The sequence below is a fragment of the Aegilops tauschii genome, chromosome 6 (genome assembly GCF_002575655.3).
Source record: "Aegilops tauschii subsp. strangulata cultivar AL8/78 chromosome 6, Aet v6.0, whole genome shotgun sequence".
Taxonomy (NCBI): domain Eukaryota; kingdom Viridiplantae; phylum Streptophyta; class Magnoliopsida; order Poales; family Poaceae; genus Aegilops; species Aegilops tauschii.
Genome location: NC_053040.3, coordinates 13,396,131 through 13,456,514, shown reverse-complemented (window position 1 = coordinate 13,456,514; position 60,384 = coordinate 13,396,131). Strand labels below are relative to the sequence as shown.

At 45.1% G+C, this 60,384-nt stretch overlaps 6 protein-coding genes and 4 pseudogenes across 6 annotated transcripts; all 10 read right to left on the bottom strand.

Moving 5' to 3' along the window:
- Positions 1-819: 819 nt before the first annotated feature.
- LOC141025484 (uncharacterized) lies at positions 820-5,187 on the bottom strand (annotated as a pseudogene).
- A 1,031-nt stretch (positions 5,188-6,218) lies between these two features.
- LOC141025481 (uncharacterized) lies at positions 6,219-10,190 on the bottom strand. The gene has a single exon (XM_073500827.1). The coding sequence runs from the start codon at positions 9,522-9,524 to the stop codon at positions 7,794-7,796; it is 1,731 nt and encodes a 576-aa protein (XP_073356928.1). The 5' UTR covers positions 9,525-10,190; the 3' UTR covers positions 6,219-7,793.
- Positions 10,191-13,467: 3,277 nt separating this feature from the next.
- On the bottom strand, positions 13,468-16,178 carry LOC141025480 (uncharacterized; annotated as a pseudogene).
- A 1,581-nt stretch (positions 16,179-17,759) lies between these two features.
- LOC141025482 (uncharacterized) lies at positions 17,760-21,528 on the bottom strand. Its single transcript, XM_073500828.1, has one exon. It carries the CDS (start codon positions 21,515-21,517, stop codon positions 19,976-19,978), a length of 1,542 nt encoding a protein of 513 aa, XP_073356929.1. The 5' UTR covers positions 21,518-21,528; the 3' UTR covers positions 17,760-19,975.
- Positions 21,529-25,709: 4,181 nt separating this feature from the next.
- Positions 25,710-28,465, bottom strand: LOC141025479 (uncharacterized). Its single transcript, XM_073500826.1, has one exon. It carries the CDS (start codon positions 27,797-27,799, stop codon positions 26,069-26,071), a length of 1,731 nt encoding a protein of 576 aa, XP_073356927.1. The 5' UTR covers positions 27,800-28,465; the 3' UTR covers positions 25,710-26,068.
- Positions 28,466-29,945: 1,480 nt separating this feature from the next.
- LOC120966059 (uncharacterized) lies at positions 29,946-35,375 on the bottom strand (annotated as a pseudogene).
- Positions 35,376-36,038: 663 nt separating this feature from the next.
- Positions 36,039-39,999, bottom strand: LOC141025477 (uncharacterized). Its single transcript, XM_073500824.1, has one exon. The coding sequence runs from the start codon at positions 39,983-39,985 to the stop codon at positions 38,255-38,257; it is 1,731 nt and encodes a 576-aa protein (XP_073356925.1). The 5' UTR covers positions 39,986-39,999; the 3' UTR covers positions 36,039-38,254.
- A 3,471-nt stretch (positions 40,000-43,470) lies between these two features.
- On the bottom strand, positions 43,471-46,484 carry LOC141025478 (uncharacterized). The gene has a single exon (XM_073500825.1). It carries the CDS (start codon positions 46,074-46,076, stop codon positions 44,346-44,348), a length of 1,731 nt encoding a protein of 576 aa, XP_073356926.1. The 5' UTR covers positions 46,077-46,484; the 3' UTR covers positions 43,471-44,345.
- Positions 46,485-48,221: 1,737 nt separating this feature from the next.
- Positions 48,222-52,300, bottom strand: LOC141025475 (uncharacterized; annotated as a pseudogene).
- A 3,202-nt stretch (positions 52,301-55,502) lies between these two features.
- LOC141025476 (uncharacterized) lies at positions 55,503-58,632 on the bottom strand. The gene has a single exon (XM_073500823.1). The coding sequence runs from the start codon at positions 58,257-58,259 to the stop codon at positions 56,529-56,531; it is 1,731 nt and encodes a 576-aa protein (XP_073356924.1). The 5' UTR covers positions 58,260-58,632; the 3' UTR covers positions 55,503-56,528.
- Between the last annotated feature and the right edge of the window lie 1,752 nt (positions 58,633-60,384).

Here is a 60,384-nt window from a genome sequence, read left to right as displayed (position 1 = left end):
ATCTTTTGATGCAGGCATAATTGAAACCAAATTTATAAAAACATTGAAAACAAATTTGCCTAGTGCATCACTCGGAAAAGATAGCGATACTGAGTACACCTCTCGGCAAAGGCGACCAAACCGACGCAATCTAGCCAGCTACCCGAGAGCAGAATACCGGTTCTCTGGAAAAATGACACGTGGCACGAAATAGGCGCTCCTGGCTCGGAACTTCACCGGGAGAAACTCTCAGCAAAACAAAATGACACGACAAATGTTGGTGAGCTTGCTGAGAGATCCTTCCATGGCCGAGAACACACAATAGCTCTCAACAAAAGGAGGTACTTGACATATCTGTTGGAAATATGCCCTAAGGGCAATAATAAATATATTATTATATTTCCATGTTCATTATTAGTTTATGTTTCTGTACTATAATTGTATTGGTTCTAGAATATGAGATTCGAAGGAAAACCAAATGCATGTGCGGAAACATGAACACCAAGATGATCCCTAGTCATGCCTCTAGAACTAGCTCATGTATTGATTGATGATCTTGTTTTTCTGATCATGAGAATACTTAGGAGCAACATGTATGCTATTAATAATGAGAACACATTGTTGGCAAAACAATGTTGTTGGATAGACCCAACTTATGAATTACTAAGAGATATTATCATTATTGTGCTGTTAGTATTTTCTTATATCTTGTTCATGATTACTGAGTTCAGAAACCGGAGGCCCCGATGGTTGTTTAGCTCTGTAGGGATACACTGAGACAACATATTACCCGAAAATCTATACCGGCTAATACCAGTGCTTGTAGTCGTCACTAGGTGATCTACGGACCTGGATATATTTTTTACTTCTGGTTGTTCTTTGTACTACCTTGACAGTTGATGAATAGATTGGTAGTTTTGTCGCAAAACAAAAGAACCAAAGTTTTGGTATGATATGTGCCTAGTATTTCTTGTGGGGAGAATATCATACGAAAACCAACATTCAAACAAAACTTCGTGGAAACCACGCTTAAAAGTTCTATTGAAATCTGAATAAATTAAGGGATGTTAAGAGGATGATTTTCTATTGTCATATGAAATTTCAATTTAAAACACATTACATGATGCCAGTTATGAAAAAGATAAATTCATCAATGAATAGTGGCGTTACTGTTCTACACTATTCAATACTGATTTTGTCTTTTTCATAGCTCATATCCTGTGATGTGTTTGAACTTGAAATTTTGCATGCCAGTAGAACATCACCCTCTTAAAATCCCATAATTTTTTGAGATTTTTTTGATACTTCAAATCATCACTTTCACCGGATTACACCGAATATTGGTTTCCGTATGATATTCTCCCCATAGTTTTTTTTTGTGAGGGAGTAACTTCAAGCCTGTCGTATATGCTGCATTGCACACACACAAAAGATACATGGAATGTTATGTACATGCCACATCTTGCTAAAACTGATTGCATCTTACTAGATCCCGAATGTGATCTTTTTATTTAAAGATTACTCTGTACACAACTATGCATACATTCTCTCTTGGCATAATGAAATAGAGAACACAAGTACACAACTAATCTGACACCTTCTTGATAAACTTACGTTGCATGCCATCAACAAATGAGACAAAACCACATCTCCAAGTCTTAAATGTAAAGAGTATGCCAAACCACAAGCAAAAACCAGACACTACCCCAGCAATCACACAGTAGTACATCTAGCAGTCATCCTCTTTACCATTTCTATTGTCCGATGCAAGCGAAGCATTTGTGCACGGAATGTCTATAGGAAACCCACATAGTCCAGAATTGTTGGAGTAAATTGATGGGTCGGTCAGAGTCTGCATCTGACTCCGAGCGGGTATCTTGCCCGACAAATGATTGTTTGAGACATTCAACGCGCCGAGCGCCAATAAGCTTGATATGCTTGGAGGAATTGCTCCAGCAAGTTCATTAGAAGATAGATCAAGGGACTCGAGAAAAGTCAAACTACCAATGTTTTTAGGGATGCCGCATGACAGATTGTTTCTTGACAGGTTCAGAAACCGGAGGCCCCGAAGGTTGGTTAGCTCTGTAGGGATACACTGAGACAACAGATTACCCGACAAATCCATACCGGCTAATAACCGGATTGTTCTTTGGAAAATCTGCTCCTGACCCTTCCAGATTATGACGAGTTTATCATTGTATCTTGTCCCGTAGAGTAGTTCTGTATTTGAAATATTTTGTGGATTCCTCATTGAGGTCAAGCTGCCGAAGGCTATAGGAATCGAGCCGGTCAAGCTATTGTTGGCTATGTTGAGCAACTGAAGTTGCGAAAGCCGTGATAATCCTGAAGGAATTTCTCCGGTGAAGTTGTTTGATTTGAGGCTAAGAATTTTCAAGGATGTAATTTGACTCCCAATCCATGGAGGGATAGCACCACCTATTATACCCGATGTCCAGGGTGGCCAGCAAGTTGCAACTCATTAGGACTGGCGGGAAGACACCGAAGAAGCCATTTCTAGCAAGGTAAAGCGATCGAAGAGAGCAACTCTGGTTCGCCATAGCCGCAGGGATTTTACCTGAAAAGGAGTTGTTGGATAGATCCATGAACTCAAGAGCCCGCAAGTTCCACCAGCGGTCCGGCAGCTTCCCTGCGAACCGATTGTTTGACAAGTCCATATACCACATAGACTGCAAGTCGCACAAGCAGCCTGGAAGCTCCCCGGTGAGCCGGTTGTTCGAGATGTGCAGTGCCACCAGGGAGAGGCGCCTGCAGAGCTGGTGTAGGATGGCGCCGACCAGGCTGTTGTTGTAGAGCCGGATATCTGCAAGGTAGGGCATGTCGCCGAGCTGTGGTGGGATGGAACCGTTGAACCTGTTACTGCTGAGGTCGAGTGTTATGAGGGACCTCAGCCCCGAGATGCTGGCTGGGATGGCGCCGCCGAGGTTGTTCCCACTGAGGTCCAGAGAGACGAGGTCGGGGAGCGCTGCAGTGTCGAGCGTGTCGAGCCCGCCAGAGAGACCGCGTCCCACGAGCCTTAGATAGATGATGCGCTCCTGGTAGCAGACAATGCCATCCCAGGCGCACGCCCATGTGGCCTGGGACCAGTTGGAGAGCGCGGTCGGGTTGCCGAGGCTGGCCTTCCATGCCAGAAGGGCTTGGCCGTCCGAGGAGGACACCAAGGCAACCGTCGTCGAGGGAATGGTGGTAGCTGCCAGCAGGAAGAGTGCGACACTGCCGGCGAGGTGAGTGTGGGCTATTCTCTTCATGTCCTGGACTGAGAATGGTTGAGCAGAAAGAAAATAGTCCAGACGGCAGAAAATGGTCAGCACTGGCATGATATAAGCATACGGATACGGCGATCGAACGAGCTGGGCAAATCGTGTGGAACGAGTCGTTCGGGGTGCATACCTTCTACGGACGGCAATCAAGGTACCACAACAGGGGGAAGAAGCCATGAACGGGTCAAGCCTGCTCAGCGTATTAAAATCCCTTCACAATTGGCATCCACGCTGAGTTCATTGCTAATTAAATAGGCAATTTTTGATTAACTTAATCCATGAGTAAATCACTACCATAGCATTGACACAAATAAACGCATACTGATATTCAGTGAAGCAAGCACATACTACGCTAATTACAAAAAGATCTACGTAAACGCTAGCATGGCGAAAACAGAAAACAATAGGAGCGGAATAAACGAGTTATACCCTCCAGTAGGCCATGCAGAGGCCGCGACGGTGGTGGCGGCAGCAGCATCCTGGGCGGCCTTCTTGTCGGCTTCAACTTTCTCGGCGGCGGCACGTTCGGCGTCGGTAGACATGGTGATGATGAGGGCGAAGCGGACATAGAGGAAGTAGACGAACATCGAGCACTCGCGTAGTCGTTTCCCAAAAACCTATCCGCCTCTCTCCCATACAGGAACCGGAGAGAAGGGGTTTTGCAGACCTGCTATCCCGTCGATCGTGCACGCGGCGGACGGGATGGAGTCACCGGCAACAGCAGCAGCAGAAGGAACGACGGTGGGCATGCGTGTGGAACAGATGTGATCTGTTCGTGGCGGCTAGGGTTAGGAGACACCGCAGGAAAAATAAGCGCGTTGGTGTGAGCTCAGCTCGGATCATTCCCGCCGCGCCGCGCCGCGCGACGAGGCGAGGCGGGCGGCGGAGGAGGAGTGCGCGAGAGCCTCTTCTATTCTCAAACTCCAATAGCATGTGGAAGAACATCCCTTTTAAAGAGGTCCAACTCTTTCTCCACTAGTGGGATGGGACTAAACTTTCCACTACACCTAATGCCAATAAAGGACAAGTTGAAAGAACCAAAACGCCGCCGGCGCTCCCTAGGCTTGTTTTTTCTTTTGACGGACCCTATATTTGAGTCAGTCAATTTGCTACTAGCCCGAAGCCCACCAACTCTGTGATCAAGTCCTCTCTATCCCAGAATTACGAATTGAGAAGTACTCCTTCCAAAGATCACACTTGTCTCCCAGGTTGCGACAACTGGCGCACGACATGTGCGCCACTAGTCACAACATAACAGTTTTCATTTTTTTTTGTAGATCTGTTATTCAAGACGTTTTAACTCTTAAACCATGCGTCCAAATCTCGAATCGTTTCCACCGTCGGATTCCTTGCGTCGAGATCTAGAAAACTAGATCCAATATTTATAGGTTTTGACGAATTTTTTTAACAAAAAAATGGATGAAAAAACCAAACCGGGAGCATGTTTATTTTTCCTTTCCGAAAGATGTTTTCGAGAGGCACGGCCGTGCCTCTCGCGGTGAGAAGCAAATTCGGGTCTCTCGCGGAAGCAAAATCGTGCCTCTGACGGGAGAAAAAAAGAAAATGTTTTTTTTTGTTTCCAAGAGGCACGGTCGTGCCTCTCGCGGAAGCAAAACCATGTCTCTGGTGGAAGCAAAGCCGTGCCACTCACGAAAAGAAAGAAGAGAGAAAATACATTTTTTTCTGTTTCCGACCGTGCCTCTCGCGGAAGCAAAACCATGCCTTTCCGTGGAGGAAGAAAAGAGAAAACATATTTATTTTTTGTTTAGGAGAGGCACGGACGTGCCTCTTGAGAAAGCAAAACCATAACTCTCGCGGAAGGTAAACCGTGCCTCTCGCTAAAGAAAAAAAAGGAAAACTCGTTTTTTTTGTTTTCGAGAGGCACGGCCGCGCCTCTCGCGGAAGCAAAACCGTGCCTCTCGCGGAAGTAAAAAAGGAAAACACATTTTTTCGTTTTCGAGAGGCACATCTGCACCTCTTGCGGAAGCAAAACCGTGCCTCTCGGGAAAGCAAAACAATGTCTCTCACAAAAGCAAAAAAAGTGTGTTTTTTCATGAGAATTTTTTTGAATGTTTGTTTTTCGGAGAGCTAAGAAACACCGTAGAAAACTGGAAAGCCAAAAGAACCAGAAAAAACTATCTAAAAAGCTGAAAACGCGTGCGGAAAAATAATAAAAAAAATAAAATCCGAAGGGTGCGCCCGGAGCGCGACACGTTGCGGTGGCCGAGAGCGCGCCAAGTAGCGCCTCTCAGCCCACCGCAAGTGATTTTTAGGAGGTTCCCGAAAGAGCGCTCATCAACTAGTTGCTCTCTCTGTCTCCCTTTGTTTTTTTATTTTATGTGTTTTTATTTTTATTTTTCTTTTTTTACTTGGTTTTCTTTTTCACTAAAGCTGACGGTAACCAATCTTCATGCTATCCAAGGCAAATCAGTGCCAGATATGCGAGTGCAAACCATTTTCGTCTTTGCCATATGCATTCAATTTTATTGTCTCAAATGCTTACATCTCAATTCATTGCAAGGGTCGAACGATGAGCCGGTAGCTCCACTTGGAGTTGGGCAAGCAAGCCGAATGACGCCTCCTGGTGTTCCCACTCTGATATCCAAAACCATGTGAACTCCCAATTATGCTTATGAAATTCTTGCTTGTTGACTTTCTGTGCTTGTACTCTTCCTTGTGTGTGCTTGAGAACTTGTGCATGTGTGCTTGAGCTTGAGAACATATATTCCTCTATGTTGTGGAATGGTGATTTTGCTATGATGTGGGAACTTTTGTGATATGTGGGATGTGATATAATTGCGATATATGTGAAATACTATTGCTATATATCTTTTGATGCAGGCATAATTGAAACCAAATTTATAAAAACATTGAAAACAAATTTGCCTAGTGCATCACTCGGAAAAGATAGCGATACTGAGTACACCTCTCGGCAAAGGCGACCAAACCGACGCAATCTAGCCAGCTACCCGAGAGCAGAATACCGGTTCTCTGGAAAAATGACACGTGGCACGAAATAGGCGCTCCTGGCTCGGAACTTCACCGGGAGAAACTCTCAGCAAAACAAAATGACACGACAAATGTTGGTGAGCTTGCTGAGAGATCCTTCCATGGCCGAGAACACACAATAGCTCTCAACAAAAGGAGGTACTTGACATATCTGTTGGAAATATGCCCTAAGGGCAATAATAAATATATTATTATATTTCCATGTTCATTATTAGTTTATGTTTCTGTACTATAATTGTATTGGTTCTAGAATATGAGATTCGAAGGAAAACCAAATGCATGTGCGGAAACATGAACACCAAGATGATCCCTAGTCATGCCTCTAGAACTAGCTCATGTATTGATTGATGATCTTGTTTTTCTGATCATGAGAATACTTAGGAGCAACATGTATGCTATTAATAATGAGAACACATTGTTGGCAAAACAATGTTGTTGGATAGACCCAACTTATGAATTACTAAGAGATATTATCATTATTGTGCTGTTAGTATTTTCTTATATCTTGTTCATGATTACTGAGTTCAGAAACCGGAGGCCCCGATGGTTGTTTAGCTCTGTAGGGATACACTGAGACAACATATTACCCGAAAATCTATACCGGCTAATAACCAGTGCTTGTAGTCGTCACTAGGTGATCTACGGACCTGGATATATTTTTTACTTCTGGTTGTTCTTTGTACTACCTTGACAGTTGATGAATAGATTGGTAGTTTTGTCGCAAAACAAAAGAACCAAAGTTTTGGTATGATATGTGCCTAGTATTTCTTGTGGGGAGAATATCATACGAAAACCAACATTCAAACAAAACTTCGTGGAAACCACGCTTAAAAGTTCTATTGAAATCTGAATAAATTAAGGGATGTTAAGAGGATGATTTTCTATTGTCATATGAAATTTCAATTTAAAACACATTACATGATGCCAGTTATGAAAAAGATAAATTCATCAATGAATAGTGGCGTTACTGTTCTACACTATTCAATACTGATTTTGTCTTTTTCATAGCTCATATCCTGTGATGTGTTTGAACTTGAAATTTTGCATGCCAGTAGAACATCACCCTCTTAAAATCCCATAATTTTTTGAGATTTTTTTGATACTTCAAATCATCACTTTCACCGGATTACACCGAATATTGGTTTCCGTATGATATTCTCCCCATAGTTTTTTTTTGTGAGGGAGTAACTTCAAGCCTGTCGTATATGCTGCATTGCACACACACAAAAGATACATGGAATGTTATGTACATGCCACATCTTGCTAAAACTGATTGCATCTTACTAGATCCCGAATGTGATCTTTTTATTTAAAGATTACTCTGTACACAACTATGCATACATTCTCTCTTGGCATAATGAAATAGAGAACACAAGTACACAACTAATCTGACACCTTCTTGATAAACTTACGTTGCATGCCATCAACAAATGAGACAAAACCACATCTCCAAGTCTTAAATGTAAAGAGTATGCCAAACCACAAGCAAAAACCAGACACTACCCCAGCAATCACACAGTAGTACATCTAGCAGTCATCCTCTTTACCATTTCTATTGTCCGATGCAAGCGAAGCATTTGTGCACGGAATGTCTATAGGAAACCCACATAGTCCAGAATTGTTGGAGTAAATTGATGGGTCGGTCAGAGTCTGCATCTGACTCCGAGCGGGTATCTTGCCCGACAAATGATTGTTCGAGACATTCAACGCGCCGAGCGCCAATAAGCTTGATATGCTTGGAGGAATTGCTCCAGCAAGTTCATTAGAAGATAGATCAAGGGACTCGAGAAAAGTCAAACTACCAATGTTTTTAGGGATGCCGCATGACAGATTGTTTCTTGACAGGTTCAGAAACCGGAGGCCCCGAAGGTTGGTTAGCTCTGTAGGGATACACTGAGACAACAGATTACCCGACAAATCCATACCGGCTAATAACCGGATTGTTCTTTGGAAAATCTGCTCCTGACCCTTCCAGATTATGACGAGTTTATCATTGTATCTTGTCCCGTAGAGTAGTTCTGTATTTGAAATATTTTGTGGATTCCTCATTGAGGTCAAGCTGCCGAAGGCTATAGGAATCGAGCCGGTCAAGCTATTGTTGGCTATGTTGAGCAACTGAAGTTGCGAAAGCCGTGATAATCCTGAAGGAATTTCTCCGGTGAAGTTGTTTGATTTGAGGCTAAGAATTTTCAAGGATGTAATTTGACTCCCAATCCATGGAGGGATAGCACCAAAAAACCTATTATACCCGATGTCCAGGGTGGCCAGCAAGTTGCAACTCATTAGGACTGGCGGGAAGACACCGAAGAAGCCATTTCTAGCAAGGTAAAGCGATCGAAGAGAGCAACTCTGGTTCGCCATAGCCGCAGGGATTTTACCTGAAAAGGAGTTGTTGGATAGATCCATGAACTCAAGAGCCCGCAAGTTCCACCAGCGGTCCGGCAGCTTCCCTGCGAACCGATTGTTTGACAAGTCCATATACCACATAGACTGCAAGTCGCACAAGCAGCCTGGAAGCTCCCCGGTGAGCCGGTTGTTCGAGATGTGCAGTGCCACCAGGGAGAGGCGCCTGCAGAGCTGGTGTAGGATGGCGCCGACCAGGCTGTTGTTGTAGAGCCGGATATCTGCAAGGTAGGGCATGTCGCCGAGCTGTGGTGGGATGGAACCGTTGAACCTGTTACTGCTGAGGTCGAGTGTTATGAGGGACCTCAGCCCCGAGATGCTGGCTGGGATGGCGCCGCCGAGGTTGTTCCCACTGAGGTCCAGAGAGACGAGGTCGGGGAGCGCTGCAGTGTCGAGCGTGTCGAGCCCGCCAGAGAGACCGCGTCCCACGAGCCTTAGATAGATGATGCGCTCCTGGTAGCAGACAATGCCATCCCAGGCGCACGCCCATGTGGCCTGGGACCAGTTGGAGAGCGCGGTCGGGTTGCCGAGGCTGGCCTTCCATGCCAGAAGGGCTTGGCCGTCCGAGGAGGACACCAAGGCAACCGTCGTCGAGGGAATGGTGGTAGCTGCCAGCAGGAAGAGTGCGACACTGCCGGCGAGGTGAGTGTGGGCTATTCTCTTCATGTCCTGGACTGAGAATGGTTGAGCAGAAAGAAAATAGTCCAGACGGCAGAAAATGGTCAGCACTGGCATGATATAAGCATACGGATACGGCGATCGAACGAGCTGGGCAAATCGTGTGGAACGAGTCGTTCGGGGTGCATACCTTCTACGGACGGCAATCAAGGTACCACAACAGGGGGAAGAAGCCATGAACGGGTCAAGCCTGCTCAGCGTATTAAAATCCCTTCACAATTGGCATCCACGCTGAGTTCATTGCTAATTAAATAGGCAATTTTTGATTAACTTAATCCATGAGTAAATCACTACCATAGCATTGACACAAATAAACGCATACTGATATTCAGTGAAGCAAGCACATACTACGCTAATTACAAAAAGATCTACGTAAACGCTAGCATGGCGAAAACAGAAAACAATAGGAGCGGAATAAACGAGTTATACCCTCCAGTAGGCCATGCAGAGGCCGCGACGGTGGTGGCGGCAGCAGCATCCTGGGCGGCCTTCTTGTCGGCTTCAACTTTCTCGGCGGCGGCACGTTCGGCGTCGGTAGACATGGTGATGATGAGGGCGAAGCGGACATAGAGGAAGTAGACGAACATCGAGCACTCGCGTAGTCGTTTCCCAAAAACCTATCCGCCTCTCTCCCATACAGGAACCGGAGAGAAGGGGTTTTGCAGACCTGCTATCCCGTCGATCGTGCACGCGGCGGACGGGATGGAGTCACCGGCAACAGCAGCAGCAGAAGGAACGACGGTGGGCATGCGTGTGGAACAGATGTGATCTGTTCGTGGCGGCTAGGGTTAGGAGACACCGCAGGAAAAATAAGCGCGTTGGTGTGAGCTCAGCTCGGATCATTCCCGCCGCGCCGCGCCGCGCGACGAGGCGAGGCGGGCGGCGGAGGAGGAGTGCGCGAGAGCCTCTTCTATTCTCAAACTCCAATAGCATGTGGAAGAACATCCCTTTTAAAGAGGTCCAACTCTTTCTCCACTAGTGGGATGGGACTAAACTTTCCACTACACCTAATGCCAATAAAGGACAAGTTGAAAGAACCAAAACGCCGCCGGCGCTCCCTAGGCTTGTTTTTTCTTTTGACGGACCCTATATTTGAGTCAGTCAATTTGCTACTGGCCCGAAGCCCACCAACTCTGTGATCAAGTCCTCTCTATCCCAGAATTACGAATTGAGAAGTACTCCTTCCAAAGATCACACTTGTCTCCCAGGCTGCGACAACTGGCGCACGACATGTGCGCCACTAGTCACAACATAACAGTTTTCATTTTTTTTTGTAGATCTGTTATTCAAGACGTTTTAACTCTTAAACCATGCGTCCAAATCTCGAATCGTTTCCACCGTCGGATTCCTTGCGTCGAGATCTAGAAAACTAGATCCAATATTTATAGGTTTTGACGAATTTTTTTAACAAAAAAATGGATGAAAAAACCAAACCGGGAGCATGTTTATTTTTCCTTTCCGAAAGATGTTTTCGAGAGGCACGGCCGTGCCTCTCGCGGTGAGAAGCAAATTCGGGTCTCTCGCGGAAGCAAAATCGTGCCTCTGACGGGAGAAAAAAAGAAAATGTTTTTTTTTGTTTCCAAGAGGCACGGTCGTGCCTCTCGCGGAAGCAAAACCATGTCTCTGGTGGAAGCAAAGCCGTGCCACTCACGAAAAGAAAGAAGAGAGAAAATACATTTTTTTCTGTTTCCGACCGTGCCTCTCGCGGAAGCAAAACCATGCCTTTCCGTGGAGGAAGAAAAGAGAAAACATATTTATTTTTTGTTTAGGAGAGGCACGGACGTGCCTCTTGAGAAAGCAAAACCATGACTCTCGCGGAAGGTAAACCGTGCCTCTCGCTAAAGAAAAAAAAGGAAAACTCGTTTTTTTTGTTTTCGAGAGGCACGGCCGCGCCTCTCGCGGAAGCAAAACCGTGCCTCTCGCGGAAGTAAAAAAGGAAAACACATTTTTTTCGTTTTCGAGAGGCACATCTGCACCTCTTGCGGAAGCAAAACCGTGCCTCTCGGGAAAGCAAAACAATGTCTCTCACAAAAGCAAAAAAAGTGTGTTTTTTCATGAGAATTTTTTTGAATGTTTGTTTTTCGGAGAGCTAAGAAACACCGTAGAAAACTGGAAAGCCAAAAGAACCAGAAAAAACTATCTAAAAAGCTGAAAACGCGTGCGGAAAAATAATAAAAAAAATAAAATCCGAAGGGTGCGCCCGGAGCGCGACACGTTGCGGTGGCCGAGAGCGCGCCAAGTAGCGCCTCTCAGCCCACCGCAAGTGATTTTTAGGAGGTTCCCGAAAGAGCGCTCATCAACTAGTTGCTCTCTCTGTCTCCCTTTGTTTTTTCTATTTTATGTGTTTTTATTTTTCTTTTTCTTTTTTTACTTGGTTTTCTTTTTCACTAAAGCTGACGGTAACCAATCTTCATGCTATCCAAGGCAAATCAGTGCCAGATATGCGAGTGCAAACCATTTTCGTCTTTGTCATATGCATTCAATTTTATTGTCTCAAATGCTTACATCTCAATTCATTGCAAGGGTCGAACGATGAGCCGGTAGCTCCACTTGGAGTTGGGCAAGCAAGCCGAATGACGCCTCCTGGTGTTCCCACTCTGATATCCAAAACCATGTGAACTCCCAATTATGCTTATGAAATTCTTGCTTGTTGACTTTCTGTGCTTGTACTCTTCCTTGTGTGTGCTTGAGAACTTGTGCATGTGTGCTTGAGCTTGAGAACATATATTCCTCTATGTTGTGGAATGGTGATTTTGCTATGATGTGGGAACTTTTGTGATATGTGGGATGTGATATAATTGCGATATATGTGAAATACTATTGCTATATATCTTTTGATGCAGGCATAATTGAAACCAAATTTATAAAAACATTGAAAACAAATTTGCCTAGTGCATCACTCGGAAAAGATAGCGATACTGAGTACACCTCTCGGCAAAGGCGACCAAACCGACGCAATCTAGCCAGCTACCCGAGAGCAGAATACCGGTTCTCTGGAAAAATGACACGTGGCACGAAATAGGCGCTCCTGGCTCGGAACTTCACCGGGAGAAACTCTCAGCAAAACAAAATGACACGACAAATGTTGGTGAGCTTGCTGAGAGATCCTTCCATGGCCGAGAACACACAATAGCTCTCAACAAAAGGAGGTACTTGACATATCTGTTGGAAATATGCCCTAAGCGCAATAATAAATATATTATTATATTTCCATGTTCATTATTAGTTTATGTTTCTGTACTATAATTGTATTGGTTCTAGAATATGAGATTCGAAGGAAAACCAAATGATTGTGCGGAAACATGAACACCAAGATGATCCCTAGTCATGCCTCTAGAACTAGCTCATGTATTGATTGATGATCTTGTTTTTCTGATCATGAGAATACTTAGGAGCAACATGTATGCTATTAATAATGAGAACACATTGTTGGCAAAACAATGTTGTTGGATAGACCCAACTTATGAATTACTAAGAGATATTATCATTATTGTGCTGTTAGTATTTTCTTATATCTTGTTCATGATTACTGAGTTCAGAAACCGGAGGCCCCGATGGTTGTTTAGCTCTGTAGGGATACACTGAGACAACATATTACCCGAAAATCTATACCGGCTAATAACCAGTGCTTGTAGTCGTCACTAGGTGATCTACGGACCTGGATATATTTTTTACTTCTGGTTGTTCTTTGTACTACCTTGACAGTTGATGAATAGATTGGTAGTTTTGTCGCAAAACAAAAGAACCAAAGTTTTGGTATGATATGTGCCTAGAATTTCTTGTGGGGAGAATATCATACGAAAACCAACATTCAAACAAAACTTCGTGGAAACCACGCTTAAAAGTTCTATTGAAATCTGAATAAATTAAGGGATGTTAAGAGGATGATTTTCTATTGTCATATGAAATTTCAATTTAAAACACATTACATGATGCCAGTTATGAAAAAGATAAATTCATCAATGAATAGTGGCGTTACTGTTCTACACTATTCAATACTGATTTTGTCTTTTTCATAGCTCATATCCTGTGATGTGTTTGAACTTGAAATTTTGCATGCCAGTAGAACATCACCCTCTTAAAATCCCATAATTTTTTGAGATTTTTTGATACTTCAAATCATCACTTTCACCGGATTACACCGAATATTGGTTTCCGTATGATATTCTCCCCATAGTTTTTTTTTGTGAGGGAGTAACTTCAAGCCTGTCGTATATGCTGCATTGCACACACACAAAAGATACATGGAATGTTATGTACATGCCACATCTTGCTAAAACTGATTGCATCTTACTAGATCCCGAATGTGATCTTTTTATTTAAAGATTACTCTGTACACAACTATGCATACATTCTCTCTTGGCATAATGAAATAGAGAACACAAGTACACAACTAATCTGACACCTTCTTGATAAACTTACGTTGCATGCCATCAACAAATGAGACAAAACCACATCTCCAAGTCTTAAATGTAAAGAGTATGCCAAACCACAAGCAAAAACCAGACACTACCCCAGCAATCACACAGTAGTACATCTAGCAGTCATCCTCTTTACCATTTCTATTGTCCGATGAAGGCGAAGCATTTGTGCACGGAATGTCTATAGGAAACCCACATAGTCCAGAATTGTTGGAGTAAATTGATGGGTCGGTCAGAGTCTGCATCTGACTCCGAGCGGGTATCTTGCCCGACAAATGATTGTTCGAGACATTCAACGCGCCGAGCGCCAATAAGCTTGATATGCTTGGAGGAATTGCTCCAGCAAGTTCATTAGAAGATAGATCAAGGGACTCGAGAAAAGTCAAACTACCAATGTTTTTAGGGATGCCGCATGACAGATTGTTTCTTGACAGGTTCAGAAACCGGAGGCCCCGAAGGTTGGTTAGCTCTGTAGGGATACACTGAGACAACAGATTACCCGACAAATCCATACCGGCTAATAACCGGATTGTTCTTTGGAAAATCTGCTCCTGACCCTTCCAGATTATGACGAGTTTATCATTGTATCTTGTCCCGTAGAGTAGTTCTGTATTTGAAATATTTTGTGGATTCCTCATTGAGGTCAAGCTGCCGAAGGCTATAGGAATCGAGCCGGTCAAGCTATTGTTGGCTATGTTGAGCAACTGAAGTTGCGAAAGCCGTGATAATCCTGAAGGAATTTCTCCGGTGAAGTTGTTTGATTTGAGGCTAAGAATTTTCAAGGATGTAATTTGACTCCCAATCCATGGAGGGATAGCACCAAAAAACCTATTATACCCGATGTCCAGGGTGGCCAGCAAGTTGCAACTCATTAGGACTGGCGGGAAGACACCGAAGAAGCCATTTCTAGCAAGGTAAAGCGATCGAAGAGAGCAACTCTGGTTCGCCATAGCCGCAGGGATTTTACCTGAAAAGGAGTTGTTGGATAGATCCATGAACTCAAGAGCCCGCAAGTTCCACCAGCGGTCCGGCAGCTTCCCTGCGAACCGATTGTTTGACAAGTCCATATACCACATAGACTGCAAGTCGCACAAGCAGCCTGGAAGCTCCCCGGTGAGCCGGTTGTTCGAGATGTGCAGTGCCACCAGGGAGAGGCGCCTGCAGAGCTGGTGTAGGATGGCGCCGACCAGGCTGTTGTTGTAGAGCCGGATATCTGCAAGGTAGGGCATGTCGCCGAGCTGTGGTGGGATGGAACCGTTGAACCTGTTACTGCTGAGGTCGAGTGTTATGAGGGACCTCAGCCCCGAGATGCTGGCTGGGATGGCGCCGCCGAGGTTGTTCCCACTGAGGTCCAGAGAGACGAGGTCGGGGAGCGCTGCAGTGTCGAGCGTGTCGAGCCCGCCAGAGAGACCGCGTCCCACGAGCCTTAGATAGATGATGCGCTCCTGGTAGCAGACAATGCCATCCCAGGCGCACGCCCATGTGGCCTGGGACCAGTTGGAGAGCGCGGTCGGGTTGCCGAGGCTGGCCTTCCATGCCAGAAGGGCTTGGCCGTCCGAGGAGGACACCAAGGCAACCGTCGTCGAGGGAATGGTGGTAGCTGCCAGCAGGAAGAGTGCGACACTGCCGGCGAGGTGAGTGTGGGCTATTCTCTTCATGTCCTGGACTGAGAATGGTTGAGCAGAAAGAAAATAGTCCAGACGGCAGAAAATGGTCAGCACTGGCATGATATAAGCATACGGATACGGCGATCGAACGAGCTGGGCAAATCGTGTGGAACGAGTCGTTCGGGGTGCATACCTTCTACGGACGGCAATCAAGGTACCACAACAGGGGGAAGAAGCCATGAACGGGTCAAGCCTGCTCAGCGTATTAAAATCCCTTCACAATTGGCATCCACGCTGAGTTCATTGCTAATTAAATAGGCAATTTTTGATTAACTTAATCCATGAGTAAATCACTACCATAGCATTGACACAAATAAACGCATACTGATATTCAGTGAAGCAAGCACATACTACGCTAATTACAAAAAGATCTACGTAAACGCTAGCATGGCGAAAACAGAAAACAATAGGAGCGGAATAAACGAGTTATACCCTCCAGTAGGCCATGCAGAGGCCGCGACGGTGGTGGCGGCAGCAGCATCCTGGGCGGCCTTCTTGTCGGCTTCAACTTTCTCGGCGGCGGCACGTTCGGCGTCGGTAGACATGGTGATGATGAGGGCGAAGCGGACATAGAGGAAGTAGACGAACATCGAGCACTCGCGTAGTCGTTTCCCAAAAACCTATCCGCCTCTCTCCCATACAGGAACCGGAGAGAAGGGGTTTTGCAGACCTGCTATCCCGTCGATCGTGCACGCGGCGGACGGGATGGAGTCACCGGCAACAGCAGCAGCAGAAGGAACGACGGTGGGCATGCGTGTGGAACAGATGTGATCTGTTCGTGGCGGCTAGGGTTAGGAGACACCGCAGGAAAAATAAGCGCGTTGGTGTGAGCTCAGCTCGGATCATTCCCGCCGCGCCGCGCCGCGCGACGAGGCGAGGCGGGCGGCGGAGGAGGAGTGCGCGAGAGCCTCTTCTATTCTCAAACTCCAATAGCAAGTGGAAGAACATCCCTTTTAAAGAGGTCCAACTCTTTCTCCACTAGTGGGATGGGACTAAACTTTCCACTACACCTAATGCAAATAAAGGACAAGTTGAAAGAACCAAAACGCCGCCGGCGCTCCCTAGGCTTGTTTTTTCTTTTGACGGACCCTATATTTGAGTCAGTCAATTTGCTACTGGCCCGAAGCCCACCAACTCTGTGATCAAGTCCTCTCTATCCCAGAATTACGAATTGAGAAGTACTCCTTCCAAAGATCACACTTATCTCCCAGGTTGCGACAACTGGCGCACGACATGTGTGCCACTAGTCACAACATAACAGTTTTCATTTTATTTGTAGATCTGTTATTCAAGACGTTTTAACTCTTAAACCATGCGTCCAAATCTCGAATCGTTTCCACCGTCGGATTCCTTGCGTCGAGATCTAGAAAACTAGATCCAATATTTATAGGTTTTGACGAATTTTTTTAACAAAAAAATGGATGAAAAAACCAAACCGGGAGCATGTTTATTTTTCCTTTCCGAAAGATGTTTTCGAGAGGCACGGCCGTGCCTCTCGCGGTGAGAAGCAAATTCGGGTCTCTCGCGGAAGCAAAATCGTGCCTCTGACGGGAGAAAAAAAGAAAATGTTTTTTTTTGTTTCCAAGAGGCACGGTCGTGCCTCTCGCGGAAGCAAAACCATGTCTCTGGTGGAAGCAAAGCCGTGCCACTCACGAAAAGAAAGAAGAGAGAAAATACATTTTTTTCTGTTTCCGACCGTGCCTCTTGCGGAAGCAAAACCATGCCTTTCCGTGGAGGAAGAAAAGAGAAAACATATTTATTTTTTGTTTAGGAGAGGCACGGACGTGCCTCTTGAGAAAGCAAAACCATAACTCTCGCGGAAGGTAAACCGTGCCTCTCGCTAAAGAAAAAAAAGGAAAACTCGTTTTTTTTGTTTTCGAGAGGCACGGCCGCGCCTCTCGCGGAAGCAAAACCGTGCCTCTCGCGGAAGTAAAAAAGGAAAACACATTTTTTTCGTTTTCGAGAGGCACATCTGCACCTCTTGCGGAAGCAAAACCGTGCCTCTCGGGAAAGCAAAACAATGTCTCTCACAAAAGCAAAAAAAGTGTGTTTTTTCATGAGAATTTTTTTGAATGTTTGTTTTTCGGAGAGCTAAGAAACACCGTAGAAAACTGGAAAGCCAAAAGAACCAGAAAAAACTATCTAAAAAGCTGAAAACGCGTGCGGAAAAATAATAAAAAAAATAAAATCCGAAGGGTGCGCCCGGAGCGCGACACGTTGCGGTGGCCGAGAGCGCGCCAAGTAGCGCCTCTCAGCCCACCGCAAGTGATTTTTAGGAGGTTCCCGAAAGAGCGCTCATCAACTAGTTGCTCTCTCTGTCTCCCTTTGTTTTTTCTATTTTATGTGTTTTTATTTTTCTTTTTCTTTTTTTACTTGGTTTTCTTTTTCACTAAAGCTGACGGTAACCAATCTTCATGCTATCCAAGGCAAATCAGTGCCAGATATGCGAGTGCAAACCATTTTCGTCTTTGCCATATGCATTCAATTTTATTGTCTCAAATGCTTACATCTCAATTCATTGCAAGGGTCGAACGATGAGCCGGTAGCTCCACTTGGAGTTGGGCAAGCAAGCCGAATGACGCCTCCTGGTGTTCCCACTCTGATATCCAAAACCATGTGAACTCCCAATTATGCTTATGAAATTCTTGCTTGTTGACTTTCTGTGCTTGTACTCTTCCTTGTGTGTGCTTGAGAACTTGTGCATGTGTGCTTGAGCTTGAGAACATATATTCCTCTATGTTGTGGAATGGTGATTTTGCTATGATGTGGGAACTTTTGTGATATGTGGGATGTGATATAATTGCGATATATGTGAAATACTATTGCTATATATCTTTTGATGCAGGCATAATTGAAACCAAATTTATAAAAACATTGAAAACAAATTTGCCTAGTGCATCACTCGGAAAAGATAGCGATACTGAGTACACCTCTCGGCAAAGGCGACCAAACCGACGCAATCTAGCCAGCTACCCGAGAGCAGAATACCGGTTCTCTGGAAAAATGACACGTGGCACGAAATAGGCGCTCCTGGCTCGGAACTTCACCGGGAGAAACTCTCAGCAAAACAAAATGACACGACAAATGTTGGTGAGCTTGCTGAGAGATCCTTCCATGGCCGAGAACACACAATAGCTCTCAACAAAAGGAGGTACTTGACATATCTGTTGGAAATATGCCCTAAGGGCAATAATAAATATATTATTATATTTCCATGTTCATTATTAGTTTATGTTTCTGTACTATAATTGTATTGGTTCTAGAATATGAGATTCGAAGGAAAACCAAATGCATGTGCGGAAACATGAACACCAAGATGATCCCTAGTCATGCCTCTAGAACTAGCTCATGTATTGATTGATGATCTTGTTTTTCTGATCATGAGAATACTTAGGAGCAACATGTATGCTATTAATAATGAGAACACATTGTTGGCAAAACAATGTTGTTGGATAGACCCAACTTATGAATTACTAAGAGATATTATCATTATTGTGCTGTTAGTATTTTCTTATATCTTGTTCATGATTACTGAGTTCAGAAACCGGAGGCCCCGATGGTTGTTTAGCTCTGTAGGGATACACTGAGACAACATATTACCCGAAAATCTATACCGGCTAATAACCAGTGCTTGTAGTCGTCACTAGGTGATCTACGGACCTGGATATATTTTTTACTTCTGGTTGTTCTTTGTACTACCTTGACAGTTGATGAATAGATTGGTAGTTTTGTCGCAAAACAAAAGAACCAAAGTTTTGGTATGATATGTGCCTAGTATTTCTTGTGGGGAGAATATCATACGAAAACCAACATTCAAACAAAACTTCGTGGAAACCACGCTTAAAAGTTCTATTGAAATCTGAATAAATTAAGGGATGTTAAGAGGATGATTTTCTATTGTCATATGAAATTTCAATTTAAAACACATTACATGATGCCAGTTATGAAAAAGATAAATTCATCAATGAATAGTGGCGTTACTGTTCTACACTATTCAATACTGATTTTGTCTTTTTCATAGCTCATATCCTGTGATGTGTTTGAACTTGAAATTTTGCATGCCAGTAGAACATCACCCTCTTAAAATCCCATAATTTTTTGAGATTTTTTTGATACTTCAAATCATCACTTTCACCGGATTACACCGAATATTGGTTTCCGTATGATATTCTCCCCATAGTTTTTTTTTGTGAGGGAGTAACTTCAAGCCTGTCGTATATGCTGCATTGCACACACACAAAAGATACATGGAATGTTATGTACATGCCACATCTTGCTAAAACTGATTGCATCTTACTAGATCCCGAATGTGATCTTTTTATTTAAAGATTACTCTGTACACAACTATGCATACATTCTCTCTTGGCATAATGAAATAGAGAACACAAGTACACAACTAATCTGACACCTTCTTGATAAACTTACGTTGCATGCCATCAACAAATGAGACAAAACCACATCTCCAAGTCTTAAATGTAAAGAGTATGCCAAACCACAAGCAAAAACCAGACACTACCCCAGCAATCACACAGTAGTACATCTAGCAGTCATCCTCTTTACCATTTCTATTGTCCGATGCAAGCGAAGCATTTGTGCACGGAATGTCTATAGGAAACCCACATAGTCCAGAATTGTTGGAGTAAATTGATGGGTCGGTCAGAGTCTGCATCTGACTCCGAGCGGGTATCTTGCCCGACAAATGATTGTTCGAGACATTCAACGCGCCGAGCGCCAATAAGCTTGATATGCTTGGAGGAATTGCTCCAGCAAGTTCATTAGAAGATAGATCAAGGGACTCGAGAAAAGTCAAACTACCAATGTTTTTAGGGATGCCGCATGACAGATTGTTTCTTGACAGGTTCAGAAACCGGAGGCCCCGAAGGTTGGTTAGCTCTGTAGGGATACACTGAGACAACAGATTACCCGACAAATCCATACCGGCTAATAACCGGATTGTTCTTTGGAAAATCTGCTCCTGACCCTTCCAGATTATGACGAGTTTATCATTGTATCTTGTCCCGTAGAGTAGTTCTGTATTTGAAATATTTTGTGGATTCCTCATTGAGGTCAAGCTGCCGAAGGCTATAGGAATCGAGCCGGTCAAGCTATTGTTGGCTATGTTGAGCAACTGAAGTTGCGAAAGCCGTGATAATCCTGAAGGAATTTCTCCGGTGAAGTTGTTTGATTTGAGGCTAAGAATTTTCAAGGATGTAATTTGACTCCCAATCCATGGAGGGATAGCACCAAAAAACCTATTATACCCGATGTCCAGGGTGGCCAGCAAGTTGCAACTCATTAGGACTGGCGGGAAGACACCGAAGAAGCCATTTCTAGCAAGGTAAAGCGATCGAAGAGAGCAACTCTGGTTCGCCATAGCCGCAGGGATTTTACCTGAAAAGGAGTTGTTGGATAGATCCATGAACTCAAGAGCCCGCAAGTTCCACCAGCGGTCCGGCAGCTTCCCTGCGAACCGATTGTTTGACAAGTCCATATACCACATAGACTGCAAGTCGCACAAGCAGCCTGGAAGCTCCCCGGTGAGCCGGTTGTTCGAGATGTGCAGTGCCACCAGGGAGAGGCGCCTGCAGAGCTGGTGTAGGATGGCGCCGACCAGGCTGTTGTTGTAGAGCCGGATATCTGCAAGGTAGGGCATGTCGCCGAGCTGTGGTGGGATGGAACCGTTGAACCTGTTACTGCTGAGGTCGAGTGTTATGAGGGACCTCAGCCCCGAGATGCTGGCTGGGATGGCGCCGCCGAGGTTGTTCCCACTGAGGTCCAGAGAGACGAGGTCGGGGAGCGCTGCAGTGTCGAGCGTGTCGAGCCCGCCAGAGAGACCGCGTCCCACGAGCCTTAGATAGATGATGCGCTCCTGGTAGCAGACAATGCCATCCCAGGCGCACGCCCATGTGGCCTGGGACCAGTTGGAGAGCGCGGTCGGGTTGCCGAGGCTGGCCTTCCATGCCAGAAGGGCTTGGCCGTCCGAGGAGGACACCAAGGCAACCGTCGTCGAGGGAATGGTGGTAGCTGCCAGCAGGAAGAGTGCGACACTGCCGGCGAGGTGAGTGTGGGCTATTCTCTTCATGTCCTGGACTGAGAATGGTTGAGCAGAAAGAAAATAGTCCAAACGGCAGAAAATGGTCAGCACTGGCATGATATAAGCATACGGATACGGCGATCGAACGAGCTGGGCAAATCGTGTGGAACGAGTCGTTCGGGGTGCATACCTTCTACGGACGGCAATCAAGGTACCACAACAGGGGGAAGAAGCCATGAACGGGTCAAGCCTGCTCAGCGTATTAAAATCCCTTCACAATTGGCATCCACGCTGAGTTCATTGCTAATTAAATAGGCAATTTTTGATTAACTTAATCCATGAGTAAATCACTACCATAGCATTGACACAAATAAACGCATACTGATATTCAGTGAAGCAAGCACATACTACGCTAATTACAAAAAGATCTACGTAAACGCTAGCATGGCGAAAACAGAAAACAATAGGAGCGGAATAAACGAGTTATACCCTCCAGTAGGCCATGCAGAGGCCGCGACGGTGGTGGCGGCAGCAGCATCCTGGGCGGCCTTCTTGTCGGCTTCAACTTTCTCGGCGGCGGCACGTTCGGCGTCGGTAGACATGGTGATGATGAGGGCGAAGCGGACATAGAGGAAGTAGACGAACATCGAGCACTCGCGTAGTCGTTTCCCAAAAACCTATCCGCCTCTCTCCCATACAGGAACCGGAGAGAAGGGGTTTTGCAGACCTGCTATCCCGTCGATCGTGCACGCGGCGGACGGGATGGAGTCACCGGCAACAGCAGCAGCAGAAGGAACGACGGTGGGCATGCGTGTGGAACAGATGTGATCTGTTCGTGGCGGCTAGGGTTAGGAGACACCGCAGGAAAAATAAGCGCGTTGGTGTGAGCTCAGCTCGGATCATTCCCGCCGCGCCGCGCCGCGCGACGAGGCGAGGCGGGCGGCGGAGGAGGAGTGCGCGAGAGCCTCTTCTATTCTCAAACTCCAATAGCATGTGGAAGAACATCCCTTTTAAAGAGGTCCAACTCTTTCTCCACTAGTGGGATGGGACTAAACTTTCCACTACACCTAATGCCAATAAAGGACAAGTTGAAAGAACCAAAACGCCGCCGGCGCTCCCTAGGCTTGTTTTTTCTTTTGACGGACCCTATATTTGAGTCAGTCAATTTGCTACTGGCCCGAAGCCCACCAACTCTGTGATCAAGTCCTCTCTATCCCAGAATTACGAATTGAGAAGTACTCCTTCCAAAGATCACACTTGTCTCCCAGGCTGCGACAACTGGCGCACGACATGTGCGCCACTAGTCACAACATAACAGTTTTCATTTTTTTTTGTAGATCTGTTATTCAAGACGTTTTAACTCTTAAACCATGCGTCCAAATCTCGAATCGTTTCCACCGTCGGATTCCTTGCGTCGAGATCTAGAAAACTAGATCCAATATTTATAGGTTTTGACGAATTTTTTTAACAAAAAAATGGATGAAAAAACCAAACCGGGAGCATGTTTATTTTTCCTTTCCGAAAGATGTTTTCGAGAGGCACGGCCGTGCCTCTCGCGGTGAGAAGCAAATTCGGGTCTCTCGCGGAAGCAAAATCGTGCCTCTGACGGGAGAAAAAAAGAAAATGTTTTTTTTTGTTTCCAAGAGGCACGGTCGTGCCTCTCGCGGAAGCAAAACCATGTCTCTGGTGGAAGCAAAGCCGTGCCACTCACGAAAAGAAAGAAGAGAGAAAATACATTTTTTTCTGTTTCCGACCGTGCCTCTCGCGGAAGCAAAACCATGCCTTTCCGTGGAGGAAGAAAAGAGAAAACATATTTATTTTTTGTTTAGGAGAGGCACGGACGTGCCTCTTGAGAAAGCAAAACCATAACTCTCGCGGAAGGTAAACCGTGCCTCTCGCTAAAGAAAAAAAAGGAAAACTCGTTTTTTTTGTTTTCGAGAGGCACGGCCGCGCCTATCGCGGAAGCAAAACCGTGCCTCTCGCGGAAGTAAAAAAGGAAAACACATTTTTTTCGTTTTCGAGAGGCACATCTGCACCTCTTGCGGAAGCAAAACCGTGCCTCTCGGGAAAGCAAAACAATGTCTCTCACAAAAGCAAAAAAAGTGTGTTTTTTCATGAGAATTTTTTTGAATGTTTGTTTTTCGGAGAGCTAAGAAACACCGTAGAAAACTGGAAAGCCAAAAGAACCAGAAAAAACTATCTAAAAAGCTGAAAACGCGTGCGGAAAAATAATAAAAAAAAATAAAATCCGAAGGGTGCGCCCGGAGCGCGACACGTTGCGGTGGCCGAGAGCGCGCCAAGTAGCGCCTCTCAGCCCACCGCAAGTGATTTTTAGGAGGTTCCCGAAAGAGCGCTCATCAACTAGTTGCTCTCTCTGTCTCCCTTTGTTTTTTCTATTTTATGTGTTTTTATTTTTCTTTTTCTTTTTTTACTTGGTTTTCTTTTTCACTAAAGCTGACGGTAACCAATCTTCATGCTATCCAAGGCAAATCAGTGCCAGATATGCGAGTGCAAACCATTTTCGTCTTTGCCATATGCATTCAATTTTATTGTCTCAAATGCTTACATCTCAATTCATTGCAAGGGTCGAACGATGAGCCGGTAGCTCCACTTGGAGTTGGGCAAGCAAGCCGAATGACGCCTCCTGGTGTTCCCACTCTGATATCCAAAACCATGTGAACTCCCAATTATGCTTATGAAATTCTTGCTTGTTGACTTTCTGTGCTTGTACTCTTCCTTGTGTGTGCTTGAGAACTTGTGCATGTGTGCTTGAGCTTGAGAACATATATTCCTCTATGTTGTGGAATGGTGATTTTGCTATGATGTGGGAACTTTTGTGATATGTGGGATGTGATATAATTGCGATATATGTGAAATACTATTGCTATATATCTTTTGATGCAGGCATAATTGAAACCAAATTTATAAAAACATTGAAAACAAATTTGCCTAGTGCATCACTCGGAAAAGATAGCGATACTGAGTACACCTCTCGGCAAAGGCGACCAAACCGACGCAATCTAGCCAGCTACCCGAGAGCAGAATACCGGTTCTCTGGAAAAATGACACGTGGCACGAAATAGGCGCTCCTGGCTCGGAACTTCACCGGGAGAAACTCTCAGCAAAACAAAATGACACGACAAATGTTGGTGAGCTTGCTGAGAGATCCTTCCATGGCCGAGAACACACAATAGCTCTCAACAAAAGGAGGTACTTGACATATCTGTTGGAAATATGCCCTAAGCGCAATAATAAATATATTATTATATTTCCATGTTCATTATTAGTTTATGTTTCTGTACTATAATTGTATTGGTTCTAGAATATGAGATTCGAAGGAAAACCAAATGCATGTGCGGAAACATGAACACCAAGATGATCCCTAGTCATGCCTCTAGAACTAGCTCATGTATTGATTGATGATCTTGTTTTTCTGATCATGAGAATACTTAGGAGCAACATGTATGCTATTAATAATGAGAACACATTGTTGGCAAAACAATGTTGTTGGATAGACCCAACTTATGAATTACTAAGAGATATTATCATTATTGTGCTGTTAGTATTTTCTTATATCTTGTTCATGATTACTGAGTTCAGAAACCGGAGGCCCCGATGGTTGTTTAGCTCTGTAGGGATACACTGAGACAACATATTACCCGAAAATCTATACCGGCTAATAACCAGTGCTTGTAGTCGTCACTAGGTGATCTACGGACCTGGATATATTTTTTACTTCTGGTTGTTCTTTGTACTACCTTGACAGTTGATGAATAGATTGGTAGTTTTGTCGCAAAACAAAAGAACCAAAGTTTTGGTATGATATGTGCCTAGAATTTCTTGTGGGGAGAATATCATACGAAAACCAACATTCAAACAAAACTTCGTGGAAACCACGCTTAAAAGTTCTATTGAAATCTGAATAAATTAAGGGATGTTAAGAGGATGATTTTCTATTGTCATATGAAATTTCAATTTAAAACACATTACATGATGCCAGTTATGAAAAAGATAAATTCATCAATGAATAGTGGCGTTACTGTTCTACACTATTCAATACTGATTTTGTCTTTTTCATAGCTCATATCCTGTGATGTGTTTGAACTTGAAATTTTGCATGCCAGTAGAACATCACCCTCTTAAAATCCCATAATTTTTTGAGATTTTTTTGATACTTCAAATCATCACTTTCACCGGATTACACCGAATATTGGTTTCCGTATGATATTCTCCCCATAGTTTTTTTTCGTGAGGGAGTAACTTCAAGCCTGTCGTATATGCTGCATTGCACACACACAAAAGATACATGGAATGTTATGTACATGCCACATCTTGCTAAAACTGATTGCATCTTACTAGATCCCGAATGTGATCTTTTTATTTAAAGATTACTCTGTACACAACTATGCATACATTCTCTCTTGGCATAATGAAATAGAGAACACAAGTACACAACTAATCTGACACCTTCTTGATAAACTTACGTTGCATGCCATCAACAAATGAGACAAAACCACATCTCCAAGTCTTAAATGTAAAGAGTATGCCAAACCACAAGCAAAAACCAGACACTACCCCAGCAATCACACAGTAGTACATCTAGCAGTCATCCTCTTTACCATTTCTATTGTCCGATGCAAGCGAAGCATTTGTGCACGGAATGTCTATAGGAAACCCACATAGTCCAGAATTGTTGGAGTAAATTGATGGGTCGGTCAGAGTCTGCATCTGACTCCGAGCGGGTATCTTGCCCGACAAATGATTGTTCGAGACATTCAACGCGCCGAGCGCCAATAAGCTTGATATGCTTGGAGGAATTGCTCCAGCAAGTTCATTAGAAGATAGATCAAGGGACTCGAGAAAAGTCAAACTACCAATGTTTTTAGGGATGCCGCATGACAGATTGTTTCTTGACAGGTTCAGAAACCGGAGGCCCCGAAGGTTGGTTAGCTCTGTAGGGATACACTGAGACAACAGATTACCCGACAAATCCATACCGGCTAATAACCGGATTGTTCTTTGGAAAATCTGCTCCTGACCCTTCCAGATTATGACGAGTTTATCATTGTATCTTGTCCCGTAGAGTAGTTCTGTATTTGAAATATTTTGTGGATTCCTCATTGAGGTCAAGCTGCCGAAGGCTATAGGAATCGAGCCGGTCAAGCTATTGTTGGCTATGTTGAGCAACTGAAGTTGCGAAAGCCGTGATAATCCTGAAGGAATTTCTCCGGTGAAGTTGTTTGATTTGAGGCTAAGAATTTTCAAGGATGTAATTTGACTCCCAATCCATGGAGGGATAGCACCAAAAAACCTATTATACCCGATGTCCAGGGTGGCCAGCAAGTTGCAACTCATTAGGACTGGCGGGAAGACACCGAAGAAGCCATTTCTAGCAAGGTAAAGCGATCGAAGAGAGCAACTCTGGTTCGCCATAGCCGCAGGGATTTTACCTGAAAAGGAGTTGTTGGATAGATCCATGAACTCAAGAGCCCGCAAGTTCCACCAGCGGTCCGGCAGCTTCCCTGCGAACCGATTGTTTGACAAGTCCATATACCACATAGACTGCAAGTCGCACAAGCAGCCTGGAAGCTCCCCGGTGAGCCGGTTGTTCGAGATGTGCAGTGCCACCAGGGAGAGGCGCCTGCAGAGCTGGTGTAGGATGGCGCCGACCAGGCTGTTGTTGTAGAGCCGGATATCTGCAAGGTAGGGCATGTCGCCGAGCTGTGGTGGGATGGAACCGTTGAACCTGTTACTGCTGAGGTCGAGTGTTATGAGGGACCTCAGCCCCGAGATGCTGGCTGGGATGGCGCCGCCGAGGTTGTTCCCACTGAGGTCCAGAGAGACGAGGTCGGGGAGCGCTGCAGTGTCGAGCGTGTCGAGCCCGCCAGAGAGACCGCGTCCCATGAGCCTTAGATAGATGATGCGCTCCTGGTAGCAGACAATGCCATCCCAGGCGCACGCCCATGTGGCCTGGGACCAGTTGGAGAGCGCGGTCGGGTTGCCGAGGCTGGCCTTCCATGCCAGAAGGGCTTGGCCGTCCGAGGAGGACACCAAGGCAACCGTCGTCGAGGGAATGGTGGTAGCTGCCAGCAGGAAGAGTGCGACACTGCCGGCGAGGTGAGTGTGGGCTATTCTCTTCATGTCCTGGACTGAGAATGGTTGAGCAGAAAGAAAATAGTCCAGACGGCAGAAAATGGTCAGCACTGGCATGATATAAGCATACGGATACGGCGATCGAACGAGCTGGGCAAATCGTGTGGAACGAGTCGTTCGGGGTGCATACCTTCTACGGACGGCAATCAAGGTACCACAACAGGGGGAAGAAGCCATGAACGGGTCAAGCCTGCTCAGCGTATTAAAATCCCTTCACAATTGGCATCCACGCTGAGTTCATTGCTAATTAAATAGGCAATTTTTGATTAACTTAATCCATGAGTAAATCACTACCATAGCATTGACACAAATAAACGCATACTGATATTCAGTGAAGCAAGCACATACTACGCTAATTACAAAAAGATCTACGTAAACGCTAGCATGGCGAAAACAGAAAACAATAGGAGCGGAATAAACGAGTTATACCCTCCAGTAGGCCATGCAGAGGCCGCGACGGTGGTGGCGGCAGCAGCATCCTGGGCGGCCTTCTTGTCGGCTTCAACTTTCTCGGCGGCGGCACGTTCGGCGTCGGTAGACATGGTGATGATGAGGGCGAAGCGGACATAGAGGAAGTAGACGAACATCGAGCACTCGCGTAGTCGTTTCCCAAAAACCTATCCGCCTCTCTCCCATACAGGAACCGGAGAGAAGGGGTTTTGCAGACCTGCTATCCCGTCGATCGTGCACGCGGCGGACGGGATGGAGTCACCGGCAACAGCAGCAGCAGAAGGAACGACGGTGGGCATGCGTGTGGAACAGATGTGATCTGTTCGTGGCGGCTAGGGTTAGGAGACACCGCAGGAAAAATAAGCGCGTTGGTGTGAGCTCAGCTCGGATCATTCCCGCCGCGCCGCGCCGCGCGACGAGGCGAGGCGGGCGGCGGAGGAGGAGTGCGCGAGAGCCTCTTCTATTCTCAAACTCCAATAGCATGTGGAAGAACATCCCTTTTAAAGAGGTCCAACTCTTTCTCCACTAGTGGGATGGGACTAAACTTTCCACTACACCTAATGCCAATAAAGGACAAGTTGAAAGAACCAAAACGCCGCCGGCGCTCCCTAGGCTTGTTTTTTCTTTTGACGGACCCTACATTTGAGTCAGTCAATTTGCTACTGGCCCGAAGCCCACCAACTCTGTGATCAAGTCCTCTCTATCCCAGAATTACGAATTGAGAAGTACTCCTTTCAAAGATCACACTTATCTCCCAGGTTGCGACAACTGGCGCATGACATGTGCGCCACTAGTCACAACATAACAGTTTTCATTTTTTTTTGTAGATCTGTTATTCAAGACGTTTTAACTCTTAAACCATGCGTCCAAATCTCGAATCGTTTCCACCGTCGGATTCCTTGCGTCGAGATCTAGAAAACTAGATCCAATATTTATAGGTTTTGACGAATTTTTTTAACAAAAAAATGGATGAAAAAACCAAACCGGGAGCATGTTTATTTTTCCTTTCCGAAAGATGTTTTCGAGAGGCACGGCCGTGCCTCTCGCGGTGAAAAGCAAATTCGGGTCTCTCGCGGAAGCAAAATCGTGCCTCTGACGGGAGAAAAAAAGAAAATGTTTTTTTTTGTTTCCAAGAGGCACGGTCGTGCCTCTCGCGGAAGCAAAACCATGTCTCTGGTGGAAGCAAAGCCGTGCCACTCACGAAAAGAAAGAAGAGAGAAAATACATTTTTTTTCTGTTTCCGACCGTGCCTCTCGCGGAAGCAAAACCATGCCTTTCCGTGGAGGAAGAAAAGAGAAAACATATTTATTTTTTGTTTAGGAGAGGCACGGACGTGCCTCTTGAGAAAGCAAAACCATAACTCTCGCGGAAGGTAAACCGTGCCTCTCGCTAAAGAAAAAAAAGGAAAACTCGTTTTTTTTGTTTTCGAGAGGCACGGCCGCGCCTCTCGCGGAAGCAAAACCGTGCCTCTCGCGGAAGTAAAAAAGGAAAACACATTTTTTTCGTTTTCGAGAGGCACATCTGCACCTCTTGCGGAAGCAAAACCGTGCCTCTCGGGAAAGCAAAACAATGTCTCTCACAAAAGCAAAAAAAGTGTGTTTTTTCATGAGAATTTTTTTGAATGTTTGTTTTTCGGAGAGCTAAGAAACACCGTAGAAAACTGGAAAGCCAAAAGAACCAGAAAAAACTATCTAAAAAGCTGAAAACGCGTGCGGAAAAATAATAAAAAAAATAAAATCCGAAGGGTGCGCCCGGAGCGCGACACGTTGCGGTGGCCGAGAGCGCGCCAAGTAGCGCCTCTCAGCCCACCGCAAGTGATTTTTAGGAGGTTCCCGAAAGAGCGCTCATCAACTAGTTGCTCTCTCTGTCTCCCTTTGTTTTTTCTATTTTATGTGTTTTTATTTTTCTTTTTCTTTTTTTACTTGGTTTTCTTTTTCACTAAAGCTGACGGTAACCAATCTTCATGCTATCCAAGGCAAATCAGTGCCAGATATGCGAGTGCAAACCATTTTCGTCTTTGCCATATGCATTCAATTTTATTGTCTCAAATGCTTACATCTCAATTCATTGCAAGGGTCGAACGATGAGCCGGTAGCTCCACTTGGAGTTGGGCAAGCAAGCCGAATGACGCCTCCTGGTGTTCCCACTCTGATATCCAAAACCATGTGAACTCCCAATTATGCTTATGAAATTCTTGCTTGTTGACTTTCTGTGCTTGTACTCTTCCTTGTGTGTGCTTGAGAACTTGTGCATGTGTGCTTGAGCTTGAGAACATATATTCCTCTATGTTGTGGAATGGTGATTTTGCTATGATGTGGGAACTTTTGTGATATGTGGGATGTGATATAATTGCGATATATGTGAAATACTATTGCTATATATCTTTTGATGCAGGCATAATTGAAACCAAATTTATAAAAACATTGAAAACAAATTTGCCTAGTGCATCACTCGGAAAAGATAGCGATACTGAGTACACCTCTCGGCAAAGGCGACCAAACCGACGCAATCTAGCCAGCTACCCGAGAGCAGAATACCGGTTCTCTGGAAAAATGACACGTGGCACGAAATAGGCGCTCCTGGCTCGGAACTTCACCGGGAGAAACTCTCAGCAAAACAAAATGACACGACAAATGTTGGTGAGCTTGCTGAGAGATCCTTCCATGGCCGAGAACACACAATAGCTCTCAACAAAAGGAGGTACTTGACATATCTGTTGGAAATATGCCCTAAGGGCAATAATAAATATATTATTATATTTCCATGTTCATTATTAGTTTATGTTTCTGTACTATAATTGTATTGGTTCTAGAATATGAGATTCGAAGGAAAACCAAATGCATGTGCGGAAACATGAACACCAAGATGATCCCTAGTCATGCCTCTAGAACTAGCTCATGTATTGATTGATGATCTTGTTTTTCTGATCATGAGAATACTTAGGAGCAACATGTATGCTATTAATAATGAGAACACATTGTTGGCAAAACAATGTTGTTGGATAGACCCAACTTATGAATTACTAAGAGATATTATCATTATTGTGCTGTTAGTATTTTCTTATATCTTGTTCATGATTACTGAGTTCAGAAACCGGAGGCCCCGATGGTTGTTTAGCTCTGTAGGGATACACTGAGACAACATATTACCCGAAAATCTATACCGGCTAATAACCAGTGCTTGTAGTCGTCACTAGGTGATCTACGGACCTGGATATATTTTTTACTTCTGGTTGTTCTTTGTACTACCTTGACAGTTGATGAATAGATTGGTAGTTTTGTCGCAAAACAAAAGAACCAAAGTTTTGGTATGATATGTGCCTAGTATTTCTTGTGGGGAGAATATCATACGAAAACCAACATTCAAACAAAACTTCGTGGAAACCACGCTTAAAAGTTCTATTGAAATCTGAATAAATTAAGGGATGTTAAGAGGATGATTTTCTATTGTCATATGAAATTTCAATTTAAAACACATTACATGATGCCAGTTATGAAAAAGATAAATTCATCAATGAATAGTGGCGTTACTGTTCTACACTATTCAATACTGATTTTGTCTTTTTCATAGCTCATATCCTGTGATGTGTTTGAACTTGAAATTTTGCATGCCAGTAGAACATCACCCTCTTAAAATCCCATAATTTTTTGAGATTTTTTTGATACTTCAAATCATCACTTTCACCGGATTACACCGAATATTGGTTTCCGTATGATATTCTCCCCATAGTTTTTTTTTGTGAGGGAGTAACTTCAAGCCTGTCGTATATGCTGCATTGCACACACACAAAAGATACATGGAATGTTATGTACATGCCACATCTTGCTAAAACTGATTGCATCTTACTAGATCCCGAATGTGATCTTTTTATTTAAAGATTACTCTGTACACAACTATGCATACATTCTCTCTTGGCATAATGAAATAGAGAACACAAGTACACAACTAATCTGACACCTTCTTGATAAACTTACGTTGCATGCCATCAACAAATGAGACAAAACCACATCTCCAAGTCTTAAATGTAAAGAGTATGCCAAACCACAAGCAAAAACCAGACACTACCCCAGCAATCACACAGTAGTACATCTAGCAGTCATCCTCTTTACCATTTCTATTGTCCGATGCAAGCGAAGCATTTGTGCACGGAATGTCTATAGGAAACCCACATAGTCCAGAATTGTTGGAGTAAATTGATGGGTCGGTCAGAGTCTGCATCTGACTCCGAGCGGGTATCTTGCCCGACAAATGATTGTTCGAGACATTCAACGCGCCGAGCGCCAATAAGCTTGATATGCTTGGAGGAATTGCTCCAGCAAGTTCATTAGAAGATAGATCAAGGGACTCGAGAAAAGTCAAACTACCAATGTTTTTAGGGATGCCGCATGACAGATTGTTTCTTGACAGGTTCAGAAACCGGAGGCCCCGAAGGTTGGTTAGCTCTGTAGGGATACACTGAGACAACAGATTACCCGACAAATCCATACCGGCTAATAACCGGATTGTTCTTTGGAAAATCTGCTCCTGACCCTTCCAGATTATGACGAGTTTATCATTGTATCTTGTCCCGTAGAGTAGTTCTGTATTTGAAATATTTTGTGGATTCCTCATTGAGGTCAAGCTGCCGAAGGCTATAGGAATCGAGCCGGTCAAGCTATTGTTGGCTATGTTGAGCAACTGAAGTTGCGAAAGCCGTGATAATCCTGAAGGAATTTCTCCGGTGAAGTTGTTTGATTTGAGGCTAAGAATTTTCAAGGATGTAATTTGACTCCCAATCCATGGAGGGATAGCACCAAAAAACCTATTATACCCGATGTCCAGGGTGGCCAGCAAGTTGCAACTCATTAGGACTGGCGGGAAGACACCGAAGAAGCCATTTCTAGCAAGGTAAAGCGATCGAAGAGAGCAACTCTGGTTCGCCATAGCCGCAGGGATTTTACCTGAAAAGGAGTTGTTGGATAGATCCATGAACTCAAGAGCCCGCAAGTTCCACCAGCGGTCCGGCAGCTTCCCTGCGAACCGATTGTTTGACAAGTCCATATACCACATAGACTGCAAGTCGCACAAGCAGCCTGGAAGCTCCCCGGTGAGCCGGTTGTTCGAGATGTGCAGTGCCACCAGGGAGAGGTGCCTGCAGAGCTGGTGTAGGATGGCGCCGACCAGGCTGTTGTTGTAGAGCCGGATATCTGCAAGGTAGGGCATGTCGCCGAGCTGTGGTGGGATGGAACCGTTGAACCTGTTACTGCTGAGGTCGAGTGTTATGAGGGACCTCAGCCCCGAGATGCTGGCTGGGATGGCGCCGCCGAGGTTGTTCCCACTGAGGTCCAGAGAGACGAGGTCGGGGAGCGCTGCAGTGTCGAGCGTGTCGAGCCCGCCAGAGAGACCGCGTCCCACGAGCCTTAGATAGATGATGCGCTCCTGGTAGCAGACAATGCCATCCCAGGCGCACGCCCATGTGGCCTGGGACCAGTTGGAGAGCGCGGTCGGGTTGCCGAGGCTGGCCTTCCATGCCAGAAGGGCTTGGCCGTCCGAGGAGGACACCAAGGCAACCGTCGTCGAGGGAATGGTGGTAGCTGCCAGCAGGAAGAGTGCGACACTGCCGGCGAGGTGAGTGTGGGCTATTCTCTTCATGTCCTGGACTGAGAATGGTTGAGCAGAAAGAAAATAGTCCAGACGGCAGAAAATGGTCAGCACTGGCATGATATAAGCATACGGATACGGCGATCGAACGAGCTGGGCAAATCGTGTGGAACGAGTCGTTCGGGGTGCATACCTTCTACGGACGGCAATCAAGGTACCACAACAGGGGGAAGAAGCCATGAACGGGTCAAGCCTGCTCAGCGTATTAAAATCCCTTCACAATTGGCATCCACGCTGAGTTCATTGCTAATTAAATAGGCAATTTTTGATTAACTTAATCCATGAGTAAATCACTACCATAGCATTGACACAAATAAACGCATACTGATATTCAGTGAAGCAAGCACATACTACGCTAATTACAAAAAGATCTACGTAAACGCTAGCATGGCGAAAACAGAAAACAATAGGAGCGGAATAAACGAGTTATACCCTCCAGTAGGCCATGCAGAGGCCGCGACGGTGGTGGCGGCAGCAGCATCCTGGGCGGCCTTCTTGTCGGCTTCAACTTTCTCGGCGGCGGCACGTTCGGCGTCGGTAGACATGGTGATGATGAGGGCGAAGCGGACATAGAGGAAGTAGACGAACATCGAGCACTCGCGTAGTCGTTTCCCAAAAACCTATCCGCCTCTCTCCCATACAGGAACCGGAGAGAAGGGGTTTTGCAGACCTGCTATCCCGTCGATCGTGCACGCGGCGGACGGGATGGAGTCACCGGCAACAGCAGCAGCAGAAGGAACGACGGTGGGCATGCGTGTGGAACAGATGTGATCTGTTCGTGGCGGCTAGGGTTAGGAGACACCGCAGGAAAAATAAGCGCGTTGGTGTGAGCTCAGCTCGGATCATTCCCGCCGCGCCGCGCCGCGCGACGAGGCGAGGCGGGCGGCGGAGGAGGAGTGCGCGAGAGCCTCTTCTATTCTCAAACTCCAATAGCATGTGGAAGAACATCCCTTTTAAAGAGGTCCAACTCTTTCTCCACTAGTGGGATGGGACTAAACTTTCCACTACACCTAATGCCAATAAAGGACAAGTTGAAAGAACCAAAACGCCGCCGGCGCTCCCTAGGCTTGTTTTTTCTTTTGACGGACCCTATATTTGAGTCAGTCAATTTGCTACTAGCCCGAAGCCCACCAACTCTGTGATCAAGTCCTCTCTATCCCAGAATTACGAATTGAGAAGTACTCCTTCCAAAGATCACACTTGTCTCCCAGGCTGCGACAACTGGCGCACGACATGTGCGCCACTAGTCACAACATAACAGTTTTCATTTTTTTTTGTAGATCTGTTATTCAAGACGTTTTAACTCTTAAACCATGCGTCCAAATCTCGAATCGTTTCCACCGTCGGATTCCTTGCGTCGAGATCTAGAAAACTAGATCCAATATTTATAGGTTTTGACGAATTTTTTTAACAAAAAAATGGATGAAAAAACCAAACCGGGAGCATGTTTATTTTTCCTTTCCGAAAGATGTTTTCGAGAGGCACGGCCGTGCCTCTCGCGGTGAGAAGCAAATTCGGGTCTCTCGCGGAAGCAAAATCGTGCCTCTGACGGGAGAAAAAAAGAAAATGTTTTTTTTTGTTTCCAAGAGGCACGGTCGTGCCTCTCGCGGAAGCAAAACCATGTCTCTGGTGGAAGCAAAGCCGTGCCACTCACGAAAAGAAAGAAGAGAGAAAATACATTTTTTTTCTGTTTCCGACCGTGCCTCTCGCGGAAGCAAAACCATGCCTTTCCGTGGAGGAAGAAAAGAGAAAACATATTTATTTTTTGTTTAGGAGAGGCACGGACGTGCCTCTTGAGAAAGCAAAACCATAACTCTCGCGGAAGGTAAACCGTGCCTCTCGCTAAAGAAAAAAAAGGAAAACTCGTTTTTTTTGTTTTCGAGAGGCACGGCCGCGCCTCTCGCGGAAGCAAAACCGTGCCTCTCGCGGAAGTAAAAAAGGAAAACACATTTTTTTCGTTTTCGAGAGGCACATCTGCACCTCTTGCGGAAGCAAAACCGTGCCTCTCGGGAAAGCAAAACAATGTCTCTCACAAAAGCAAAAAAAGTGTGTTTTTTCATGAGAATTTTTTTGAATGTTTGTTTTTCGGAGAGCTAAGAAACACCGTAGAAAACTGGAAAGCCAAAAGAACCAGAAAAAACTATCTAAAAAGCTGAAAACGCGTGCGGAAAAATAATAAAAAAAATAAAATCCGAAGGGTGCGCCCGGAGCGCGACACGTTGCGGTGGCCGAGAGCGCGCCAAGTAGCGCCTCTCAGCCCACCGCAAGTGATTTTTAGGAGGTTCCCGAAAGAGCGCTCATCAACTAGTTGCTCTCTCTGTCTCCCTTTGTTTTTTCTATTTTATGTGTTTTTATTTTTCTTTTTCTTTTTTTACTTGGTTTTCTTTTTCACTAAAGCTGACGGTAACCAATCTTCATGCTATCCAAGGCAAATCAGTGCCAGATATGCGAGTGCAAACCATTTTCGTCTTTGCCATATGCATTCAATTTTATTGTCTCAAATGCTTACATCTCAATTCATTGCAAGGGTCGAACGATGAGCCGGTAGCTCCACTTGGAGTTGGGCAAGCAAGCCGAATGACGCCTCCTGGTGTTCCCACTCTGATATCCAAAACCATGTGAACTCCCAATTATGCTTATGAAATTCTTGCTTGTTGACTTTCTGTGCTTGTACTCTTCCTTGTGTGTGCTTGAGAACTTGTGCATGTGTGCTTGAGCTTGAGAACATATATTCCTCTATGTTGTGGAATGGTGATTTTGCTATGATGTGGGAACTTTTGTGATATGTGGGATGTGATATAATTGCGATATATGTGAAATACTATTGCTATATATCTTTTGATGCAGGCATAATTGAAACCAAATTTATAAAAACATTGAAAACAAATTTGCCTAGTGCATCACTCGGAAAAGATAGCGATACTGAGTACACCTCTCGGCAAAGGCGACCAAACCGACGCAATCTAGCCAGCTACCCGAGAGCAGAATACCGGTTCTCTGGAAAAATGACACGTGGCACGAAATAGGCGCTCCTGGCTCGGAACTTCACCGGGAGAAACTCTCAGCAAAACAAAATGACACGACAAATGTTGGTGAGCTTGCTGAGAGATCCTTCCATGGCCGAGAACACACAATAGCTCTCAACAAAAGGAGGTACTTGACATATCTGTTGGAAATATGCCCTAAGCGCAATAATAAATATATTATTATATTTCCATGTTCATTATTAGTTTATGTTTCTGTACTATAATTGTATTGGTTCTAGAATATGAGATTCGAAGGAAAACCAAATGCATGTGCGGAAACATGAACACCAAGATGATCCCTAGTCATGCCTCTAGAACTAGCTCATGTATTGATTGATGATCTTGTTTTTCTGATCATGAGAATACTTAGGAGCAACATGTATGCTATTAATAATGAGAACACATTGTTGGCAAAACAATGTTGTTGGATAGACCCAACTTATGAATTACTAAGAGATATTATCATTATTGTGCTGTTAGTATTTTCTTATATCTTGTTCATGATTACTGAGTTCAGAAACCGGAGGCCCCGATGGTTGTTTAGCTCTGTAGGGATACACTGAGACAACATATTACCCGAAAATCTATACCGGCTAATAACCAGTGCTTGTAGTCGTCACTAGGTGATCTACGGACCTGGATATATTTTTTACTTCTGGTTGTTCTTTGTACTACCTTGACAGTTGATGAATAGATTGGTAGTTTTGTCGCAAAACAAAAGAACCAAAGTTTTGGTATGATATGTGCCTAGAATTTCTTGTGGGGAGAATATCATACGAAAACCAACATTCAAACAAAACTTCGTGGAAACCACGCTTAAAAGTTCTATTGAAATCTGAATAAATTAAGGGATGTTAAGAGGATGATTTTCTATTGTCATATGAAATTTCAATTTAAAACACATTACATGATGCCAGTTATGAAAAAGATAAATTCATCAATGAATAGTGGCGTTACTGTTCTACACTATTCAATACTGATTTTGTCTTTTTCATAGCTCATATCCTGTGATGTGTTTGAACTTGAAATTTTGCATGCCAGTAGAACATCACCCTCTTAAAATCCCATAATTTTTTGAGATTTTTTTGATACTTCAAATCATCACTTTCACCGGATTACACCGAATATTGGTTTCCGTATGATATTCTCCCCATAGTTTTTTTTTGTGAGGGAGTAACTTCAAGCCTGTCGTATATGCTGCATTGCACACACACAAAAGATACATGGAATGTTATGTACATGCCACATCTTGCTAAAACTGATTGCATCTTACTAGATCCCGAATGTGATCTTTTTATTTAAAGATTACTCTGTACACAACTATGCATACATTCTCTCTTGGCATAATGAAATAGAGAACACAAGTACACAACTAATCTGACACCTTCTTGATAAACTTACGTTGCATGCCATCAACAAATGAGACAAAACCACATCTCCAAGTCTTAAATGTAAAGAGTATGCCAAACCACAAGCAAAAACCAGACACTACCCCAGCAATCACACAGTAGTACATCTAGCAGTCATCCTCTTTACCATTTCTATTGTCCGATGCAAGCGAAGCATTTGTGCACGGAATGTCTATAGGAAACCCACATAGTCCAGAATTGTTGGAGTAAATTGATGGGTCGGTCAGAGTCTGCATCTGACTCCGAGCGGGTATCTTGCCCGACAAATGATTGTTCGAGACATTCAACGCGCCGAGCGCCAATAAGCTTGATATGCTTGGAGGAATTGCTCCAGCAAGTTCATTAGAAGATAGATCAAGGGACTCGAGAAAAGTCAAACTACCAATGTTTTTAGGGATGCCGCATGGCAGATTGTTTCTTGACAGGTTCAGAAACCGGAGGCCCCGAAGGTTGGTTAGCTCTGTAGGGATACACTGAGACAACAGATTACCCGACAAATCCATACCGGCTAATAACCGGATTGTTCTTTGGAAAATCTGCTCCTGACCCTTCCAGATTATGACGAGTTTATCATTGTATCTTGTCCCGTAGAGTAGTTCTGTATTTGAAATATTTTGTGGATTCCTCATTGAGGTCAAGCTGCCGAAGGCTATAGGAATCGAGCCGGTCAAGCTATTGTTGGCTATGTTGAGCAACTGAAGTTGCGAAAGCCGTGATAATCCTGAAGGAATTTCTCCGGTGAAGTTGTTTGATTTGAGGCTAAGAATTTTCAAGGATGTAATTTGACTCCCAATCCATGGAGGGATAGCACCAAAAAACCTATTATACCCGATGTCCAGGGTGGCCAGCAAGTTGCAACTCATTAGGACTGGCGGGAAGACACCGAAGAAGCCATTTCTAGCAAGGTAAAGCGATCGAAGAGAGCAACTCTGGTTCGCCATAGCCGCAGGGATTTTACCTGAAAAGGAGTTGTTGGATAGATCCATGAACTCAAGAGCCCGCAAGTTCCACCAGCGGTCCGGCAGCTTCCCTGCGAACCGATTGTTTGACAAGTCCATATACCACATAGACTGCAAGTCGCACAAGCAGCCTGGAAGCTCCCCGGTGAGCCGGTTGTTCGAGATGTGCAGTGCCACCAGGGAGAGGCGCCTGCAGAGCTGGTGTAGGATGGCGCCGACCAGGCTGTTGTTGTAGAGCCGGATATCTGCAAGGTAGGGCATGTCGCCGAGCTGTGGTGGGATGGAACCGTTGAACCTGTTACTGCTGAGGTCGAGTGTTATGAGGGACCTCAGCCCCGAGATGCTGGCTGGGATGGCGCCGCCGAGGTTGTTCCCACTGAGGTCCAGAGAGACGAGGTCGGGGAGCGCTGCAGTGTCGAGCGTGTCGAGCCCGCCAGAGAGACCGCGTCCCACGAGCCTTAGATAGATGATGCGCTCCTGGTAGCAGACAATGCCATCCCAGGCGCACGCCCATGTGGCCTGGGACCAGTTGGAGAGCGCGGTCGGGTTGCCGAGGCTGGCCTTCCATGCCAGAAGGGCTTGGCCGTCCGAGGAGGACACCAAGGCAACCGTCGTCGAGGGAATGGTGGTAGCTGCCAGCAGGAAGAGTGCGACACTGCCGGCGAGGTGAGTGTGGGCTATTCTCTTCATGTCCTGGACTGAGAATGGTTGAGCAGAAAGAAAATAGTCCAGACGGCAGAAAATGGTCAGCACTGGCATGATATAAGCATACGGATACGGCGATCGAACGAGCTGGGCAAATCGTGTGGAACGAGTCGTTCGGGGTGCATACCTTCTACGGACGGCAATCAAGGTACCACAACAGGGGGAAGAAGCCATGAACGGGTCAAGCCTGCTCAGCGTATTAAAATCCCTTCACAATTGGCATCTACGCTGAGTTCATTGCTAATTAAATAGGCAATTTTTGATTAACTTAATCCATGAGTAAATCACTACCATAGCATTGACACAAATAAACGCATACTGATATTCAGTGAAGCAAGCACATACTACGCTAATTACAAAAAGATCTACGTAAACGCTAGCATGGCGAAAACAGAAAACAATAGGAGCGGAATAAACGAGTTATACCCTCCAGTAGGCCATGCAGAGGCCGCGACGGTGGTGGCGGCAGCAGCATCCTGGGCGGCCTTCTTGTCGGCTTCAACTTTCTCGGCGGCGGCACGTTCGGCGTCGGTAGACATGGTGATGATGAGGGCGAAGCGGACATAGAGGAAGTAGACGAACATCGAGCACTCGCGTAGTCGTTTCCCAAAAACCTATCCGCCTCTCTCCCATACAGGAACCGGAGAGAAGGGGTTTTGCAGACCTGCTATCCCGTCGATCGTGCACGCGGCGGACGGGATGGAGTCACCGGCAACAGCAGCAGCAGAAGGAACGACGGTGGGCATGCGTGTGGAACAGATGTGATCTGTTCGTGGCGGCTAGGGTTAGGAGACACCGCAGGAAAAATAAGCGCGTTGGTGTGAGCTCAGCTCGGATCATTCCCGCCGCGCCGCGCCGCGCGACGAGGCGAGGCGGGCGGCGGAGGAGGAGTGCGCGAGAGCCTCTTCTATTCTCAAACTCCAATAGCATGTGGAAGAACATCCCTTTTAAAGAGGTCCAACTCTTTCTCCACTAGTGGGATGGGACTAAACTTTCCACTACACCTAATGCCAATAAAGGACAAGTTGAAAGAACCAAAACGCCGCCGGCGCTCCCTAGGCTTGTTTTTTCTTTTGACGGACCCTACATTTGAGTCAGTCAATTTGCTACTGGCCCGAAGCCCACCAACTCTGTGATCAAGTCCTCTCTATCCCAGAATTACGAATTGAGAAGTACTCCTTTCAAAGATCACACTTATCTCCCAGGTTGCGACAACTGGCGCATGACATGTGCGCCACTAGTCACAACATAACAGTTTTCATTTTTTTTTGTAGATCTGTTATTCAAGACGTTTTAACTCTTAAACCATGCGTCCAAATCTCGAATCGTTTCCACCGTCGGATTCCTTGCGTCGAGATCTAGAAAACTAGATCCAATATTTATAGGTTTTGACGAATTTTTTTAACAAAAAAATGGATGAAAAAACCAAACCGGGAGCATGTTTATTTTTCCTTTCCGAAAGATGTTTTCGAGAGGCACGGCCGTGCCTCTCGCGGTGAGAAGCAAATTCGGGTCTCTCGCGGAAGCAAAATCGTGCCTCTGACGGGAGAAAAAAAGAAAATGTTTTTTTTTGTTTCCAAGAGGCACGGTCGTGCCTCTCGCGGAAGCAAAACCATGTCTCTGGTGGAAGCAAAGCCGTGCCACTCACGAAAAGAAAGAAGAGAGAAAATACATTTTTTTCTGTTTCCGACCGTGCCTCTCGCGGAAGCAAAACCATGCCTTTCCGTGGAGGAAGAAAAGAGAAAACATATTTATTTTTTGTTTAGGAGAGGCACGGACGTGCCTCTTGAGAAAGCAAAACCATAACTCTCGCGGAAGGTAAACCGTGCCTCTCGCTAAAGAAAAAAAAGGAAAACTCGTTTTTTTTGTTTTCGAGAGGCACGGCCGCGCCTCTCGCGGAAGCAAAACCGTGCCTCTCGCGGAAGTAAAAAAGGAAAACACATTTTTTTCGTTTTCGAGAGGCACATCTGCACCTCTTGCGGAAGCAAAACCGTGCCTCTCGGGAAAGCAAAACAATGTCTCTCACAAAAGCAAAAAAAGTGTGTTTTTTCATGAGAATTTTTTTGAATGTTTGTTTTTCGGAGAGCTAAGAAACACCGTAGAAAACTGGAAAGCCAAAAGAACCAGAAAAAACTATCTAAAAAGCTGAAAACGCGTGCGGAAAAATAATAAAAAAAATAAAATCCGAAGGGTGCGCCCGGAGCGCGACACGTTGCGGTGGCCGAGAGCGCGCCAAGTAGCGCCTCTCAGCCCACCGCAAGTGATTTTTAGGAGGTTCCCGAAAGAGCGCTCATCAACTAGTTGCTCTCTCTGTCTCCCTTTGTTTTTTCTATTTTATGTGTTTTTATTTTTCTTTTTCTTTTTTTACTTGGTTTTCTTTTTCACTAAAGCTGACGGTAACCAATCTTCATGCTATCCAAGGCAAATCAGTGCCAGATATGCGAGTGCAAACCATTTTCGTCTTTGCCATATGCATTCAATTTTATTGTCTCAAATGCTTACATCTCAATTCATTGCAAGGGTCGAACGATGAGCCGGTAGCTCCACTTGGAGTTGGGCAAGCAAGCCGAATGACGCCTCCTGGTGTTCCCACTCTGATATCCAAAACCATGTGAACTCCCAATTATGCTTATGAAATTCTTGCTTGTTGACTTTCTGTGCTTGTACTCTTCCTTGTGTGTGCTTGAGAACTTGTGCATGTGTGCTTGAGCTTGAGAACATATATTCCTCTATGTTGTGGAATGGTGATTTTGCTATGATGTGGGAACTTTTGTGATATGTGGGATGTGATATAATTGCGATATATGTGAAATACTATTGCTATATATCTTTTGATGCAGGCATAATTGAAACCAAATTTATAAAAACATTGAAAACAAATTTGCCTAGTGCATCACTCGGAAAAGATAGCGATACTGAGTACACCTCTCGGCAAAGGCGACCAAACCGACGCAATCTAGCCAGCTACCCGAGAGCAGAATACCGGTTCTCTGGAAAAATGACACGTGGCACGAAATAGGCGCTCCTGGCTCGGAACTTCACCGGGAGAAACTCTCAGCAAAACAAAATGACACGACAAATGTTGGTGAGCTTGCTGAGAGATCCTTCCATGGCCGAGAACACACAATAGCTCTCAACAAAAGGAGGTACTTGACATATCTGTTGGAAATATGCCCTAAGGGCAATAATAAATATATTATTATATTTCCATGTTCATTATTAGTTTATGTTTCTGTACTATAATTGTATTGGTTCTAGAATATGAGATTCGAAGGAAAACCAAATGCATGTGCGGAAACATGAACACCAAGATGATCCCTAGTCATGCCTCTAGAACTAGCTCATGTATTGATTGATGATCTTGTTTTTCTGATCATGAGAATACTTAGGAGCAACATGTATGCTATTAATAATGAGAACACATTGTTGGCAAAACAATGTTGTTGGATAGACCCAACTTATGAATTACTAAGAGATATTATCATTATTGTGCTGTTAGTATTTTCTTATATCTTGTTCATGATTACTGAGTTCAGAAACCGGAGGCCCCGATGGTTGTTTAGCTCTGTAGGGATACACTGAGACAACATATTACCCGAAAATCTATACCGGCTAATACCAGTGCTTGTAGTCGTCACTAGGTGATCTACGGACCTGGATATATTTTTTACTTCTGGTTGTTCTTTGTACTACCTTGACAGTTGATGAATAGATTGGTAGTTTTGTCGCAAAACAAAAGAACCAAAGTTTTGGTATGATATGTGCCTAGAATTTCTTGTGGGGAGAATATCATACGAAAACCAACATTCAAACAAAACTTCGTGGAAACCACGCTTAAAAGTTCTATTGAAATCTGAATAAATTAAGGGATGTTAAGAGGATGATTTTCTATTGTCATATGAAATTTCAATTTAAAACACATTACATGATGCCAGTTATGAAAAAGATAAATTCATCAATGAATAGTGGCGTTACTGTTCTACACTATTCAATACTGATTTTGTCTTTTTCATAGCTCATATCCTGTGATGTGTTTGAACTTGAAATTTTGCATGCCAGTAGAACATCACCCTCTTAAAATCCCATAATTTTTTGAGATTTTTTTGATACTTCAAATCATCACTTTCACCGGATTACACCGAATATTGGTTTCCGTATGATATTCTCCCCATAGTTTTTTTTTGTGAGGGAGTAACTTCAAGCCTGTCGTATATGCTGCATTGCACACACACAAAAGATACATGGAATGTTATGTACATGCCACATCTTGCTAAAACTGATTGCATCTTACTAGATCCCGAATGTGATCTTTTTATTTAAAGATTACTCTGTACACAACTATGCATACATTCTCTCTTGGCATAATGAAATAGAGAACACAAGTACACAACTAATCTGACACCTTCTTGATAAACTTACGTTGCATGCCATCAACAAATGAGACAAAACCACATCTCCAAGTCTTAAATGTAAAGAGTATGCCAAACCACAAGCAAAAACCAGACACTACCCCAGCAATCACACAGTAGTACATCTAGCAGTCATCCTCTTTACCATTTCTATTGTCCGATGCAAGCGAAGCATTTGTGCACGGAATGTCTATAGGAAACCCACATAGTCCAGAATTGTTGGAGTAAATTGATGGGTCGGTCAGAGTCTGCATCTGACTCCGAGCGGGTATCTTGCCCGACAAATGATTGTTTGAGACATTCAACGCGCCGAGCGCCAATAAGCTTGATATGCTTGGAGGAATTGCTCCAGCAAGTTCATTAGAAGATAGATCAAGGGACTCGAGAAAAGTCAAACTACCAATGTTTTTAGGGATGCCGCATGACAGATTGTTTCTTGACAGGTTCAGAAACCGGAGGCCCCGAAGGTTGGTTAGCTCTGTAGGGATACACTGAGACAACAGATTACCCGACAAATCCATACCGGCTAATAACCGGATTGTTCTTTGGAAAATCTGCTCCTGACCCTTCCAGATTATGACGAGTTTATCATTGTATCTTGTCCCGTAGAGTAGTTCTGTATTTGAAATATTTTGTGGATTCCTCATTGAGGTCAAGCTGCCGAAGGCTATAGGAATCGAGCCGGTCAAGCTATTGTTGGCTATGTTGAGCAACTGAAGTTGCGAAAGCCGTGATAATCCTGAAGGAATTTCTCCGGTGAAGTTGTTTGATTTGAGGCTAAGAATTTTCAAGGATGTAATTTGACTCCCAATCCATGGAGGGATAGCACCAAAAAACCTATTATACCCGATGTCCAGGGTGGCCAGCAAGTTGCAACTCATTAGGACTGGCGGGAAGACACCGAAGAAGCCATTTCTAGCAAGGTAAAGCGATCGAAGAGAGCAACTCTGGTTCGCCATAGCCGCAGGGATTTTACCTGAAAAGGAGTTGTTGGATAGATCCATGAACTCAAGAGCCCGCAAGTTCCACCAGCGGTCCGGCAGCTTCCCTGCGAACCGATTGTTTGACAAGTCCATATACCACATAGACTGCAAGTCGCACAAGCAGCCTGGAAGCTCCCCGGTGAGCCGGTTGTTCGAGATGTGCAGTGCCACCAGGGAGAGGCGCCTGCAGAGCTGGTGTAGGATGGCGCCGACCAGGCTGTTGTTGTAGAGCCGGATATCTGCAAGGTAGGGCATGTCGCCGAGCTGTGGTGGGATGGAACCGTTGAACCTGTTACTGCTGAGGTCGAGTGTTATGAGGGACCTCAGCCCCGAGATGCTGGCTGGGATGGCGCCGCCGAGGTTGTTCCCACTGAGGTCCAGAGAGACGAGGTCGGGGAGCGCTGCAGTGTCGAGCGTGTCGAGCCCGCCAGAGAGACCGCGTCCCACGAGCCTTAGATAGATGATGCGCTCCTGGTAGCAGACAATGCCATCCCAGGCGCACGCCCATGTGGCCTGGGACCAGTTGGAGAGCGCGGTCGGGTTGCCGAGGCTGGCCTTCCATGCCAGAAGGGCTTGGCCGTCCGAGGAGGACACCAAGGCAACCGTCGTCGAGGGAATGGTGGTAGCTGCCAGCAGGAAGAGTGCGACACTGCCGGCGAGGTGAGTGTGGGCTATTCTCTTCATGTCCTGGACTGAGAATGGTTGAGCAGAAAGAAAATAGTCCAGACGGCAGAAAATGGTCAGCACTGGCATGATATAAGCATACGGATACGGCGATCGAACGAGCTGGGCAAATCGTGTGGAACGAGTCGTTCGGGGTGCATACCTTCTACGGACGGCAATCAAGGTACCACAACAGGGGGAAGAAGCCATGAACGGGTCAAGCCTGCTCAGCGTATTAAAATCCCTTCACAATTGGCATCCACGCTGAGTTCATTGCTAATTAAATAGGCAATTTTTGATTAACTTAATCCATGAGTAAATCACTACCATAGCATTGACACAAATAAACGCATACTGATATTCAGTGAAGCAAGCACATACTACGCTAATTACAAAAAGATCTACGTAAACGCTAGCATGGCGAAAACAGAAAACAATAGGAGCGGAATAAACGAGTTATACCCTCCAGTAGGCCATGCAGAGGCCGCGACGGTGGTGGCGGCAGCAGCATCCTGGGCGGCCTTCTTGTCGGCTTCAACTTTCTCGGCGGCGGCACGTTCGGCGTCGGTAGACATGGTGATGATGAGGGCGAAGCGGACATAGAGGAAGTAGACGAACATCGAGCACTCGCGTAGTCGTTTCCCAAAAACCTATCTGCCTCTCTCCCATACAGGAACCGGAGAGAAGGGGTTTTGCAGACCTGCTATCCCGTCGATCGTGCACGCGGCGGACGGGATGGAGTCACCGGCAACAGCAGCAGCAGAAGGAACGACGGTGGGCATGCGTGTGGAACAGATGTGATCTGTTCGTGGCGGCTAGGGTTAGGAGACACCGCAGGAAAAATAAGCGCGTTGGTGTGAGCTCAGCTCGGATCATTCCCGCCGCGCCGCGCCGCGCGACGAGGCGAGGCGGGCGGCGGAGGAGGAGTGCGCGAGAGCCTCTTCTATTCTCAAACTCCAATAGCATGTGGAAGAACATCCCTTTTAAAGAGGTCCAACTCTTTCTCCACTAGTGGGATGGGACTAAACTTTCCACTACACCTAATGCCAATAAAGGACAAGTTGAAAGAACCAAAACGCCGCCGGCGCTCCCTAGGCTTGTTTTTTCTTTTGACGGACCCTATATTTGAGTCAGTCAATTTGCTACTAGCCCGAAGCCCACCAACTCTGTGATCAAGTCCTCTCTATCCCAGAATTACGAATTGAGAAGTACTCCTTCCAAAGATCACACTTGTCTCCCAGGTTGCGACAACTGGCGCACGACATGTGCGCCACTAGTCACAACATAACAGTTTTCATTTTTTTTTGTAGATCTGTTATTCAAGACGTTTTAACTCTTAAACCATGCGTCCAAATCTCGAATCGTTTCCACCGTCGGATTCCTTGCGTCGAGATCTAGAAAACTAGATCCAATATTTATAGGTTTTGACGAATTTTTTTAACAAAAAAATGGATGAAAAAACCAAACCGGGAGCATGTTTATTTTTCCTTTCCGAAAGATGTTTTCGAGAGGCACGGCCGTGCCTCTCGCGGTGAGAAGCAAATTCGGGTCTCTCGCGGAAGCAAAATCGTGCCTCTGACGGGAGAAAAAAAGAAAATGTTTTTTTTTGTTTCCAAGAGGCACGGTCGTGCCTCTCGCGGAAGCAAAACCATGTCTCTGGTGGAAGCAAAGCCGTGCCACTCACGAAAAGAAAGAAGAGAGAAAATACATTTTTTTCTGTTTCCGACCGTGCCTCTCGCGGAAGCAAAACCATGCCTTTCCGTGGAGGAAGAAAAGAGAAAACATATTTATTTTTTGTTTAGGAGAGGCACGGACGTGCCTCTTGAGAAAGCAAAACCATAACTCTCGCGGAAGGTAAACCGTGCCTCTCGCTAAAGAAAAAAAAGGAAAACTCGTTTTTTTTGTTTTCGAGAGGCACGGCCGCGCCTCTCGCGGAAGCAAAACCGTGCCTCTCGCGGAAGTAAAAAAGGAAAACACATTTTTTTCGTTTTCGAGAGGCACATCTGCACCTCTTGCGGAAGCAAAACCGTGCCTCTCGGGAAAGCAAAACAATGTCTCTCACAAAAGCAAAAAAAGTGTGTTTTTTCATGAGAATTTTTTTGAATGTTTGTTTTTCGGAGAGCTAAGAAACACCGTAGAAAACTGGAAAGCCAAAAGAACCAGAAAAAACTATCTAAAAAGCTGAAAACGCGTGCGGAAAAATAATAAAAAAAATAAAATCCGAAGGGTGCGCCCGGAGCGCGACACGTTGCGGTGGCCGAGAGCGCGCCAAGTAGCGCCTCTCAGCCCACCGCAAGTGATTTTTAGGAGGTTCCCGAAAGAGCGCTCATCAACTAGTTGCTCTCTCTGTCTCCCTTTGTTTTTTCTATTTTATGTGTTTTTATTTTTCTTTTTCTTTTTTTACTTGGTTTTCTTTTTCACTAAAGCTGACGGTAACCAATCTTCATGCTATCCAAGGCAAATCAGTGCCAGATATGCGAGTGCAAACCATTTTCGTCTTTGCCATATGCATTCAATTTTATTGTCTCAAATGCTTACATCTCAATTCATTGCAAGGGTCGAACGATGAGCCGGTAGCTCCACTTGGAGTTGGGCAAGCAAGCCGAATGACGCCTCCTGGTGTTCCCACTCTGATATCCAAAACCATGTGAACTCCCAATTATGCTTATGAAATTCTTGCTTGTTGACTTTCTGTGCTTGTACTCTTCCTTGTGTGTGCTTGAGAACTTGTGCATGTGTGCTTGAGCTTGAGAACATATATTCCTCTATGTTGTGGAATGGTGATTTTGCTATGATGTGGGAACTTTTGTGATATGTGGGATGTGATATAATTGCGATATATGTGAAATACTATTGCTATATATCTTTTGATGCAGGCATAATTGAAACCAAATTTATAAAAACATTGAAAACAAATTTGCCTAGTGCATCACTCGGAAAAGATAGCGATACTGAGTACACCTCTCGGCAAAGGCGACCAAACCGACGCAATCTAGCCAGCTACCCGAGAGCAGAATACCGGTTCTCTGGAAAAATGACACGTGGCACGAAATAGGCGCTCCTGGCTCGGAACTTCACCGGGAGAAACTCTCAGCAAAACAAAATGACACGACAAATGTTGGTGAGCTTGCTGAGAGATCCTTCCATGGCCGAGAACACACAATAGCTCTCAACAAAAGGAGGTACTTGACATATCTGTTGGAAATATGCCCTAAGCGCAATAATAAATATATTATTATATTTCCATGTTCATTATTAGTTTATGTTTCTGTACTATAATTGTATTGGTTCTAGAATATGAGATTCGAAGGAAAACCAAATGCATGTGCGGAAACATGAACACCAAGATGATCCCTAGTCATGCCTCTAGAACTAGCTCATGTATTGATTGATGATCTTGTTTTTCTGATCATGAGAATACTTAGGAGCAACATGTATGCTATTAATAATGAGAACACATTGTTGGCAAAACAATGTTGTTGGATAGACCCAACTTATGAATTACTAAGAGATATTATCATTATTGTGCTGTTAGTATTTTCTTATATCTTGTTCATGATTACTGAGTTCAGAAACCGGAGGCCCCGATGGTTGTTTAGCTCTGTAGGGATACACTGAGACAACATATTACCCGAAAATCTATACCGGCTAATAACCAGTGCTTGTAGTCGTCACTAGGTGATCTACGGACCTGGATATATTTTTTACTTCTGGTTGTTCTTTGTACTACCTTGACAGTTGATGAATAGATTGGTAGTTTTGTCGCAAAACAAAAGAACCAAAGTTTTGGTATGATATGTGCCTAGAATTTCTTGTGGGGAGAATATCATACGAAAACCAACATTCAAACAAAACTTCGTGGAAACCACGCTTAAAAGTTCTATTGAAATCTGAATAAATTAAGGGATGTTAAGAGGATGATTTTCTATTGTCATATGAAATTTCAATTTAAAACACATTACATGATGCCAGTTATGAAAAAGATAAATTCATCAATGAATAGTGGCGTTACTGTTCTACACTATTCAATACTGATTTTGTCTTTTTCATAGCTCATATCCTGTGATGTGTTTGAACTTGAAATTTTGCATGCCAGTAGAACATCACCCTCTTAAAATCCCATAATTTTTTGAGATTTTTTTGATACTTCAAATCATCACTTTCACCGGATTACACCGAATATTGGTTTCCGTATGATATTCTCCCCATAGTTTTTTTTTGTGAGGGAGTAACTTCAAGCCTGTCGTATATGCTGCATTGCACACACACAAAAGATACATGGAATGTTATGTACATGCCACATCTTGCTAAAACTGATTGCATCTTACTAGATCCCGAATGTGATCTTTTTATTTAAAGATTACTCTGTACACAACTATGCATACATTCTCTCTTGGCATAATGAAATAGAGAACACAAGTACACAACTAATCTGACACCTTCTTGATAAACTTACGTTGCATGCCATCAACAAATGAGACAAAACCACATCTCCAAGTCTTAAATGTAAAGAGTATGCCAAACCACAAGCAAAAACCAGACACTACCCCAGCAATCACACAGTAGTACATCTAGCAGTCATCCTCTTTACCATTTCTATTGTCCGATGCAAGCGAAGCATTTGTGCACGGAATGTCTATAGGAAACCCACATAGTCCAGAATTGTTGGAGTAAATTGATGGGTCGGTCAGAGTCTGCATCTGACTCCGAGCGGGTATCTTGCCCGACAAATGATTGTTCGAGACATTCAACGCGCCGAGCGCCAATAAGCTTGATATGCTTGGAGGAATTGCTCCAGCAAGTTCATTAGAAGATAGATCAAGGGACTCGAGAAAAGTCAAACTACCAATGTTTTTAGGGATGCCGCATGACAGATTGTTTCTTGACAGGTTCAGAAACCGGAGGCCCCGAAGGTTGGTTAGCTCTGTAGGGATACACTGAGACAACAGATTACCCGACAAATCCATACCGGCTAATAACCGGATTGTTCTTTGGAAAATCTGCTCCTGACCCTTCCAGATTATGACGAGTTTATCATTGTATCTTGTCCCGTAGAGTAGTTCTGTATTTGAAATATTTTGTGGATTCCTCATTGAGGTCAAGCTGCCGAAGGCTATAGGAATCGAGCCGGTCAAGCTATTGTTGGCTATGTTGAGCAACTGAAGTTGCGAAAGCCGTGATAATCCTGAAGGAATTTCTCCGGTGAAGTTGTTTGATTTGAGGCTAAGAATTTTCAAGGATGTAATTTGACTCCCAATCCATGGAGGCATAGCACCAAAAAACCTATTATACCCGATGTCCAGGGTGGCCAGCAAGTTGCAACTCATTAGGACTGGCGGGAAGACACCGAAGAAGCCATTTCTAGCAAGGTAAAGCGATCGAAGAGAGCAACTCTGGTTCGCCATAGCCGCAGGGATTTTACCTGAAAAGGAGTTGTTGGATAGATCCATGAACTCAAGAGCCCGCAAGTTCCACCAGCGGTCCGGCAGCTTCCCTGCGAACCGATTGTTTGACAAGTCCATATACCACATAGACTGCAAGTCGCACAAGCAGCCTGGAAGCTCCCCGGTGAGCCGGTTGTTCGAGATGTGCAGTGCCACCAGGGAGAGGCGCCTGCAGAGCTGGTGTAGGATGGCGCCGACCAGGCTGTTGTTGTAGAGCCGGATATCTGCAAGGTAGGGCATGTCGCCGAGCTGTGGTGGGATGGAACCGTTGAACCTGTTACTGCTGAGGTCGAGTGTTATGAGGGACCTCAGCCCCGAGATGCTGGCTGGGATGGCGCCGCCGAGGTTGTTCCCACTGAGGTCCAGAGAGACGAGGTCGGGGAGCGCTGCAGTGTCGAGCGTGTCGAGCCCGCCAGAGAGACCGCGTCCCACGAGCCTTAGATAGATGATGCGCTCCTGGTAGCAGACAATGCCATCCCAGGCGCACGCCCATGTGGCCTGGGACCAGTTGGAGAGCGCGGTCGGGTTGCCGAGGCTGCCTTCCATGCCAGAAGGGCTTGGCCGTCCGAGGAGGACACCAAGGCAACTGTCGTCGAGGGAATGGTGGTAGCTGCCAGCAGGAAGAGTGCGACACTGCCGGCGAGGTGAGTGTGGGCTATTCTCTTCATGTCCTGGACTGAGAATGGTTGAGCAGAAAGAAAATAGTCCAGACGGCAGAAAATGGTCAGCACTGGCATGATATAAGCATACGGATACGGCGATCGAACGAGCTGGGCAAATCGTGTGGAACGAGTCGTTCGGGGTGCATACCTTCTACGGACGGCAATCAAGGTACCACAACAGGGGGAAGAAGCCATGAACGGGTCAAGCCTGCTCAGCGTATTAAAATCCCTTCACAATTGGCATCCACGCTGAGTTCATTGCTAATTAAATAGGCAATTTTTGATTAACTTAATCCATGAGTAAATCACTACCATAGCATTGACACAAATAAACGCATACTGATATTCAGTGAAGCAAGCACATACTACGCTAATTACAAAAAGATCTACGTAAACCCTAGCATGGCGAAAACAGAAAACAATAGGAGCGGAATAAACGAGTTATACCCTCCAGTAGGCCATGCAGAGGCCGCGACGGTGGTGGCGGCAGCAGCATCCTGGGCGGCCTTCTTGTCGGCTTCAACTTTCTCGGCGGCGGCACGTTCGGCGTCGGTAGACATGGTGATGATGAGGGCGAAGCGGACATAGAGGAAGTAGACGAACATCGAGCACTCGCGTAGTCGTTTCCCAAAAACCTATCCGCCTCTCTCCCATACAGGAACCGGAGAGAAGGGGTTTTGCAGACCTGCTATCCCGTCGATCGTGCACGCGGCGGACGGGATGGAGTCACCGGCAACAGCAGCAGCAGAAGGAACGACGGTGGGCATGCGTGTGGAACAGATGTGATCTGTTCGTGGCGGCTAGGGTTAGGAGACACCGCAGGAAAAATAAGCGCGTTGGTGTGAGCTCAGCTCGGATCATTCCCGCCGCGCCGCGCCGCGCGACGAGGCGAGGCGGGCGGCGGAGGAGGAGTGCGCGAGAGCCTCTTCTATTCTCAAACTCCAATAGCATGTGGAAGAACATCCCTTTTAAAGAGGTCCAACTCTTTCTCCACTAGTGGGATGGGACTAAACTTTCCACTACACCTAATGCCAATAAAGGACAAGTTGAAAGAACCAAAACGCCGCCGGCGCTCCCTAGGCTTGTTTTTTCTTTTGACGGACCCTACATTTGAGTCAGTCAATTTGCTACTGGCCCGAAGCCCACCAACTCTATGATCAAGTCCTCTCTATCCCAGAATTACGAATTGAGAAGTACTCCTTTCAAAGATCACACTTATCTCCCAGGTTGCGACAACTGGCGCATGACATGTGCGCCACTAGTCACAACATAACAGTTTTCATTTTTTTTTGTAGATCTGTTATTCAAGACGTTTTAACTCTTAAACCATGCGTCCAAATCTCGAATCGTTTCCACCGTCGGATTCCTTGCGTCGAGATCTAGAAAACTAGATCCAATATTTATAGGTTTTGACGAATTTTTTTAACAAAAAAATGGATGAAAAAACCAAACCGGGAGCATGTTTATTTTTCCTTTCCGAAAGATGTTTTCGAGAGGCACGGCCGTGCCTCTCGCGGTGAGAAGCAAATTCGGGTCTCTCGCGGAAGCAAAATCGTGCCTCTGACGGGAGAAAAAAAGAAAATGTTTTTTTTTGTTTCCAAGAGGCACGGTCGTGCCTCTCGCGGAAGCAAAACCATGTCTCTGGTGGAAGCAAAGCCGTGCCACTCACGAAAAGAAAGAAGAGAGAAAATACATTTTTTTCTGTTTCCGACCGTGCCTCTCGCGGAAGCAAAACCATGCCTTTCCGTGGAGGAAGAAAAGAGAAAACATATTTATTTTTTGTTTAGGAGAGGCACGGACGTGCCTCTTGAGAAAGCAAAACCATAACTCTCGCGGAAGGTAAACCGTGCCTCTCGCTAAAGAAAAAAAAGGAAAACTCGTTTTTTTTGTTTTCGAGAGGCACGGCCGCGCCTCTCGCGGAAGCAAAACCGTGCCTCTCGCGGAAGTAAAAAAGGAAAACACATTTTTTTCGTTTTCGAGAGGCACATCTGCACCTCTTGCGGAAGCAAAACCGTGCCTCTCGGGAAAGCAAAACAATGTCTCTCACAAAAGCAAAAAAAGTGTGTTTTTTCATGAGAATTTTTTTGAATGTTTGTTTTTCGGAGAGCTAAGAAACACCGTAGAAAACTGGAAAGCCAAAAGAACCAGAAAAAACTATCTAAAAAGCTGAAAACGCGTGCGGAAAAATAATAAAAAAAATAAAATCCGAAGGGTGCGCCCGGAGCGCGACACGTTGCGGTGGCCGAGAGCGCGCCAAGTAGCGCCTCTCAGCCCACCGCAAGTGATTTTTAGGAGGTTCCCGAAAGAGCGCTCATCAACTAGTTGCTCTCTCTGTCTCCCTTTGTTTTTTCTATTTTATGTGTTTTTATTTTTCTTTTTCTTTTTTTACTTGGTTTTCTTTTTCACTAAAGCTGACGGTAACCAATCTTCATGCTATCCAAGGCAAATCAGTGCCAGATATGCGAGTGCAAACCATTTTCGTCTTTGCCATATGCATTCAATTTTATTGTCTCAAATGCTTACATCTCAATTCATTGCAAGGGTCGAACGATGAGCCGGTAGCTCCACTTGGAGTTGGGCAAGCAAGCCGAATGACGCCTCCTGGTGTTCCCACTCTGATATCCAAAACCATGTGAACTCCCAATTATGCTTATGAAATTCTTGCTTGTTGACTTTCTGTGCTTGTACTCTTCCTTGTGTGTGCTTGAGAACTTGTGCATGTGTGCTTGAGCTTGAGAACATATATTCCTCTATGTTGTGGAATGGTGATTTTGCTATGATGTGGGAACTTTTGTGATATGTGGGATGTGATATAATTGCGATATATGTGAAATACTATTGCTATATATCTTTTGATGCAGGCATAATTGAAACCAAATTTATAAAAACATTGAAAACAAATTTGCCTAGTGCATCACTCGGAAAAGATAGCGATACTGAGTACACCTCTCGGCAAAGGCGACCAAACCGACGCAATCTAGCCAGCTACCCGAGAGCAGAATACCGGTTCTCTGGAAAAATGACACGTGGCACGAAATAGGCGCTCCTGGCTCGGAACTTCACCGGGAGAAACTCTCAGCAAAACAAAATGACACGACAAATGTTGGTGAGCTTGCTGAGAGATCCTTCCATGGCCGAGAACACACAATAGCTCTCAACAAAAGGAGGTACTTGACATATCTGTTGGAAATATGCCCTAAGGGCAATAATAAATATATTATTATATTTCCATGTTCATTATTAGTTTATGTTTCTGTACTATAATTGTATTGGTTCTAGAATATGAGATTCGAAGGAAAACCAAATGCATGTGCGGAAACATGAACACCAAGATGATCCCTAGTCATGCCTCTAGAACTAGCTCATGTATTGATTGATGATCTTGTTTTTCTGATCATGAGAATACTTAGGAGCAACATGTATGCTATTAATAATGAGAACACATTGTTGGCAAAACAATGTTGTTGGATAGACCCAACTTATGAATTACTAAGAGATATTATCATTATTGTGCTATTAGTATTTTCTTATATCTTGTTCATGATTACTGAGTTCAGAAACCGGAGGCCCCGATGGTTGTTTAGCTCTGTAGGGATACACTGAGACAACATATTACCCGAAAATCTATACCGGCTAATAACCAGTGCTTGTAGTCGTCACTAGGTGATCTACGGACCTGGATATATTTTTTACTTCTGGTTGTTCTTTGTACTACCTTGACAGTTGATGAATAGATTGGTAGTTTTGTCGCAAAACAAAAGAACCAAAGTTTTGGTATGATATGTGCCTAGAATTTCTTGTGGGGAGAATATCATACGAAAACCAACATTCAAACAAAACTTCGTGGAAACCACGCTTAAAAGTTCTATTGAAATCTGAATAAATTAAGGGATGTTAAGAGGATGATTTTCTATTGTCATATGAAATTTCAATTTAAAACACATTACATGATGCCAGTTATGAAAAAGATAAATTCATCAATGAATAGTGGCGTTACTGTTCTACACTATTCAATACTGATTTTGTCTTTTTCATAGCTCATATCCTGTGATGTGTTTGAACTTGAAATTTTGCATGCCAGTAGAACATCACCCTCTTAAAATCCCATAATTTTTTGAGATTTTTTTGATACTTCAAATCATCACTTTCACCGGATTACACCGAATATTGGTTTCCGTATGATATTCTCCCCATAGTTTTTTTTTGTGAGGGAGTAACTTCAAGCCTGTCGTATATGCTGCATTGCACACACACAAAAGATACATGGAATGTTATGTACATGCCACATCTTGCTAAAACTGATTGCATCTTACTAGATCCCGAATGTGATCTTTTTATTTAAAGATTACTCTGTACACAACTATGCATACATTCTCTCTTGGCATAATGAAATAGAGAACACAAGTACACAACTAATCTGACACCTTCTTGATAAACTTACGTTGCATGCCATCAACAAATGAGACAAAACCACATCTCCAAGTCTTAAATGTAAAGAGTATGCCAAACCACAAGCAAAAACCAGACACTACCCCAGCAATCACACAGTAGTACATCTAGCAGTCATCCTCTTTACCATTTCTATTGTCCGATGCAAGCGAAGCATTTGTGCACGGAATGTCTATAGGAAACCCACATAGTCCAGAATTGTTGGAGTAAATTGATGGGTCGGTCAGAGTCTGCATCTGACTCCGAGCGGGTATCTTGCCCGACAAATGATTGTTTGAGACATTCAACGCGCCGAGCGCCAATAAGCTTGATATGCTTGGAGGAATTGCTCCAGCAAGTTCATTAGAAGATAGATCAAGGGACTCGAGAAAAGTCAAACTACCAATGTTTTTAGGGATGCCGCATGACAGATTGTTTCTTGACAGGTTCAGAAACCGGAGGCCCCGAAGGTTGGTTAGCTCTGTAGGGATACACTGAGACAACAGATTACCCGACAAATCCATACCGGCTAATAACCGGATTGTTCTTTGGAAAATCTGCTCCTGACCCTTCCAGATTATGACGAGTTTATCATTGTATCTTGTCCCGTAGAGTAGTTCTGTATTTGAAATATTTTGTGGATTCCTCATTGAGGTCAAGCTGCCGAAGGCTATAGGAATCGAGCCGGTCAAGCTATTGTTGGCTATGTTGAGCAACTGAAGTTGCGAAAGCCGTGATAATCCTGAAGGAATTTCTCCGGTGAAGTTGTTTGATTTGAGGCTAAGAATTTTCAAGGATGTAATTTGACTCCCAATCCATGGAGGGATAGCACCAAAAAACCTATTATACCCGATGTCCAGGGTGGCCAGCAAGTTGCAACTCATTAGGACTGGCGGGAAGACACCGAAGAAGCCATTTCTAGCAAGGTAAAGCGATCGAAGAGAGCAACTCTGGTTCGCCATAGCCGCAGGGATTTTACCTGAAAAGGAGTTGTTGGATAGATCCATGAACTCAAGAGCCCGCAAGTTCCACCAGCGGTCCGGCAGCTTCCCTGCGAACCGATTGTTTGACAAGTCCATATACCACATAGACTGCAAGTCGCACAAGCAGCCTGGAAGCTCCCCGGTGAGCCGGTTGTTCGAGATGTGCAGTGCCACCAGGGAGAGGCGCCTGCAGAGCTGGTGTAGGATGGCGCCGACCAGGCTGTTGTTGTAGAGCCGGATATCTGCAAGGTAGGGCATGTCGCCGAGCTGTGGTGGGATGGAACCGTTGAACCTGTTACTGCTGAGGTCGAGTGTTATGAGGGACCTCAGCCCCGAGATGCTGGCTGGGATGGCGCCGCCGAGGTTGTTCCCACTGAGGTCCAGAGAGACGAGGTCGGGGAGCGCTGCAGTGTCGAGCGTGTCGAGCCCGCCAGAGAGACCGCGTCCCACGAGCCTTAGATAGATGATGCGCTCCTGGTAGCAGACAATGCCATCCCAGGCGCACGCCCATGTGGCCTGGGACCAGTTGGAGAGCGCGGTCGGGTTGCCGAGGCTGGCCTTCCATGCCAGAAGGGCTTGGCCGTCCGAGGAGGACACCAAGGCAACCGTCGTCGAGGGAATGGTGGTAGCTGCCAGCAGGAAGAGTGCGACACTGCCGGCGAGGTGAGTGTGGGCTATTCTCTTCATGTCCTGGACTGAGAATGGTTGAGCAGAAAGAAAATAGTCCAGACGGCAGAAAATGGTCAGCACTGGCATGATATAAGCATACGGATACGGCGATCGAACGAGCTGGGCAAATCGTGTGGAACGAGTCGTTCGGGGTGCATACCTTCTACGGACGGCAATCAAGGTACCACAACAGGGGGAAGAAGCCATGAACGGGTCAAGCCTGCTCAGCGTATTAAAATCCCTTCACAATTGGCATCCACGCTGAGTTCATTGCTAATTAAATAGGCAATTTTTGATTAACTTAATCCATGAGTAAATCACTACCATAGCATTGACACAAATAAACGCATACTGATATTCAGTGAAGCAAGCACATACTACGCTAATTACAAAAAGATCTACGTAAACGCTAGCATGGCGAAAACAGAAAACAATAGGAGCGGAATAAACGAGTTATACCCTCCAGTAGGCCATGCAGAGGCCGCGACGGTGGTGGCGGCAGCAGCATCCTGGGCGGCCTTCTTGTCGGCTTCAACTTTCTCGGCGGCGGCACGTTCGGCGTCGGTAGACATGGTGATGATGAGGGCGAAGCGGACATAGAGGAAGTAGACGAACATCGAGCACTCGCGTAGTCATTTCCCAAAAACCTATCCGCCTCTCTCCCATACAGGAACCGGAGAGAAGGGGTTTTGCAGACCTGCTATCCCGTCGATCGTGCACGCGGCGGACGGGATGGAGTCACCGGCAACAGCAGCAGCAGAAGGAACGACGGTGGGCATGCGTGTGGAACAGATGTGATCTGTTCGTGGCGGCTAGGGTTAGGAGACACCGCAGGAAAAATAAGCGCGTTGGTGTGAGCTCAGCTCGGATCATTCCCGCCGCGCCGCGCCGCGCGACGAGGCGAGGCGGGCGGCGGAGGAGGAGTGCGCGAGAGCCTCTTCTATTCTCAAACTCCAATAGCATGTGGAAGAACATCCCTTTTAAAGAGGTCCAACTCTTTCTCCACTAGTGGGATGGGACTAAACTTTCCACTACACCTAATGCCAATAAAGGACAAGTTGAAAGAACCAAAACGCCGCCGGCGCTCCCTAGGCTTGTTTTTTCTTTTGACGGACCCTATATTTGAGTCAGTCAATTTGCTACTAGCCCGAAGCCCACCAACTCTGTGATCAAGTCCTCTCTATCCCAGAATTACGAATTGAGAAGTACTCCTTCCAAAGATCACACTTGTCTCCCAGGTTGCGACAACTGGCGCACGACATGTGCGCCACTAGTCACAACATAACAGTTTTCATTTTTTTTTGTAGATCTGTTATTCAAGACGTTTTAACTCTTAAACCATGCGTCCAAATCTCGAATCGTTTCCACCGTCGGATTCCTTGCGTCGAGATCTAGAAAACTAGATCCAATATTTATAGGTTTTGACGAATTTTTTTAACAAAAAAATGGATGAAAAAACCAAACCGGGAGCATGTTTATTTTTCCTTTCCGAAAGATGTTTTCGAGAGGCACGGCCGTGCCTCTCGCGGTGAGAAGCAAATTCGGGTCTCTCGCGGAAGCAAAATCGTGCCTCTGACGGGAGAAAAAAAGAAAATGTTTTTTTTTGTTTCCAAGAGGCACGGTCGTGCCTCTCGCGGAAGCAAAACCATGTCTCTGGTGGAAGCAAAGCCGTGCCACTCACGAAAAGAAAGAAGAGAGAAAATACATTTTTTTCTGTTTCCGACCGTGCCTCTCGCGGAAGCAAAACCATGCCTTTCCGTGGAGGAAGAAAAGAGAAAACATATTTATTTTTTGTTTAGGAGAGGCACGGACGTGCCTCTTGAGAAAGCAAAACCATAACTCTCGCGGAAGGTAAACCGTGCCTCTCGCTAAAGAAAAAAAAGGAAAACTCGTTTTTTTGTTTTCGAGAGGCACGGCCGCGCCTCTCGCGGAAGCAAAACCGTGCCTCTCGCGGAAGTAAAAAAGGAAAACACATTTTTTTCGTTTTCGAGAGGCACATCTGCACCTCTTGCGGAAGCAAAACCGTGCCTCTCGGGAAAGCAAAACAATGTCTCTCACAAAAGCAAAAAAAGTGTGTTTTTTCATGAGAATTTTTTTGAATGTTTGTTTTTCGGAGAGCTAAGAAACACCGTAGAAAACTGGAAAGCCAAAAGAACCAGAAAAAACTATCTAAAAAGCTGAAAACGCGTGCGGAAAAATAATAAAAAAAATAAAATCCGAAGGGTGCGCCCGGAGCGCGACACGTTGCGGTGGCCGAGAGCGCGCCAAGTAGCGCCTCTCAGCCCACCGCAAGTGATTTTTAGGAGGTTCCCGAAAGAGCGCTCATCAACTA

Excerpts from the sequence above, each read along its gene's own strand:
- LOC141025481 (XM_073500827.1), bottom strand. The coding sequence starts at position 9,524 with ATGGCTTCTTCCCCCTGTTGTGGTACCTTGATTGCCGTCCGTAGAAGG.
- LOC141025482 (XM_073500828.1), bottom strand. The coding sequence starts at position 21,517 with ATGAAGAGAATAGCCCACACTCACCTCGCCGGCAGTGTCGCACTCTTC.
- LOC141025479 (XM_073500826.1), bottom strand. The coding sequence starts at position 27,799 with ATGGCTTCTTCCCCCTGTTGTGGTACCTTGATTGCCGTCCGTAGAAGG.
- LOC141025477 (XM_073500824.1), bottom strand. The coding sequence starts at position 39,985 with ATGGCTTCTTCCCCCTGTTGTGGTACCTTGATTGCCGTCCGTAGAAGG.
- LOC141025478 (XM_073500825.1), bottom strand. The coding sequence starts at position 46,076 with ATGGCTTCTTCCCCCTGTTGTGGTACCTTGATTGCCGTCCGTAGAAGG.
- LOC141025476 (XM_073500823.1), bottom strand. The coding sequence starts at position 58,259 with ATGGCTTCTTCCCCCTGTTGTGGTACCTTGATTGCCGTCCGTAGAAGG.